At 38.9% G+C, this 72089-nt stretch overlaps 1 long non-coding RNA gene across 1 annotated transcript; it reads right to left on the reverse strand.

Annotated features, from left to right (window-relative positions):
* Window positions 1-16936: 16936 nt before the first annotated feature.
* LINC01249 (long intergenic non-protein coding RNA 1249) lies at window positions 16937-44941 on the reverse strand. Its single transcript, NR_034134.1, has 5 exons — window positions 44885-44941; window positions 41232-41292; window positions 40032-40248; window positions 23613-23778; window positions 16937-19109 (listed from the first exon to the last, which is right to left on the reverse strand). It is a non-coding gene; the product is annotated as a long intergenic non-protein coding RNA 1249 (long non-coding RNA).
* Window positions 44942-72089: the final 27148 nt, after the last annotated feature.

Below are 72089 nucleotides of genomic sequence, written 5' to 3' on the forward strand. Positions count from 1 at the left end.
GTTTGCCTGAGTCCCTTTGGCAAGGGAAGGGTCCCATACAGTCTTTTGTGGGGGTGGGCAGAGCTTAGGATTTTATTTTTGATTTACAGTATCTATGTAATTTGAATCTAAGAATAAAATCTGGCCAGGCACAGTGGCTCATGCCTGTAATCCCAGCACTTTTGGAGGCCGAGGCGGGCGGATCACAAGGTCAGGAGATGGAGACCATCCTGGCTAACACGGTGAAACGCCATCTCTACTAAAAATACAAAAAATTTGCGGGGTGTGGTGGCGGGCGCCTGTAGTCCCAGCTACTCAGGAGGCTGAGGCAGGAGAATGGCATGAACCCGGGAGGCGGAGCTTGCAGTGAGCCGAGATGGCGCCACTGCACTCCAGCCTGGGCGACAGAGTGAGACTCTGTCTCAAAAAAAAAAAAAAAAAAAAAAAACAAAAAAAAAAAACCTAAGAAATCTGACTTTATTACCCATGCATTTGGTTACCACACGGCATTGCTATAGAACAGCAGTTTTCCAATGTTGATCTGCAGGTCACTGGAAGACCTGAGTTCCACTCAGCATGTCCAAGAAGTCAAAAATATTTTCTAATAACTTGAATATAAAATGTGACTTTTTCACTGTGGTGACATTTGTACTGATGGGGCCAAATCAGTAGTGGGTAAAACTGCAGAGGCCTTAGAACAAATCAAGACTGGTGGCACGGAAATGCACTGGGAGTCATTGCAATCTCAGCTACCATGTCCTCACAGAAAGGGAGAAAAATATGTTTCACTTAAGAAGATACTTTATGTAAACATTATTAATTTTATTAAATTTTGAACCTGAACAGCTCATCTTTTTTACCATTTGTTTACCAAACTGGGAGTATTCAAAAAACACTTCTGCAGCATTCTAAAGTGTACTGATAGACTCAAGCAAAAATAATCACGCAAATGTTTGAGTTGTGATCCACAAAGTCAATCCAAGTCTAATTGAAATCTCATCAGGTTTTTAGATGGAGATTTTAAACGACTTTGCTAAAATGTATGTGAAAATAAAACATGCTAAAGATACCCAAGACAATATTGAGAAAAAAAATAACAGTGTGGAAGGATTCGAACCACCAAATTTTAAGGATTGTTACAAAGCCCCCCTAATTAAGATAGTGTAATATTGGTTCTTGAAGAGTGTATTAGTCTACATGAGATGCTGTATTAGTCAGAGTTTTCTAGAAGGACAGAACCAATAGAAGATATATATATACACACACACACACACACATATATGAGTTTATATATATATAAAATCTAAGAAATCTGACTTTATTGCCTATATATATATATATATATATATATATATATGAGTTTATTAAGTATTAACTCACATGATCACAAGATCCCACAATAGGCTGTCTGCAAGCTGAGGAGCAAAGAGAGCCAGTCCAAATCCCAAAACTGAAGAACTTGGAGTCCGATGTTTGAGGACAGGAAGCATCCAGCACCAGAGAAAAATGTGGGTTGGGAGGCTGGGTCAGTCCAGTCTTTTCACGTTTTTTTGTCTACTTTATAGTCTAGCTGCACTAGCAGCTGATTAGGTGATGCCCACCCAGTTCGAGGGTGGGTCAGCCTTTTCCAGCCCACTGACTCAAATGTTAATCTCCTTTAACAACACCCTCACAGACACACCCAGGATCAATACTTTGCATTTTTCAATCCAATCAAGTTGACACTCAGTATTAACCATCACAGATCCCATAATAAAATGTGATAGATTCAGTGGCTGAAACATAGAAAAAAGTGTTTCTTGCCATTCTGGAGGCTGAGAAGTCCGAGATGAAGGTGCCAGTAGGTTCAGTCCCTCTTTCTGGCTTACAGAAGGCTGCCTTCTCTCTGTGTTCTCGCATGACATACATAAAGGGAGTGAGAGAGGAAGAGACAGAGAGATCAATTTATTTTTCTTATAAACCTAGCAATTCTATCAGATTAGAGCCCCACCCTTATAACCCCACTTAATCTTAATACGCCCTCCTAAAAGCCCTGTCTTCAAATACAGTCATATTTTGGGTTAGGGCTTCACTGCATGAATTTAGGGATGGGGGCAGGGGTGAGGGCACAAGGCAAGTGTAATCATAGTTAGGGAGGGAGGGGGTATAACCAGGTGCACCTGACTTGCCATCTTGTTATGGCTGGGAGCTCAGTTTTCAAGGTTACTCTAGGGTCCCTTTGACAAAGAGGGGGTCCATTCTGTCAGTTGGAGATTTTATTTTTATTTCTCACTCTTACCACGCACAAGATTAAAATATAGTGGATTGTACATTCAAATGTGAAAAAGTAAAACAATATAGCTTCTAGAAGTTAATATCAGAGAATATTTTCATGACATTAGGGTGGGCAAATATTTATTACACAGGACACTGAAAAAGCAGTAAACGTTAAGGAAAGATAAATCCTTTGAATTAAATTAAAATTAAATGTGTATTTATTTATTTTTTCAAAGGACATCATTAGCAGAGTAAAATGCTAGCCAAAGACTAGATTTACATATCTAACAAAAGACTTATATCTAGATTATAAGAATAATGCCATAAATCAGTCAACCTAATAGAATTGGAAGAAAAGTTGGCAAGTGTTTCATGAAAACTAGCTGCATTTCATGGAAGGAAACAGGAAAATAGGAAAGAAGGTAAGAAGAAAGGAGAAAAGCAAAGAAAGAAAATCTGAAAATAAAGCACTGCAAAATTTAAAATGAGTGACACTCAGGCTGGCTACAGCTATAATGATGGGGAATATCATATATTGATAAGAATGTGAAACCACTGGAATTCTACAAACTAGAGGTGGGAGAGAAACTGTGTATAAACAGTTAAGAACTGTATTTCCTAGTATTGACAGAAGCAGAACATACACTTATTCTACAAAATGTGTATATATATCTGTCTCCAAATATATGTTACTGAATGCTCCTGTTATTATATTGCTCCTACTATCTTGTTCATATAGCCCAGCACTGGAAACAGCTCGCATGTTGATCAACCTTTGAATGAATATTTTCTGATGTACTCATTGCTTGTATTCTTGTACAGTAATGACAGTGAAGGGAGCATGGCATATGTTAGTAAACCATAGGAATGAATCTCCTAAACCACCATGTTGAGCAAAGGAAGTCAGACACAAAAGTGTACATACTGAATGAGTTCATTTCATGAAGTTAATCTGTATTTTTAGAAATCATTCATTAATTTTGAAAACAGTAATGACCAGGAGGACCTCATATAACACTTCTGCCTAACTGATAACGTTATTTACATGGGTGGTAATCATGCAACTGAAAATTTATTAAGCTATACATATGATTTATGGACTTTTTGTTTGGATATTTTACTTCAATAAAAATGGTCACTGGGACCGAGCACGGTGGCTCATGCCTGTAATCCCACAACTTTGGAAGGCCGAGGCGGGTAGATTGCTTGATCTCAGGAGTTGGACACCAGCCTGGGCAACATGGTAAAACCCTGTCTCTATTAAAAATACAAAAATTAGCCAGTGTGGTGGTACATACCTGTAATCCCAGCGAATTCCAAGGCTGAGGTGGGGGGATCACCCGAGCCCAGGAGGTCGAGGCTGCAGTGAGCTGAGATCGCACCACTGCATTTCGTCCTGGGTGACAAAGTGAGACTCTGTCTCAAAAAAACAACAAATATTTACTGGGGAAAATGATAAAAGAAAACAGCAAACTACTTCTGGTCAGATTCTTAAAGGCAATGATCTGGAACTTGTTTTGTACAGGTATTGCCAGAGGGAGCTACCATTTGGCTTTTTTTCCTTGACACCGCTCTGCCTAAGTTTAGACTCTTGTCATTGGCCATGCTAGAAAAACTCCTCCTTCTCCTTCCTGCCTATATTCCACAAGCCATCATCTTCTTCCCAAATTATGTTTCCTCAAGTTTGTCTCTCCTTTGTTTAAACAACACTGGGTTCCCATTACTCTACAGGATAAAGGACGAGACTGCAAATCTGTCATTTGGAATCTTTTGTAATTGTGGTCTACCCATGCACACATTTTTTTTTCCACCTAATGTTTTTTTTTAATATATATATAAGTTCTAGGGTACATGTGCACAACATGCAGGTTTGTTACATATGTATACATGTGCCATGTTGGTGTGCTGCACCCATTAACTCATCATTTACATTAGATGTATCTCCTAATGCTATCCCTCTCTCCGCCCCCCACCCCACAACAGGCCCTGGTGTGTGATGCTTCCCTTCCTGTGTCCAAGTGTCTTATTGTTCAATTCCCACCTATGAGTGAGAACATGCGGGGTTTGGTTTTTTGTCCTTGTGATAGTTGCTGAGAATGATGGTTTCTAGCTTCATCCATGTCCCTACAAAGGACATGAACTCATCCTTTTTAATGGCTGCATAGTATTCCATGGTGCATATGTGCCACATTTTCTTAATCCAGTCTATCATGGACATTTGGGTTGGTTCCAAGTCTTTGCTATTGTGAATAGTGCCGCAATAAACATACGTGTGCATGTGCCTTTATAGCAGCATGATTTATAATCCTTTGGGTATATACCCAGTAATGGGATGGCTGGGTCAAATGGTATTTCTAGTTCTAGATCCTTGAGGAATCGCCACACTGTCTTCCACAATGGCTGAACTAGTTTGCAGTCCCACCAACAGTGTAAAAGTGTTCCTATTTCTCCACATCCTCTCCAGCACCTGTTGTTTCCTGACTTTTTAATGATCGCTATTCTGACTGGTGTGAGATGGTATCTCATTGTGGTTTTGATTTGCATTTCTCTGATGGCCAATGATGATGAACATTTTTTCATGTGTCTGTTGGCTGCATAAATGTCTTCTTTTGAGAAGTGTCTGTTCATATCCTTTGTCCACTTTTTGATGAGGTTGTTTTGTTTTTTTCTTGTAAATTTGAGTTCTTTGTAGATTCTGGATATTAGCCCTTTGTCAGATGAGTACATTGGAAAAATTTTCTCCCATTCTGTAGGTTGCCTGTTCACTCTGATGGTAGTTTCTTTTGCTGCTCATGCACGCTATTACTCTTTGGTATCCTTCCTCTCTCCTGGTTCCATAGTTAGGCTCTATGAGATGACAGAGCATCCAAACCTGGTCAGGATACCTCAATACCCTGCAGGTATCACAAGAGGATGTAAGTGCAAAGACTGCACAGCCAGGCTGTCCAGTGCTGGAGTGTGATTCAGAGCTGTTCAGGATTCAGCTGCAGCTCCGTGTACTCATCTGGTGTTTGTACTGACTCCCTGATAATCCTAATAATTTTCTCCTAAGGAGAAACTCTCAGCTCCTGCGCATTCTGGTGCCCCCACGACAAACAGGATCAGTTTCTTCTTGCTCTGATTATTAGCAGCTGGATAATGCTTCTCTTTTGTTATCCAGTGCAATTATTCTCAGAGTTGGCTTTTGATGTATTTTGGCAATCATTTTTTAGGTTTTTGGCCTCTTATTGGTGGAAGATGCAATTCCGAGACCCCCCCATTCTCTGCTAATGAGCCAATAGATATTTTTATGAGAATCAAACATATACCCGTAATTCAGCCAGCTACAGTAAGGCGGTGGAGTCCCAGGGAAAACCTATGATTGCTGTTTGGAAGGGATTATTCAGAAAGGGGCTGTAAACATGAGAAGAATTCAGAAAATCCCATTGCTTTTCAGACATGTAGTCTTTTAAAATCATACTGCTAGTATAACCTTGCATATTCGTTCTCAATTCTCTCCACTCAAAATTAATTTGACTATTTTGCATTTGCTTTATAATCCACGTTGTTTGTAACTTCAAAAAAGTATGTTTTTTAGAATACAAGTTATTAACTTGTCAATATTTCCTACCAAAGTGAAAGTAGAGACACTGTTCAATGTTATATTTCCAGAGACAACTTTATGTTGTTGTCCTAATCCATTTAGACTGTTATAAAAAATATATTAGACTGGGTAACTTATAAACAGCACAAATTTATTGCTCACAGTCCTGGAGGCTAGAAAATAAAATATCAAGGTGCCAACAGATTCAGTGTTGGTGAGAGCTGGCTTTCTTTGCTTCAAAGAAGGTGCCTTCTTGCTGCATCTTCAATAGAAGAGAAACTCTCTCCTTTTGATAAGGGCACTAATCTCATTCATGACTTAATCACTTCCCAAAGAACCCGCCTCTTCATACTATCTCATTGGATGTTAAACATACTCATATTAACATATGAATTTTGGAGGGCACCAATATGCAGACCATAGCAGTTGTCTTGCTCAAAATTAATTCCACCGAATTTGTAGAATAGCTGTTTTCATCCCTGAAAACAAATGCCCCATTTCATGTGGGAGGTTCACATTAAACTCCGTCTGAGAAGGTTGGCTGCCTAGAAGTCATGTTCATATATGACCTCAAGTGGTCATTCATTTGCTGCAAAGCCCTTTATCCCGTATCAATCTGTGGGTGAGAGGCAGAAGGGAAGTAGTGTGGAGGACTGGCTGCTACATGTCATGAACCATCTTAATAATTCTCGCAGTCTGACTTGAAGTACTTATGGCCATTTTCAATTCACAGATGAAGAAAACGAGGTCCAGAGAGGTAAAGAGCCTCGTCTAAGGTCCACACTGCTGGTAGTTAATGACATCCAAACAATATGTCAGATACACATCATTCCTGTAGACTTTTACTGCCTACAGGGATGGCCAAGCTGGATCCGCTGGCCCAGGCTAAGGTCTGCACTGAGTCTGCGTCAGGGCTTGGCACCCCGCTGCCATTCTGGCATGTTCATTTGTCCGTCTCACTCTTCCTGCTTCTCTTTTCCCTTTGCAAGACATGGTATTGTGCCAGCAAGGCTGAAGAAGTTCCACAAGGATGTTATAGATATGCTTTGATTGTTTTCTGGAGGTTAAGTATGTTCTCTTCTAAACTCCTTCCAGAAAGGGAGGGAGACTAAGTAGACTAAGGCCCTCAACCTCTTTGTTTTATTACAATTATCGTTTTGTAAATAGCGTTTTCTTTGGTGCTTTCACACTACAACAGCAGGGTTGAGCAGCTGCAACAGATGCCATAGGAACCACAAAGCCTGAAGTATTTACACCTGCCCTTTACAGAAAAAGTTTACCAAGCCCTGTACTAGGAAATCAAGGATGCCATTCTTCTTGTGTTATGAGGGCCCAGTGGAGGCCATTTCCAATTCATGCTGTTTCCTGCTTGTGTCATAAATGAAGTTAATTTATAAACTCGGCTTTAGGCTCTTTATTGATATAACAGAGCTCAAATGGGCACTGCTTAGGTGCTAGATTTAAAAAAACGAAGTGAGAGAGAGAGAGGCACAGAGAAAACCTTTATTGTTTATCATTTACCATCTATATAAGAATGGTGTGCAGGGCACACTGGTGCACAGATGAGGAAGTATATTATTTTTTCTGTGAGTCAGAAGAGATACGAATTGGAGGTTTGAATGTGGCTGATGAAGGAGGAGTAGAAGTTCTTCAGGGAAAGTAGAAGAGAGAGCAACCTCGGAAAGAGAAACAAGAGAGAGGAGTGGCCAAGAGAAACAGCAGTGAGTGTGGCAAGTGGGTCACTGGCTCAGGAGCATGGCAGCGAGGAGTACAGAAAACCACTGAGACATTTTAGGCAAGAAAGGGTATGATGTTTTGAGTGGGACTGAGATGATGACTCAGCAGTTTGACAGCACATGTAATGATCTCTATTTACCACGAATCCCTTTTCCAGGTGCCTAGCACAATCCTACACACATAGAATTTGTTTCATACGTACGCATGTGACCTGTCATTACTGAAAGTATTTAGAGTTAGTTCTATCTCCCAGCACTGAAAGCAGTGACTCAGACCCGCTGCTTTTGGGGCTCTGAGCCAATTCGCGACACCGTCCGTGAATCCACATGATGCGCAGAAGGAGGGGTAGATTATCCTGATGCTAAATTCCCTATTGTCCTTTAAACTGTAGGATAGAATTGTAGAAGTCATGTGGCTGAGCTACATTAGAAAGAACAAGCACAAACTATCTGTTAAGAGTAGTAAAAATATCTTTATTTGGAGAAATGCTCAATCTAATTTCTGAATTTCTTGGCTAGGGAGCAAAGACATTAAATAAACGTAAGATATTATTATGAATGCAATAAACTGAGTCATTACCTTTTTATGAGAGAAGAAGAGATACACTGAATAGTGTTCCTTCAGACGGAAAGCAAATTAAAAATAGAGTCTAATAATTATACTTAAACTCACCTTTGTTCTTGCGGCATAGACTATTTAGGGTCAGGGTCACTTAAAATATTCTGGCAGTCACACCACTGTTTCCTATTATTCTTTGATTCTAAGACATCCATATGATGTCTACTAACGGTCACAATTAAGAATGGCTACTAATGATGAAGCTCACTGCACACCTGTGCTTGCACTGGACATAGTCATATTCACCGTCTTTAATCCTGACAACCTCTCATTCAACTATGTTCAGTGCAGGGAACTGATTCAGGTTGTTCACTATTACCGGTGAGTACGGGTTTAAATATGCACATGGCTATTACATGTGCATAATGCCTGGAGTTCTGGAGTAAAAGACAGGGATAATCTTAGAGATGGGGAAGACACTCTGGTGGTAGAAACGACATGATTCGTTTAAATAAAACTCAAATTTTCGAAGCACAGTTGACTGCTGGTTTTAGTCTCTGTTTATTGGAATTTGGACGTCAGCGTGCCTTGGACTTGGATTGTTTGTTTTACCACCATGACCCCAGAGCCAAGAGAGCATATGCTCAATAAATATCGGTTGAATGAACAAACAAATAAGCAAATTATTAATTAATAATTAATGGAAGATTTTTATTTGTCAACATAATTGCCAATAATTTCTTCTAAAACATGGTTTTCTAGTACAATTAAAATGGCCACATTTGTTAAGTAATGCAACAAACAAAAATCCTGTTTTAACACACACCTTTTCTCCAAGGCAAGCAATATATAAATAATAACAAAAACCCAAACTCTAAATATCTTTAAAACTGTGTTATGCCAACAAACCCTTAAATGGCTTCTCATGTGCATTTTGTTAACTTTGTAACACCTGTATAATAAGGACATTGGATTTCCTGTATGCATCAGAGAGCCACAATATCCATTCGATGCCTCCAGAAATAAATATGTATCTACAGACCATTCCTTCAGCAAAATAACGATAAATCTAGCAGATTCTCTACATACACGTTCGTTTTCTAAAAGGAGAGACTTGAGGCAGAGAGTTATGACATGATTTTCTTTTCTTTTCTTTCTTTTTTTTTTTTTTGAGACAGAGTCTCGCTCTGTCTCCCAGCCTGGAGTGCAATGGCGCGATCTCGGCTCACTGCAAGCTCCGCCTCCCGGGTTCAAGCCATTCTCCTGCCTCAGCCTCCCGAGTAGCCGGGACTACAGGTGCCCGCCATCATGTCCGGCTAATTTTTTTGTATTTTTAGTAGAGATGGGGTTTCACCATGTTAGCCAGGATGGTCTCGATCTTCTGACCTCGTGATCTGCCCTCATCAGCCTCCCAAAGTGCTGGGATTACAGGCGTGAGCCACCGCGCCCAGCCGTGACATGGTTTTCAAAGCACCAAGTGTTCTTGATTTTATTCTGTTCACTGAATGTATATCTTTCAACAAATATTTTCTATACAATTTCTTAAGATAAAAGATCCTATCTAGTTATTGTAAAGCATCCTATTCAAATTTCCAGGGATCTAGACTTTGGGAATTGGTACCACATTATATTTTTGGGGATATCCACTAAAACAACTATGTACATTTTCATGGTATTTAATATCATGCTGCTATAAAGACACATGCACACATATGTTTATTGCGGCACTATTCACAATAGCAAAGACTTGGAACCAACCTAAATGTCCAACAACGATAGACTGGATTAAGAAAATGTGGCACATATACACCATGGAATACTATGCAGCCATAAAAAATGATGAGTTCATGTCCTTTGTAGGGACTTGGATGAAACTGGAAACCATCATTCTCAGCAAACTATCCCAAGGACAAAAAACCAAACACTGCATGTTCTCACTCATAGGTGGGAATTGAACAATGAGAACACATGGACACAGGAAGGGGAACATCACACACCGGGGACTGTTGTGGGGTGGGGGGAGGGGGGAGGGATAGCATTAGGAGATATACCTAATGCTAAATGACGAGTTAATGGGTGCAGCACACCAACATGGCACATGTATACACATGTAACTAACCTGCACATTGTGCACATGTACCCTAAAACTTAAAGTACAATAATAATAAAATTAAAAAAGTATATATCAGTGCTTACAATCCTGCCTACAGACAGTCACTACCCCACTCTCAGGAGGGCTTACGTTTGAAGTCTGTCTGCTTTGCCCCAAGGTTTTCACTATGCTCTTCTCATGAAATATTTAACACGAAATAGAAATAAATTATTGCTTGGGAATAATCCGCCAGGAGATGCGGGCCTAAGCAGGGTGGCGGGACCAAATGAGCCATAACATGAACAAACTGATACACATTCCTGGCCAGCCTGTCCAGCTGTGGGCAGTGACACACTCCCATTCTCCAGACTATGAAAGAAGACCTCTGACCCTTCTGGGCCCAGACCTCAGGTCTCCCCGAGCCAGAATTGTGACCTAGTGTAACACCCCCTTGGGGTTCTGCAGTTGCTGACATCTCAGGTTTTTGGGTGCCACTATGTCCCCTTTGTCCAGATGCCACTACCCAAAGCAGAAGATGCTTGAGGCATGCCTGGTCCAGCCACAACCTTGCACAGGGCTCACACCTATGCTGGTGGCTGGAGCTGCTTGCCCCATTGCAGCAGCCAGTGTGTCTGGCTGTGCACTATGGCCAGACCCCACGCTCACTTCCTTACACACCCCTCACCACTCTGCACCTGGCTCATCCAAGGTGAGAGTGGAATCTGGGCCAATAGCATGAGCCAAGAACAGCCTGCCAGGCAAGTCGGCAGAGCCAGCTCAGTGGTCACAAGTGAAACTTGGGGACAGGAGCCACCAGCCACTGAAGTTTCCACATGGTGAAGTGGCACGAAAAGAATCCTGAGCCACTGTGACCTGAGTGTTTGTCTCTCCCCCAGATTCACAGGTCAAAATGTAGTCACTGATGTGATGTTATTAGGAAGTACAGCCTTTGGGAGCTGATTAAATGGTTACAAGATTAAAGGGTCTCCTCCCCATAAATGGATCAGTGCCCTTCTAAAAGAGACCTGAGAGAGACCCTTCACTTCTTCCACCACATGAGTTCATAGAAAGAAATTGCCTCAATTATCCAGAAGGTGGCCTCTCACCAGACTCTGCATCGACTGGCTCCTTGACCTTGGACTTCCCAGCCCCCAGAATTATGAGAAGCAAATTTCTGTTGTGTATAAGGTGCCTCATTTATGACATTTTTTTACAGCAGCCAAAATACACTAAGAGGCAGGGTCACCGAAACCTTTGCAAAGTGGAGAGGTAGTTTTCAGAGAGAAATCCGCAGGGCTTTCCCCCCAGAAAGAGATGGGCACTGGGAAGACAAGCAAAACAGGCAAGTTTCCAGCAGGGAAAGGAAGCCACATTTTTCTTCAGTGTGTAGGCAGACCACTTGAATCTCCTTGGTTTTGGAGTCTTCCCAGTAGATTAAACATGGCTTTTGTGTATCACTGATATCACTGAATTGGATTCAGTGATCATTTAGAAAGCCTGTCGTGAGGCTGGATGAATATTATCAGGTTGACTGTATCTAGTATACCTCTAGAGAATAAAAACCCAACATTATGTACTAATTTCAAATCAAGCAAAATGCTTTTCTTGATTGTGATAACACAGTACAGAATTTTTGGTATCATAGGGTCAACTTATTAATGCCCATTATTGCAAATTGCTCTAGGCCCAGGAGATAAGATAGAACTAGACCTGTAAATTATGTATTGTCTCTAAAATATATCATTGAAATAAAAAAAAAAACCTGCAGGCAGATGATGTTTTTGGATGTGTCTAGTAGTTGATATGTGTAGCACCCCACAGGATGTTTTTTTCAGAAAGAATCACCAGTAAACCACATGAATCCAAAGTGGAATATGGCTCAGCTGTTTTCCACTTATATGAAGTTAGGGTAATGATTAACTGGATGGAGCCTGGCAGAGGGAAGGGGTTGGGGAGATTGCGAGGGGAGGAGATGGAAGGAAGTGAGAAGAGGGATGATGGTAAGTTCCGTAAATGTAGAATGTTCAAGTTAGAAGGTACCTTAGAGATTATTTAGTGTAAGATTCTTGTTTTATAGATGAGAAAACTGAGGACCAGAGTGGGGAGGTCTTTAAGATCTTATATAATACTTGAGATGCTTTACTTTTTAAAGTCCTAAAGGAAGGATGGATTATTTGGATTTCCAAAGACCTATTTCATAGGGAAAGAAGCCCAGTAGTGTACGAGAAGAAATCCCAGAAGAAGAAGAGTTAATAAGCTGAAAAAAATTATGCAAGACTTTGCTCTTGTTTGGTTGCAAAATTCAAATTCTATTAATTCTACCTTTACTGACTTGCATTTTATATACTACTTAGAAGAATTTATCTGGCTGGAGACCACAGCTTACTTGTTCTTGTGAGAAAAAGAGTATGCTCTTCAAAAACTGTAAAAGGAAGAATTAATGAAACATAAGAAAAAATTTCTTTAATGGACTTTATTTGTGTATGTACTTATACATCTATAAACACAAATAAAATCACAATAAATTTGTTTAGGTAAAGTAGCTCCTCTTGAAGCCTCCGTTTCAAGCTAGTACATTTTCTTTCCTGTTGATCTTGATGTTTACTTCCTAGGTTTCAGGTACACTACTTTGAGGAATCATGATGTTTTTTCACAAGTGTTAATTAAGTAAATTTCTAAATCATTTACATTTATGAATGTTATTCATTTCTTCATAGGTGGGAATGGAGGAAACATTTGAATAGATCGGTGTTTGAGCATCCTAGCTTAGTTGAGAATCTGTGCTCAGCTATGCAGACTTTAAACTCTTCTTCCTTAGCCATGCCCAAATCCCAAACCTTGGCAATGAATGTGCATTTTTCCCTTTATCTCATTTTATTCAGCCTCTGTGTATCACAGGATTTTTGTCCAAGGATTAAGTCTTTCCGTGTATCTTGTATGCCTCATTCAAAAATCTACAAAGATCTGAGGAGTTTCGTCCTTCCAAACATAATCATTTGCCTTACTCTGAGCTTGGTTCAGCCTTGTCTAAGAATGCACTTCCTCTGGTTTCTGGAAGAGTAAATAGAATGAAAGGAAGTACAATTTCCATCTAACATGATAGTAGCAGTCCCCTTGGCATTATGACAGCATATTGAAACGTATGAGTGACATTCTTTTACTAGAAAATCAATAATTCTTTGCATCGATTTCACTGAGCAATGCACAATGGAAAGAGATGGGGAATCAGACGTGGGTTCAAGTCCTTGCTCTAGAGTTCTTTGGCTATGTATTTTCAGACAAGCTGTGTCATTGCTCTGAGCTTTAGTGACTTCATCTACACACAGGGATTACGACGATACCCTCCTCACATGATCATCATGATAATCAAATATAAGGATTTCTTTTTGTGAACTAAATTATGCTAGCAAATAAGTTGTCATGGTAAATATCTCCAAAACTAAGGTTTTTTTTTGGATATGCAGATCAGGCTTTATTAGTTATAAAACACCAATGGAAATTTAGTAACTGAGATAACAGCCTAGTACTTTTTTTCTCTAGAATAATTTATGTTTCATGAGGTATTCTTTAAAAAAAAACTTCTCAAGATATTAGTATTAAATTAGACAAAATAATTAATTCTGAAATAATTACCCAAACAATTAGATTGATTGAAATATCTCTAGTGAGAATGAGTTAATTGAAAGCTAGGGGCTATTTGTAAGCAAAACTGTTCTCTCTCTCTCTCGCTCTTTCTCTCTCTCTCTCTTTCCTCTCTCTGTGTGTGTGTGTGTGTGTATAATTTGCATATATGTAGATGGATGGTTGGGTGGATGGATAGATGGATGGATGGATAGAAAGATTGATGGATAGATAGGTAGGTAGACAATGGTATGGACTCCTTTAGAAGAAAAGAATGGGAAGGTAGGAAAAGGGAACGGTGGGTTCAAAACAGAGCTTCTTGACCCTGGGGTTTGGGGTGGGGTGAAAACCAGTAGAATTCTAGGGAGTATACTCTAAGAAAGTTTCAAGAAAATTCTGACATCAATTTTGCATGATTTAGACTTTCACCTGTAAATGTCCTATCTTTGCAAAAACAATTAAGGAAAACTTAAACTAGTTACAAAGAGTCACTTTGGTCTTTCTCCTCCAAATAATCTCTCGATTGCCTCAAATTTAAGCTTTCTGAACCATGAGTCTGATGATGTCACTTTGGGATGCCAGTCCCTCTCTGCCTCCCGATGGCCAGAAAATGTAAAAAGTTATTCAACGTGGTGTTTGAGAGCCTCTAAGTAGGGTGCCAGTTTACAGACCTGTCCTTTAATCTTAATCATCATACCCCTTTTCCTTTTTGAATTTCCTGAGCATAGGGTATCTTCCTTTATAAAACCTCCTTAACACTATTTATTAACATTTAAGGCAACAGAAACCAAACCCAAATACACTTAAACAAAAAAAGGAAATATTTGTCTCCCGTAACTGGGAAACAGGAGGATGGCTGGCTTTAGACCCTGTTGGAATCTGAGCTCAAGAAACCTTTCTCTCTCCATCTCTTACCCCTGCCTCCTTGTTTGGCTTTGCTCCTTCTTCTCACTGCATTTGGCTTTCACCCGGCAGCCAGGTAATAATTCTTCAGGCACCATTGCCTTAAAATTCAGAAACTCAGGGGACAAAAGAAACTTCTGTCCACACCAGGGACCAAGGATCAAGCCTCAGGGAAGACACAGGCCCTCCGTGGGCTGAGAGGGGGCAGGAGAGACAGCAACAGTTCACGAGATCTCAAAATATGGAGTCCCTCAGTCATGGCTGTCCAGAGAACAGAAGCAAGAGGGTGTGTGTGTGTGTGTGTGTGTGTGTGTGTGTGCTGGCGCATACAGAGAGAGAAAGAGAGAGAGAGATTTTTAGGAATAGTCTGATGTGATTATGGAGACTGGGGGGTCTGCCAGCAGGTTGGAGACGCAGGAACAGCTGATGTTGCAGTTGAAGCTCAGAGACTGGCTCCTGGCAGATTTTCTCTTTGCTCAGCGGAGATTAGTCTTTTGTTCTACTCAGGCCCTCAACTGACTGGATGAGGCCCACCACATTAGGGAGAGAAATTTGCTTTACTCAAAATCCACAAATTTAAGTGTAAATCTCATCCAAAAACACTCTCAGAGAAACATCCAGAATAATGTTTGTTTGTTTGTTTTTTGACAGAGTCTCACTCTGTCACCCAGGCTGGAGTGCAGTGGTGCGATCTAAGCTCATGGCAAACTCCGTCTCCTGGTCTCAAGTGATTCTCATTCCTCACCCTCCCAAGTGGCTGAGATTACAGGCGCCCACCATCACACCCAGCTAATTTTTGTACTTTTAGTAGTGACCAGGTTTCAGCATGTTTTCTAAACTGGTCTCGAACTCCTGACCTCCACCCGCCTCGGCCTCCCAAAGTGCTGGGATTACAGGCGTGAGCCACCATGCAGAGCTCCAGAATAATGTTTAACCAAATATCTAGATACCTGGGCTCAGCTAAGTTGACATAATGTAACCAGCACCGGGAGCTTACTTTGCAAAGAAAATGCAGACTGTGTTACCAGATGACAGGGGGAATTGTTTTAGGTGTATATTATTCACTTATCCTCACTTTTATAGCACATATTTATTCTGACACACACACACGTAGACACATACACACACATACACGTTAGGTCTCTACTAAATTCAGAGCCTTTCCTTTGGGGGGATCTAGAGAGTCACATATCTTTTATTATTACCTTTCGCATCTTATAAAGTATACCACACAAAGTAGAGAACAATAGAAATAACTGTTTGATAAACTGGAGTAATTGAAGTGTAACTGAAACAACACAAATAAAGTCACCAGGAGACCTAAGTACGTGATGACTTCACCTTTGTTTTGCAGAAGAAAAAGGAAAACAGCAGAGCTGATGGCCAATTGGAGGGTCTTCAAGTGTCCCACTACCCTTTCCATTCCATGATGGAGAAATGAGGGTAAGAAGCACTGTTTACATTTTATGACTGTCTTGAACAGGGGCAATTACCTGACAAGTTTAAATGGTTTCTAAGTCCTTGTTTTTGTTCCCTAGTGTAGAAGATAGGTTTTGAGATGGCAATACATTCATTTATTTGTTCTCACTCTCCACTGGTTCCATCAAGGTCGATATCTTAGAATCAGGCTGAGGTCACAGAGAATGAGTAGTTTGTGACCTGCATACACCTTAGGATTTTTAAATTTGGCTCTTGAACTGCGTTTACCTTATTTTAAAAATATTGATGAGATCGAGGAGTGAGATTTCACATTAATATTTAGAATACACAACTTTTTGAAAGAAGAAGGAGAAGGAGGATGATGAAGAAGGAGGAGAAAAACCAAGAGGAAGAGGGAAAAGAGGAGGAGGAGAAGGTGCATGAGCATGTATGGTTTATGTATATGAATGTGTGTCTACATATGTGGGTTTGTGTGTGTATATACTCAGGCTCAGTTCAGATAAACCACTAGCAATTATGATAATCAAGACACAAATACAGCTTTACCCAAAAACATCCCTGTAGCATTCTGGTTTCCCAAGTAAGATTTCACCAGTTCCTGCACACATTTATTTATTCATATACTCATTCAACAAACTATCCCAGACATAAAAGACAGCGGTCTTGTTCGTGGAGAAGCTCACAGTGCTGAGGAAAACAGGGCAGCAATTCCCTAGGGATGGTGTATTAATTCAAGAATCCCTTAATAAAAAATAAATACCAACAACAACAGAAATACTGGACATTTATTGGTGTCTTACAATGTCTTAGACACTGAGATACATGCTTTGTATACTTTAATTCAAACAAATATTATATTCACTCATTTTAGAAATTTTGAACTTGAGACACAGAGGGCTTAAGTGATATTAACACTTGTCTGCCTGGCTCTCTGGCCAAAAACTGTCTATTGCTTATAACAACCACATGCCAGGTATTTTCATTCAATGCACAGGCATATACAAAAGTAACCATGTATATAGCCAGTGATAAACTTAAAACACATATGTGATTAGTACGCACCTAAATTCACATGGGTAGAAAGCTAGAAGTCTGAGATACGATGCCAATTCATTTAAATCCAAGACCAGTTCTCCATTTATAAACCTATAACCTGTAGAATTTCTGAAACATAAAATACACATGTCAAAACTGCTGCAATTTTACTTAAGCATTTTTTTTTTACTTTCCAAGAAGGATAATTTCTTTCTACCAGCAATCTAACTTCTGCTCACTGCCAAATGTATTTGATGAAGTTTCAAAGATATTTTATTTTATTGAGTTACACACACACACACACACACACACACACACACACACACACACACCATACTCTGGACAGAATTAGTCCACATTTCCTATAGGTGTCAGACTGCAAAACTGGAATCAAAATAGAAAATGACACTTTCTCCTGTTCTATTACAATCCTGATTATTTTTTTTTACATAAATAGAACCCCGGTTGGACTGCCTGTACATCAAAGGCAAAGCTGCATTAAGGAGTAGTCAGGTGCTGAGGCTGGCTGGCTTCTGACAGCTTTCAGCCGCTTTGATCAGACACCTATCAGCACAAGCAGGCACCTTTTTTTTTTTGCCTTTTGTCTGAGTCAGGAAATGAGAGAGATGATAGCTGCCTTTTGGTCCTAATCCTAACCACTCTGCTTGACAGGAGATGAAAGGAAGACCAATTACCACTGGTAATGGCTGACTACAGTGTGCATTCATTATCCAAGTTATCATTACAAATTACATGGTATTCTTCGTTACCTGAGGAAAGGAATATTTAAAGCAAGCAAACCCTCTACCAGCAATATTTGATGAGCCCCAAGAGAAGAGCCCTCTGTCAAAGTGTTTTCAACACAGCCTCACCCAGTAGACAAAATCAAATGAAGATCCCCAGGTCTCACTGGTACTTGTTTTCCCTGACGGTCTCCAGCTGAGAGCTGTGTGTGTGTGTGTGTGTGTGTGCGCGCGCCTTTGTGTGTGTGAAGCTATGAAATGAGATAACTCCATGCTTGATGAAGCTGTAGCTTAGCTTAGAGATCTCTTGTCTGCAGATGTTTTATCCAGGGCAGTTTACGTTGTTGCTTTTGGGCCGCAGTAGGTGAGTCAGCATGGGAAGGACACATCCCTTTAATAAATTGATTTCAAGGTATAGCTATGAAACCTATGCATTATTAGCCATATATTTGTTACACATACACATACGTATGTGTGTTGATCCAGAGGTCTACACTTGTGCAATGGCTGAAGTAACAACCATAACAGTATTGATATTTGCAATTACTGTCCCCATAACGGCATGCATGTATACATCTGTGCATGTGCACCTGCGTGTGATCACATGATGGTGGGGAGGGTGGACTTATATCAGGGACAGAAACTTAGGGACTATCTAACATAGATGTATTTTCATTTAATCTTCATACCAATATGGAGACATAGGTGTTATTACAAAATGTTAAAATGAGACAAACAATAATTGAGGAAGTTATTGTAAATTGTTCAGAGTTAACTGAAAAGAAAAAGTCATGACTTTTGGGTCCAGGTTTATCTGATATATCTTTGAATTATTTTATTGTGTCTGACTCTGCTCATTCTCATGAGTTTGTTTAGATATTTATACCAGTTTATGATCCGTTTTTAACCAAATACTCTTCTCAATCTGTCAGTCCTCCCCTGTCTGCAAGGCCCAGATCATCTGTCACCAGTTTGTGAAAGTTGACTTTATTATTCTGTTGAAAATAAATCTCTCTAACTTTCAAATATCCATAGCACAGCTCTCATTATGATAAGCAGTAGAGTTAGTTCTGTATATATTTGGTACGTCCATGAAGGTCTGAGCTCCTTGAAGATGTGGCCAAATCTTATTCATCTCTGTAAGTCCAACTTAGCACAGTGCCTGAAAAAGAGAACAGAGTGAATATTAAATAAATAAGTCAAACTGAATCCAATTATTAGAAGAATAGTCATTATATTCCTTGAAGGATTTCATAAGTGGCAATTGGTTCTTCTAAAATTATTTAATCTACTTTAGCCTTAATTTTAGAAAATTTATTTTCCATGAAGAAACCCTAATCTAAAAGAAAATTTAACTGAATAACTTTCCATAAACTAAAAAGAAACAGTATTTGTTGTTTTAAAATAGTGGTTCTGGGCTGGGTGCAGTGGCTCACACCTGTAATCCCAGGACTTCGGGAGGCCGAGTCGGACAGATCACCTGAGGTCAGGAGTTTGAGACCAGCCTGACCAACATGGTGAAACCCTGTCTCTACTAAAAATACAAAATTAACCAGGCATGGTGGTGGGCTCCTGTAATCTCAGCTACTCAGGAGGCTGAGGCAGGAGAATAATTTGGACCTGGGTGGTGGAGGTTGCAGTGAGCTGAGATTGCGCCGTTGCACTCTAGCCTGGGCGACAGTGGAAGACTCCATCTCAAAAAATAAAATAAAATAAAATAGTGATTCTGCTTTTGTTAATAGTGCAATTGTACAAGACAAAGATAATTTTAACCTTGGACAAAGAGTTAAAATCTTTAAGTGTACACGTGTGCACGTGCACACACACACAATACAACTATTTGAAGACATTGGATACATTTCAATAGCAGGCAAAGTTGGAGGAGTGTTAATATTGAAAGAATTGCACTGGGTGAGATTTGCTGGCGCAGGGAAGAGGGAATTTTGAATTTATGAAAATAAGAACATTCAAAACGTACCATCTCTCCTTGTAAATGGCAGTGGTTTAACCTGCAGTAGAGGCTGGAACTGGGAGGGCATTTTTGGGCTCCATCCTACGGACGCATGTCTCTCATGAACATAGATATAATTATTTCTAACAAAATATTTGCAAGTAGCATCCAATAATGTATAAAATGAATAATACACTATGATGAAGTAGTGTCTATTCAAGGAATGCAGAGTTAGTTTGCACATGAAAATCAAATGTAATTTATCACAATAATAGACTTTAAAAAAATCATTATTTTCTGCATAGATGCAGAAGAAGTTTTGAGAAATACAATATCCATTTCCTTAAAAAAAAAAAGTCACGGCAAACAAGGGAGAGAAAGGAACATCCTGAACCTAATAAAGGCATTTACAAAAAGCCTACAAGTAACAGCTAACATCACACTTAATAGTAAAAGACTGAATGTTTTTTCTCTAAGATAAAGAACAAGTAACAATGTACTGGAGGCTTGATAAACCGACGAAAATAATGAAAGGCATCTAGATTTTAAAAGAAGATGTGAAGTTGTCTTTATTCAAGATGACACGGTTATCTAGGTAGAAAATCCTCTAGGATCCACAGAAAATTACTAGAACACATAGATGGGGTAAGAAATGATCTTGTATGATATAAGATTGATATCCAATAATGTATTGTATGCATTTATGTATTATGTATTATGATGAGCAGCAACTGACTAGAAACTGAAATAATAAACAACATTTACAATAGCAACAAAGATATTAGGTTTGGTAAAACTTACTATAGTTTTACCAAACATGTTTAAGACCCATACACTGAAAAATATCAAATATTGGTGACAGAGATTGAAGGGGTCCCACAGAAATGGAGAAGTGTCTTTTTTTTAGTTAATGTGTCAGTTGATTGCATATTGATCAATAGGTTAAATGTGATTACAATGAAAATCATTGCAGCTTTTTATTTATAGAAATTAACGAGCTGATTCTATAACAAATAATGAAAATGCATAGGCTATTAACTAACCAAAACAATTTTGTAAAAGCAGACAAATTTGGAGACAAAAAGAAACACTACTTAAGACAATTAAGTATATGGTAATAAAGACAGTGTTATTAACAAAATGATAGATGACTAGATCAATGTGCAGAATATAGAGTCTAGAAGAAGATCAATATGTGCATATTGGTAAAAAACAACAGATTTCCCCAGAAGAGAAACAAATTTAGGATGTCCGCTTGCACTACTTCTGTTCAACATTGTACTGGAGGTTCTAGCCAGGGAAGCAAGGCAAGAAATGTAAAAAGAAAAAAAAAAAGACATCCAAGTGGAAATAGAGAAACAGTTCTGCCTTTATTGGCAGATGACATCATCATCTACATTAAAAATGCTATAAAATTTGACACAAAGCTACTAGAACTAATAAGTGTAGCACACTCACATAGCACAAGATGAACTAACACAAATCAATTATCTTTCTATAGACAGTCAAAAGCAATCTGAATTTTTTTTTTTTTTTTTTTTTGAGACGGAGTCTCGCTCTGTCGCCCAGGCTGGAGTGCAGTGGCACAATCTAGGCTCACTGCAAGCTCCGCCTCCCGGGTTCATGCCATTCTCCTGCCTCAGCCTCCCAAGTAGCTGGGACTACAGGCGCCCGCCACTACGCCCGGCTAATTTTTTGTATTTTTAGTAGAGACGGGGTTTCACCATGGTAGCCAGGATGGCCTCGATCTCCTGACCTCGTGATCCGCCCGCCTCTGCCTCCCAAAGTGCTGGGATTACAGGTGTGAGTCACCACGCCTGGCCAGCAATCTGAAACTTTAAAATGCCATATAGTATAGTATCAGAAGTAGACTATATTTAGGGATAAATCTTAGAAAAAAATCAAGATCTTATCCTGAAATCTATAAAATATTTTAAAAATAAAAACTGTAAAATCTTAGTGATGCTGTGTTTGGCTGAGATTTCTTAACTACAAGACAAAAAGAATAAATTATATTTTAAAATTCCTAAATTGACTTGATCAAAATTAAAAATAATTATTCTTCAAAACCTCTTTAAAACTGAAAATGCAAACTATAGGCTTTGAGGAAACTTGCAAAACAAAGAAATTGTGTCTCTTATATAAACAACAATCACAACTCAATAGTAACAAAGTCATAATAATCACAAAGTCATAAATTCAATAATCATAAAGTCATAAGCTTCTCAGAAACATGATCAAAAGATTGGAAAGACATATGGCCAAAGAATGAATGGATATGTCACCAAAGAATGTATATGCATGGCAAACAAATACTTGAAAAGATATTTAATATTATTACTCATTAAAGAAACACAAATTAAATTTCCCATGAAATACCACTACGCACATACTAGAATGGCTACAGTGTAAAATTGACTATGTAGGTAAAATGTCATAAAATTATTCACATCTTTGACTTACCAATTTCACTTCCAGGAAGTATTCCTATAGAAATAATGAAAAGTGATACTCATGGTATAACATAAAGAACTAGAGAATAGTCCACAATGCAACAGCCATTAACATGACTCCTGCTGTTATATTTGTACTAATGAATACCAAACAGCTATTAAAATTATGATCTCAAAAGATCATGCTAAGTGAAAAATATCAAAATGTAGAACTTCGTATGCCCTGTGATCTCAATTCATCAAGTCAATTAGAATAAAGCACATTTAGATAACAATAGTAAGATTAGAGGTGATTTTTCTTTTCTATATGTTTCTATATTTTCAAATTTCTACAATGTCAATACATTACGCTAATATCAATTGTATTACTCCTTTTTCACACTGCTATAAAGAGTGGCCAGAGACTGGGTAGCCTATAAAGAAAAGAGGTTTAATTGACTCACAGTTCTGCATGGCTGGTGAGGCCTCAGGAAACTTACAGTCATAGCAGAAGGAGAAGCAGGCATGTCTTACACGGCAGCAGGTGAGAGAGAGAGCGAGCAAGAGCAGGGAAAACTGCCTTATAAAAGCATCACATTTCATAAGGACTTATGCACTGTAAGAACAGCATGGAGTAATCTCCTCCATGATCCAATCACCTCCCACCAGGTCCCTCCCTTGACACACGGGGATTACAATTTGGATTACAATTGTTGATGCAATATGGGTGGGAACACAGCCAAACCACATCATCAATATTTGTTTATTTTAAAATAATATGTATTTTGGCATATTATATGTGTTTTAAAACATATTTATGTATATGTGCATTTATTTAGTACCACATATATTTAATAAATACATTAAAAAAGACAGCATTATTTGTGGTAGTCTTATTTTTTACAGGCAATTTTTATAGAGCACTTACTTTGCGTCAGTCTCTTTTTAACCACTTTATACACATTTCCTTTCTCAACCTGTTCAGGTATTTTATGGATACTGTATTCAACACTATTTACACTGGAGAAAACCAAAACCACAGCATCAGTAATTTATGCAAAGTCCCTCAGCACTTAAGAACCTGTATCGGATACCTCTGTAGTTTAGCAGTAGAGATTTCACTCTTCACCATGCTTGTATACTGTTCTCTGAAAAGGATTTAAAATAAGCCAAGATTTGTTTCTCTGTATTCCGTTCCTCATTTTTCTTGTCTTCTCTTTCTAAGCATTAGTCTACAGGTGAACTCTTAGTGTTTTAAACCTTAACCTGCCCACAGGCTTACCTTAGTCTTTTCTTTTGCAGCCTAAATATCTTTAGTTCTGTAAATTTTCTTCGTGAAATGTAATTTCTAGTCCCTCTGCCATTCAACTGATACACCTGGATGCAGCTGAGATCGATGCACTGCTGATGGCATTCTCGCTTAGCTAATTTCAAGTGTTCTAACTTCTCTGGTTGAGACAAAAAGAATTATAAAGTTCAGTTCATTAAAAAAATTAATAATGATCATTGAACAATTCTGTATTTCATGGAATTTGCCACATTTTACTTTTCCTTGACCATGAATTAGCCAAAGTAAAACTACGGTAGAAATATTGAGAGGAAGTAAATGAGGCATTTTCTGGTATAGTAAAATTTACATATGTAAATATAGCAATATAATTATTCATACAAACATATTTCAAAATGTTTTGTTGGTCACTCTATTTAGTTGAACACTGGGACTACTTCAGCAAATATTGCTAAACATACCAAACTTTCTCAAAATAGCTATGATTGTACATATTTTTAAAGGTGATTTTATCTAAACTTCGCCAGCTCTTTTGCACTTTGCTGTTTGGGAGGTTAATTAGGGAGTGATTTATTGATGGCATTCAAAACTCTTTATAGCTAGGTCATGGCCTGTAACGTCTGACTGCCTCTCCACCAGGATAACACGGCTTATTTGCCTTCGAGCTATAAAAAGTAAATACAGGCCCTCTCTCTGATTTTACTTCCTAGATTTGTGCTGACCTCATCTGGGTACTCCTTAAAATACTAATAAAATTTTGATAATAAAGAAAAAGAAACAAGGCTGGGAAACTCAAATACCATTGTAATTATCATCATAATTATAAATGTGAGCATTATATTAATTAATATAATGGTATATTTTCTTTTATTTGGGTCATACCTTAAACTATATTGTTTCACTTAATTTTGTTACTCCCTGCAATTGTCTGTTTCTTCGTGGATTCTAAGAAATAATATAGTGTTAAATAAGACAAGAAAAACACAACATAAGCACATATACTTTACTGTTGGTATTTAACAACATGTGTATGTGTGATCTAAGTATTAAAAGACATAGATAAATGAAATGACCACGTCAAGCTAGTGGGACTGTGTCATTACAGAATATTTAATATTGACAACAGTTCATATTTTTATAAATTAAAATTTTAGTACTATATGTAAACAGTGGCCTGTTTATTTGCTTAAAAATTACAAGAGTAATTTCTTGAGTTTACAAATATATAGTTTTTAAATACTAATTAAAATTTCTATAAAAGTTTGAAGATCTGCATTTCATTAATTTTCACACATTCTTTTTGAATAGGTCAAAAGAGATATTGGCTATTCTCACTGATAAAACCATACCTTGTCCAGAAATATTGGAGTATTTTTGTTTACAGATTTTTTGGAAGGGCATAGGGTAAAAACACCTAGTCTTCACTTTTGGAGTGTATCATGTATGCTATAGAAGCGACCTGCCACATGTCAGTGACTGCACCTGTTCCTTAGTACTAATTACACTGAATTTCCACAACCACCCATAAGATAGGCATTATTAACCAGTCATACACGCAAAGGACCTGGTGAGAGAAATACTCTTGGGACTAGAAATTGAACCAAACATTTATGTCTAAGCCCAGAATGCACACACTAGCATAATTACAGGAGGACTGCAGCAGGGCTGACATTTAGAGCATCTCCTGTTGGTTCTTTTCCTGTGGGTGCACCTGACTGGCTATAGGTTTCCCTTCTTTTTGCCACCATATGTATTTAACTCTGACACCCTCTGAAAGTCTCCCGCTGATTTCCCAGATATGACACAGCACTTGTTGTCAGCCAGTGGTTGGCTTTTATCCTGACAGTTTTGTCCATTTTATGACACTAATAACCATTCTTCCAATTTTCATTTGTAATCTACCCCACTCAGCCTCCCTCCTTCATGTTGTTCCCATTTCAATGGCCATTCTGCATTTAGTTCAGTAATAATTCAGGTTCCCTTCTATAATTATTTCCACCATTTCTAAACCTTAACGATGGCTACATTAGATTGAAGATACAATGTCGATTGTTTTTAGAAACAACACAATGTATATTTTTAAAAGACAAACAAGTTTGGTTTGCAAAATCACACTAATTATCTATTTCATCATCTTAACGCCAGCTAGCATTTGAGTTCCAGAATGAAAATGTGGGCTTTGATTTATAAATATTAATGCCATAATCAGATTGTGATACCTTTCAAGAATAATTCAGATTGACTATTACCATTTGGAAAGAATATGGAGTAGAATGTGTCAACTTTGTTTTAAGTTCTCTTGTTGTCAAATTGTCTCAGATGTGGGTGTGGATACCTTCAAAGAGCAGGCTTAAAAAGAAACTATCATCAGAGCAAACAGGCAACCTAAAGAATGGAAGAAAACTTTTGCAATCTACTCGTCTGACAAAGGTCTAATATTGGGAATTTACAAGGAACTTAAACAAATTTAGAAGAAAAAAAACAAACAACCCCATCAAAAAGTGGGCAAAGGATAGAACAGATACTTCTCAAAAGAAGACATTTATCCTGCCAACAAACATGAAGAAAAGCTCAATATCACTGATCATTAGAGAAATGAAAGCAAAACCACAATGAGATAGCATCTAATGCTTGTCAGAATAGCTACTATTAAAAAGTCAAGAAACAACAGATGCTGGCGAGGCTGTGGAGAAATAGTAACGCTTTTACACTGTTGGTGGGAATGTAAATTAGTTCAACCATTGGGGAAGACAGTGTGGTGATTCCTCAAGGATCTAGAACCAGAAACACCATTTGACCCAGCAATCCCATTACTGGGTATATATTCAAAGGAATATAAATTATTATATTATAAAGATACATGTACATGTATATTTATTGCAGCACTATTCACAATAGCAAAGACATGGAACCAACCCAAATGCCCATCAATGATAGACTGAATACAGAAAATGTGGTACATATATACCATGGAATACTATGCAGTCATAAAAAGGAATTAGATCATGTCCTTTGCAGGAACATGTATGAAGCCATTATCTTCAGCAAAGTAACACAGGAACAGAAAACAAAACTTCACATGTTCTCACTCATAAGTGGGAGTTGAACAATGAGAAAACATGGACACAGGGAGGGGAACAACACACACCAGGGCCTGTTGGGGGGTGGGGGACAAGGGGAAGGAAAGCATCAGGACAAATAGCTAATGCATGTGAGGCTAAAAACCTAGGTGACTGGTTGATAGGTGCAGCAAACCACCATGACACACATATACCTATGTAACAAACCTGCATGTTCTGCACATGTTCCCCGGGACTTAAAGTAAAAGAAAAAATAATTAAAACAAACAACAACAAAACAAACAAAAAAACACTTAGGCTTAGCCAGGCCAGTCCCTGGGCTAAGGGATATGATAATCACAGCAACTGGCCAACTGCGTTAAGGGCCAAGGGCTAGCCCCTCTGTCAGGGGTTTTGCATATATTATTTTGAATCTTAGTAAAAATGGTAAAACTTATTATTATTCCCATTTTCCAGATAAGGAACTTTTGACCTAATTAGAGGAAAGTATAATCAAAATTAAACGTCAGGGCCCAAACCCCAAGCTCTTTCCAGGGTTCTGAAATATTAGCAGGCTTGGGCCTGGTAACCAGCAGACACACACGGAACCCACAGGTCCTCACACTTCAGACTGCCAGGTGACTGCAGCTTGGCTGGTCCAGAATGCAGGATAGCAACACTCCCCAGGCACTCACCGTGAAAGCCATCATTCACAGTCACTGCACTTAAGCACATCATGTGCGGTGGCTCCTTCATCCTGAGGGCAGCCCTGTGGGGTAAGTGTTGGCATCCCTATTGTACAGGTGTCTCAGAGAGCTCAAGCAGCTGGGATGATGTCACTCAGGAAAGGCCAGAGTCAAACTCCTCTCTCCCTGGTTCCTTTGTGTGTTCTTGACATCCACACCTTCCTTTTACCCTGAGTTCTTGCTTAAATTCTGGGATCCTGACTCCCAGCTTTACCCTTTATTTCAAATTCTTGGAGAGGCCCTAATCCAAACACTTTGATCATCTGAGTAGAAAGTTGCTCCCCTACTGGAGGTACTGGCTATGCACTGAGGTGGCAAAGTAAATTTTTACAAAATGAGTTATATCATTCTTCAGTCCTAAGAGTACCTCCAGCTAGGAAAGTCTGCATTTTGTGATGAAACATTACATTTTACAAATATCTGGCCCCATATTTGTGGTATTCTTTTTTTTTTAGGATTTACTCAGGTATGAAAAAATAATCACCTTACTTTGGGAAGTGTTAAGAATGCTAAGATTATTTGTATGTTAATGTGTTTTGATCATTGAGAATTCACAAACTTTGAAAGCAAATTTTTCAGAATAATTGAGTCACACTAATGTTTAGAAATAATAATTGGAATTAGTAAAAATTCTGCGGCAAAAACATTCTCTGCTCTAATGGAGTAAAGATAAATGTGGCGAGAAATGTTAATACAGACTCACTTCAGCGATTTCTCCTGTTTTGGTCTTGGTTTTTATCTCCTTCTGAGTGGAATTCTATATTTGGTAATGATTATGTTTCATTTAAACCTTATAAATACAATGCTACATTAAAATATCCTGCTTTACGACAAACATATATGTGACCTATATATTACCTGGTAAATATAAAATATTTTATTTTTTTAAAAAAATGCTGTATTTCAGTATCTAGAAGTTACCACTGTAGAATCTGCCTGTCTAGATAATGTTGGACAGAGGTGAGTTTCTGCTTGTACCTGTTCAGGTGAACTAACCACTGTTGTAAGCGAGGTTTTATTTTATACTTTAGTACTTTCAAATGTTATAAAGCAGCATATATATCAGAGGGCAGAGTCTGGGATATATGAAAATGCAGACTTAGAGAATACAAACCCTACATATTTTATTTCACTCTGGCATTGCCAAGAGGCATTGGGGGCACTGTTTTGTAAACTGGCCCCTCAGAGGTGGCATCCCTAAACATCCTTAGACTTCATTAATTCTAGTAAATCATTGTCAAGAATGATCACCAAACACTATGGCACCTTGTCCTCTTTGAATAAAAGATGACAATGTGGGTAAAAGAATAGAAAAACTCAAAGTAATTATGGTCAATAAACTTCTATGGTGACATATATAGTATTTCATTATTACATCTTCAAAATACATCTTGCATAAAATATTTTTAAAGAAGCTTAAAGCCAATTGTGGCAGAAGAAAATTACCAGTTTATGGACCAGTCAGATCCATTATTATGAACAAGGAAAAGTATTTTTCTTCATTATTACAAGAAAGGTAATGTCTTAAAAATTTAACATCTATGTTTAGAATCTATTATCCTGTCTTTTCATTTAGGGATTTAATATCATGCTACCTCTCAATATTATTTAACAGTTCTATCTATATAGGCTGTGCCTCCTGGAGATTTTTTTTAGCTCTTGAATTACAAGGACAATCTTATACATTGGCTTTTATCTTTCTCACAATATCCAAATATACTGTTGACTCTGCATAAATATTTACTGAATAAATGCCAAACAATTAGAAACACACATGGTGAGAAAGAAATTAACAAAGTAATATTGAGACCATTGTAAAAGTTTTTGTTTCACCACATTCCTTTTCTTGGTGAAAAACTCATCCCAGTGATGACCCATTCCTTAATTGGAACTTCCCTAGAGAAAGATCTAAGATACAAGTTACTACAGCCACATACAAACCACACTTAGAGTAATCATTAAGTCATTAATATGATACTTTAATTCTTCCAGCATTTTATGGTCTTTGTTTAACATTATTCTTAGAGATAGCATGAGCTGGTTCTGGGAAGTTAATTAAGTCAAAATAAGCACTTATTATAAAATATAATTCTCTATCATTTATCTCCGACCCTACCAACTCCTCACCCAAAGAAACATCCTCCTAGTATCTACCTCATGGCACACTCACCAAACTGCATAGCCATTGTCCATCTGCATGCCATGATTACAGCTGCAGAGGACAAGGGCCCAGGGAGTTCATCTTTATACACTTAGAACCTAGATAATGTCAGCTTGCAGCTAATACTCAGAATATCTTATGAATTTATACAGAACACATCATCTCGTGATTATATACTTATTTCTTTTCTAATGATAGCTTTCAACTGAAATACTGCATGTGTTTTTCCAATTGTTATCACTGGGCAGAGTCCGTAAATTTCTCTCCGTTTGTATTTCTGAAACTTTTAAAAATTTAGTCTCGTATCTGATTTTACCCCACCCCCAGTGTAGGCTTCTGCTCTGATCCCTGCAGCTTGGAGTTGGGGAAGGAGGTCTCACTTTAAGATGCCTCCTCATCTTTCCTATAACACTGTCATTAGGAGGAATGGGGGACAGAGATGGGGATGAGATCCTCTTCACATGGCTGACCAGATACTAGGAAGGAAAGAAATCTCGCTACTGCTCTAGTTCTGTCCAGCTTGTGGGTGATGCCTATGTGGCTGTGGCTTCTTTCAGGAAGTTGCCACCTTCAGCTTGGTCCCACCCATCACTGATGACCATTCCAGAATTGAAGGTACTTTCCTTGTTGGCCCCACTCCCCTGGTACACAATCCCATGCTCTCTTCAGAGATGGAGATTGAATTTGCAAGGCCCCATATCTTGCCCCTCTATTAATTCCCATGGTTCTTCTTGTGAAAGAGAAAAAATAGAAATTCTGGAATCCCTTCAGCACTCTCTAAAGGCTGCAGGGGTGAGTGGAGAGAGGGTCATCCCGTCTTTGCTCAGAAACACTGGGTGATGGTCTTGCTGCATGAGCTCCTGCAGAGGCCTCCCACCTCAGCCATCTCCCACGGACAAGTGGAAAGCTGTCTCCATACTTCTATCTCCTCTCTCTTCAGCGGACACGTGCTCATCTCTGCTAAGGGGTCTTACTCCACTTTCTTCACTGGCTGCCTTTTCCTCAATCATTCGGAAGCTTTGCTGTCAGATTTATACTCATGTGGCTTCAGAGGGGGGAAGAGTTCTCGCTTTCCCACACAGGGAACTGCACTTTGCATAAGGTTGGTGTTCACAGATGCCTCCCTCCCACTGCTGTCCTAGAGACGACACACTGGATCGGGTCTGGGGGAGACACAGCTCAGCTCTGTGTGGGGAGGAGATACATGAACTTGAAATTTCGCAGATCCATGGTGGCACTCCTAAACATTTGGAGTTACTTTTTTTCCCCTTTCTTTTTGTATCTTTAGTCACAACACATGGACCACAAGAAAACTCCCCCTCAACATCTTGGTAAAGGCTGAATGGATAAGTGAATGAATAAATATACAGCCAGACTTTATTCCTAATGTAACTTATCTGTATTGCATTTGTCTTTTGCTCAAGTTAAACTAAGTTTTCTGAAACATAATATTTCAGAAGATCCCTGATTTAAACTAGACACTAGACCTCATGTCATAAGAGAACTACATGCTTTCTCCTCAAATATGGAAGACATCTCTTTAGTGTGTGCCATATCTCCCCCAAAAGATTGTAAGCTGTGAAAAATAGGACCCACATTCTATTTTTCTCTTCCACTTCTTCTCACTGCTAGGAATACAGCTGAATGTATAGCTTTCTCCATGTGTATTTTGAGAATAAATGCAGGGATGTTGAACAGTTTATTAGATTCCCTTTGTTAATTCAATTCAATTCAATTTGATTCAATTCAATTCAATTCAATTCAATGCCTTTGTGCTGTTTCTAAGGACTCGAACTTATATTCATTTTTATAGATAATGATGTAAAAATGACATACTCTAAAATCATGTATAGGATTAAGACCAAGTCATATGTATCCTGCTTAAAAAATTATATTTGAATTTCATACTACAGATTATTTACATATTAAATTATCTTAGCAATCTAGTCGTAAGGTAATAGATTGCTTATCACAATTATCTTACATTTGTACTAGAGTGAATCAAGTTATGCAACAATGTAAAAAACACCTTAGCATTCATCAGGCCCCTTTACCTTAGCTTTGCATTGCTACCAGATTCCTGATAGAAGCTACATCATTTCTGGTGGAGGAGCCAAGATGGCCGAATAGGAACAGCTCCGGTCTACAGCTCCCAGCGTGAGCGACGCAGAAGACGGGTGATTTCTGCATTTCCATCTGAGGTACCGGGTTCATCTCACTAGGGAGTGCCAGACAGTGGGCGCAGGTCAGTGGGTGCGCGCACCAGGGGCGAGCCGAAGCAGGGTGAGGCATTGCCTCACTTGGGAAGCGCAAGGGGTCAGGGAGTTCCCTTTCCGAGTCAAAGAAAGGGGTGACGGAGGCACCTGGAAAATCGAGTCACTCCCACCCGAATATTGCGCTTTTCCGACGGGCTTAAAAAACGGCGCACCGCGAGACTATATCCCGCACCTGGCTCGGAGGGTCCCACGCCCACGGAGTCTTGCTGATTGCCAGCACAGCAGTCTGAGATCAAACTGCAAGGCGGCAGCGAGGCTGGGGGAGGGGCGCCCGCCATTGCCCAGGCTTGCTGAGGTAAACAAAGCAGCTGGGAAGCTCCAACTGGGTGGAGCCCACCACAGCTCAAGGAGGCCTGCCTGCCTCTGTAGGCTCCACCTCTGGGGGCAGGGCACAGACAAACAAAAAGACAGCAGTAACCTCTGCAGACTTAAATGTCCCTGTCTGACAGCTTTGAAGAGAGCAGTGGTTCTCCCAGCACGCAGCTGGAGATCTGAGAACGGGCAGACTGCCTCCTCAAGTGGGTCCCTGACCCCTGACCCCCGAGCAGCCTGACTGGGAGGTACCCCCCAGCAGGGGCACACTGACACCTCACACAGCAGGGTATTCCAACAGACCTGCAGCTGAGGGTCCTCTCTGTTAGAAGGAAAACTAACAAACAGAAAGGACATCCACACCAAAAATCCATCTGTACATCACCATCATCAAAGACCAAAAGTAGATAAAACCACAAAGATGGGGAAAAAACAGAACAGAAAAACTGGAAACTCTAAAAAGCAGAGCGCCTCTCCTCCTCCAAAGGAACGCAGTTCCTCACCAGCAACGGAACAAAGCTGGATGGAGAATGACTTTGACGAGCTGAGAGAAGAAGGCTTCAGACGATCAAATTACTCCGAGCTACGGGAGGACATTCAAACCAAAGGCAAAGAAGTTGAAAACTTTGAAAAAAATTTAGAAGAATGTATAACTAGAATAACCAATACAGAGAAGTGCTTAAAGGAGCTGATGGAGCTGAAAACCAAGGCTCGAGAACTACATGAAGAATGCAGAAGCCTCAGGAGCCGATGCGATCAACTGGAAGAAAGGGTATCAGCGATGGAAGATGAAATAAATGAAATGAAGTGAGAAGGGAAGTTTAGAGAAAAAAGAATAAAAAGAAATGAGCAAAGCCTCCAAGAAATATGGGACTATGTGAAAAGACCAAATCTACGTCTGATTGGTGTACCTGAAAGTGATGGGGAGAATGGAACCAAGTTGGAAAACACTCTGCAGGATATTATCCAGGAGAACTTCCTCAATCTAGCAAGGCAGGCCAACGTTCAGATTCAGGAAATACAGAGAACGCCACAAAGATACTCCTCGAGAAGAGCAACTCCAAGACACATAATTGTCAGATTCACCAAAGTTGAAATGAAGGAAAAAATGTTAAGGGCAGCCAGAGAGAAAGGTCGGGTTACCCTCAAAGGGAAGCCCATCAGACTAACAGTGGATCTCTTGGCAGAAACCCTACAAGCCAGAAGAGAGTGGGGGTCAATATTCAACATTCTTAAAGAAAAGAATTTTCAACCCAGAATTTCATATCCAGCCAAACTAAGCTTCGTAAGTGAAGGAGAAATAAAATACTTTACAGACAAGCAAATGCTGAGAGATTTTGTCACCATCAGGCCTGCCTTACAAGAGCTCCTGAAGGAAGCACTAAACATGGAAAGGAACAACCGGTACCAGCCACTGCAAAATCATGCCAAAATGTAAAGACCATCAAGACTAGGAAGAAACTGCATCAACTAACGAGCAAAATCACCAGCTAACATCATAATGACAGGATCAAATTCACACATAACAATATTAACCTTAAATGTAAATGGACTAAATGCTCCAATTAAAAGACACAGACTGGCAAATTGGATAAAGAGTCAATACCCATCAGTGTGCTGTATTCAGGAAACCCATCTCACGTGCAGAGACACACATCGGCTCAAAATAAAAGGATGGAGGAAGATCTGCCAAGCCAATGGAAAACAAAAAAAGGCAGGGGTTGCAATCCTAGTCTCTGATAAAACAGACTTTAAACCAACAAAGATCAAAAGAGACAAAGAAGGCCATTACATAATGGTAAAGGGATCAATTCAACAAGAAGAGCTAACTATCCTAAATGTATATGCACCCAATACAGGAGCACCCAGATTCATAAAGCAAGTCCTGAGTGACCTACAAAGAGACTTAGACTCCCACGCATTAATAATGGGAGACTTTAACACCCCACTGTCAACATTAGACAGATCAATGAGACAGAAAGTCAACAAGGATACCCAGGAATTGAACTCAGCTCTGCACCAAGCGGACCTAATAGACATCTACAGAACTCTCCACCCCAAATCAACAGCATATACATTTTTTTTAGCACCACACCACATCTATTCCAAAATTGACCACATACTGGGAAGTAAAGCTCTCCTCAGCAAATGTAAAAGAACAGAAATTATAACAAACTGTCTCTCAGACCACAGTGCAATCAAACTAGAACTCAGGATTAAGAATCTCACTCAAAACCGCTCAACTACATGGAAACTGAACAACCTGCTCCTGAATGACTACTGGGTACATAACGAAATGAAGGCAGAAATAAAGATGTTCTTTGAAACCAATGAGAACAAAGACACAACATACCAGAATCTCTGGGACGCATTCAAAGCAGTGTGTAGAGGGAAATTTATAGCACTAAATGCCCACAAGAGAAAGCAGGAAAGATCCAAAATTGACACCCTAACATCACAATTAAAAGAACTAGAAAAGCAAGAGTAAACACATTCAAAAGCTAGCAGAAGGCAAGAAATAACTAAAATCAGACCAGAACTGAAGGAAATAGAGACACAAAAAACCCTTCAAAAAATTAATGAATCCAGGAGCTGGTTTTTTGAAAGGATCAACAAAATTGATAGACCGCTAGCAAGACTAATAAAGAAAAAAGAGAAGAATCAAATCGATGCAATAAAAAATGATAAAGGGGATATCACCACCGATCCCACAGAAATAAAAACTACCATCAGAGAATACTACAAACACCTCTACGCAAATAAACTGGAAAATCTAGAAGAAATGGATAAATTCCTGGACAAATATACTCTCCCAAGACTAAACCAGGAAGAAGTTGAATCTCTGAATAGACCAATAACAGGAGCTGAAATTGTGGCAATAATCAATAGCTTACCAACCAAAAAGAGTCCAGGACCAGATGGATTCACAGCCGAATTCTACCAGAGGTACAAGGAGGAACTGGTACCGTTCCTTCTGAAACTATTCCAATCAATAGAAAAAGAGGGAATCCTCCCTAACTCATTTTATGAGGCCAGCATCATTCTGATACCAAAGCCGGGCAGAGACAACCAAAAAAGAGAATTTTAGACCAATATCCTTGATGAACATTGATGCAAAAATCCTCAATAAAATATTGGCAAAACGAATCCAGCAGCACATCAAAAAGCTTATCCACCATGATCAAGTGGGCTTCATCCCTGGGATACAAGGCTGGTTCAATCTACGCAAACCAATAAATGTAATCCAGCATATAAACAGAGCCAAAGACAAAAACCACATGATTATCTCAATAGATGCAGAAAAGGCCTTTGACAAAATTCAACAACCCTTCATGCTAAAATCTCTCAATAAATTAGGTATTGATGGGATGTATTTCAAAATAATAAGAGCTATCTATGACAAACCCACAGCCAATATCATACTGAATGGGCAAAAACTGGAAGCATTACCTTGAAAACTGGCACAAGACAGGGATGCCCTCTCTCACCACTCCTATTCAATATAGTGTTGGAAGTTCTGGCCAGAGCAATCAGGCAGGAGAAGGAAATAAAGGGTATTCAATTAGGAAAAGAGGAAGTCAAATTGTCCCTGTTTGCAGACGACATGATTGTATATCTAGAAAACCCCATCGTCTCAGCCCAAAATCTCCTTAAGCTGATAAGCAACTTCAGCAAAGTCTCAGGATACAAAATCAATGTACAAAAATCACAAGCATTCTTATACACCAACAACAGACAAACAGAGAGTCAAATCATGAGTGAACTCCCATTCACAATTGCTTCAAAGAGAATAAAATACCTAGGAATCCAACTTACAAGGGATGTGAAGGACCTCTTCAAGGAGAACTACAAACCACTGCTCAAGGAAATAAAAGAGGATACAAACAAATGGAAGAACATTCCATGCTCATGGGTAGGAAGAATCAATATCGTGAAAATGGCCATGCCATCCCCATCAAGCTACCAATGACTTTCTTCACAGAATTGGAAAAAACTACTTTAAAGTTCATATGGAACCAAAAAAGAGCCCGCATCGCCAAGTGAATCCTAAGCCAAAAGAACAAAGCTGGAGGCATCACACTACCTGACTTCAAACTATACTACAAGGCTACAGTAACCAAAACAGCATGGTACTGGTACCAAAACAGAGATATAGATCAATGGAACAGAACAGAGCCCTCAGAAATAACGCTGCATATCTACAACTATCTGATCTTTGACAAACCTGAGAAAAACAAGCCATGGGGAAAGGATTCCCTATTTAATAAATGGTGCTGGGAAAACTGGCTAGCCATATGTAGAAAGCTGAAACTGGATCCCTTCCTTACACCTTATACGAAAATCAATTCAAGATGGATTAAAGACTTAAACGTTAGACCTAAAACCATAAAAACCCTAGAAGAAAACCTAGGCATTACCATTCAGGACATAGGCATGGGCAAGGACTTCATGTCTAAAACACCAAAAGCAATGGCAAGAAAAGACAAAATTGACAAATGGGATCTAATTAAACTAAAGAGCTTCTGCACAGCAAAAGAAACTACCATCAGAGTGAACAGGCAACCTACAAAATGGGAGAAAATTTTCACAACCTACTCATCTGACAAAGGGCTAATATCCAGAATCTACAATGAACTCAAACAAATTTACAAGAAAAAAACAAACAACCCCATCAAAAAGTGGGCAAAGGACATGAACAGACACTTCTCAAAAGAAGACATTTATGCAGCCAAAAAACACATGAAAAAATGCTCATCGTCACTGGCCATCAGAGAAATGCAAATCAAAACCACAATGAGATACCATCTCACACCAGTTAGAATGGCAATCATTAAAAAGTCAGGAAACAACAGGTGCTGGAGAGGATGTGGAGAAATAGGAACAGTTTTACACTGTTGGTGGGACTGTAAACTAGTTCAACCATTGTGGAAGTCAGTGTGGCGATTCCTCAGGGATCTAGAACTAGAAATACCATTTGACTCAGCCGTCCCATTACTGGGTATATACCCAAAGGACTATAAATCATGCTGCTATATAGACACATGCACACATATGTTTATTGCGGCATTATTCACAATAGCAAAGACTTGGAACCAACCCAAATGTCCAACAATGATAGACTGGATTAAGAAAATGTGGCACATATACACCATGGAATACTATGCAGCCATAAAAAATGATGAGTTCATGTCCTTTGTAGGGACATGGCTGAAATTGGAAATCATCATTCTCAGTAAACTATCGCAAGAACAAAAAACCAAACACCGCGTATTCTCACTCATAGGTGGGAATTGAGCAATGAGATCACATGGACACAGGAAGGGGAATATCACACTCTGGGGACTGTTGTGGGGTGGGGGGAGGGGGGAAGGATAGCATCGGGAGATATACCTAATGCTAGATGACGAGTTAGTGGGTGCAGCGCACCAGCATGGCACATGTATACATATGTAACTAACCTGCACATTGTGCACATATACCCTAAAACTTAAAGTATAATTAAAAAAAAAAAGAAGCTACATCATTTCTATTTTTGTAACTCCCATTGGCTAACACACAATAAGCAATCAATCAATAAATATTGCTAAAATTTAATAGAACAAAGGAAGTAGTTTGGGTACCATTACGTACCACCATACAGATTTAACAAACTATGAACAGAATAAATAAAAGCAATAAAATCCAGCTTCAATTCAAAATGTTGCTCTTCTTCCCAAGAGAACAAACATCTATTTCATCTGTTTAATCTCAGGGACATGACACTTACTGTATACACAGAATTGTGATAGGATCTCTAGTGAGACAGCTATGTTCCTAAGAACAAGAACATGGCTAAAATGAGGGTAGACTGGAGAGGAAGTGGTGATAGGTTTCCAGTAGGAACTCAGATAAAAGAGTGACAGTCAGAACTTCAGAAAAGTGACCTAAAATGTACCGTCACAGAGAAGGTGGTGCCAGTTCAGTATTGGAATACCACTTCTGCTCTGTTCTGCATAAAATTATTATAATGGTCTATGGTGTGTAATAGAGGTATTCTTATAAATGAAGAATAAATACTGGTTAATACTGCATTTGAATACAAGGAACAGAAACCCAAATTAATGTGACTTATAAACAAATGTGTCTACTTCTCACAAAGCGAGAATTCCGGGGATGTGCCTGCAGCTACCAGCTTTGGAATTTCAAAACAGATGGCTTTGCAGCTCTCTTGTCCTTTCCATCACCGTTGCAAGATAGGGCAGCCTATATTGATGTCATGTTGTTAATTAATATTCACAGTAGGAAGTAGGAGGAATGGGGAAAGAGGTTGGAGGTGATTTGCCTAATTTTTGTTGATTTAGTCAGCAAACCAATGTTTTGTAGCCCTATCACCATCATTACCACCAGTACCTCCCTCAGTGGATGCCTCGGGAATGTGTACTTAGCTTGGCAGGAGCTCTGTTTGGGTATCAGAAACAAGGGGATTGGGAATGGATGTTGGGGCAGCCAACCACGGAGTCTTCAACTGGACTCAAATAAGGTTTTCCTTGCTAAGCCACTCTGGGGGTCGACTTGGGCACATGGTTCAGTTTGATTCTTAGAAAAGAAAATGACAGTCAGTGTTATTCATTGATTATAATCTTAGTTTTGCAAAATTCTACTTACCTAAAGAGGTACTAGACTATTACTCCCAAATACACTAATGCTGTAAGTTATGTAAACACATTTTAAATATGATGAATAGATGTTCAGGAAATGTATAGTAGCATGTTATACTACAAAGAATGTAAAAGCCCAGAGAAAAAGAATTTTATACTAAATCTTATAAAGTCCTTCAATCTTCATGCATCTCATGAATGTGCTCCCCAGTGGGTCTCCTTTCTCTGTGATTCTGCACAAGCTACTCCCTCGGCCAGGAGTTCCCTGCTTCCTCTTTCCTATTCAAAGAAAGTTATTCTTCATAGGAATCACAGAATATCTTGTGATACACTTGTTTTATTTATTATTGCTGAAAACATCATATTCTACTGAATTTAGTATACTTTCCTCTCTTCTGAATAGGTAGAGACTAACTTCAATTCATAATCAAATCCTCAGAACCATGCAAATTACTCAGTGCACAGAGGAATCTATGGTTATTTGGGTCAATGCAGGAATGAATGAGTGATGAATGAAAGAGCAAATTAAAGTAAAACTAAACATGTGCTCATTGAAATCTGCTGCTGCAAGTTGGTCAAGAAGAACTGATCCCATAGGGCTCACACACATGTGAGAATGCTCTTACAGGAACTAGGAGTGACTGATGAGTAGACGTTTGTGTGCAGGCATATGGCCATTGTTTGTCAGTTACCTTTCGGATTAGAATCCCACACAAGCCTTCCTGAGATCCTTCATTAGAAAATATACAGAAAACATACATACTACTTTTGGTGTATTACTGTATAAAAATAGACATTTATTTAATGGTGTGTGCTTCTCTTCTATTTATCTTACAGATGTAATTTGCAGTGAATAATAACCTGGATATAGAACAGGAGGAAGCATCTCCGAAGGCAGAGGCAGACAGGCAGTTTGGACAGGACGTGCAAATTGTTCCTTACACCACACCAAACTGCAAACTGCAATGCTTTTTTTTTTTTTTTTTTTTTAAGACAGAGTCTCACTGTGTTGCCCAGGCTGGAATGTAGTGGCACAATCTTGACTCACTGCAACCCCTGCCTCCTGGGTTCAAGAGATTCTCATGCTTCAGCCTCCCAAGTAGCTGGAATTACAAGCGTCTGCCACCACGCTGGGATAATTTTGGTATTTTTAATAGAGACAGGATTTCATCATGTTGGCCAGGCTGGTCTCGAACTCCTGACTTCAGATGATCCACCTACCTTGGCCTCCCAAAGAGCTGGGATTACAGGCGTGATCCACTGTGCCCAGACTACGGCAATGCATTTTTGGTGCAGGTCACCCTCGAGTGCTTTTTGGTGTGAGCAGCACATGGACAAAGCTGCCGAAGGGCAGGAGTCCCTGGGTTTCTCTTGGGGGCCGGTTGCTCTCGGAAGTTCCTCTCCTTCACTCTCTAAATAGCTGGTTTGTCCAACATTCCTGTTTGAAAAACATCCAGTGAACTATGACTTTGAACAAGAAACATTACACTTCAGTCCCATCAGTCTAAGAAGTAGTGAAGAATTAAATCTTTCCACCTACAGGGTATGTGAGGTGGTCAGGAAGATAATGAGGATAATTCTCAAACAACTTTTCTGCCTTCGAATTGCCCGAGGAAGTCATTTTTTCTCATTTCTGCCTCTTTCTAGTTTTTTTCTCATGAGATAAGTGTGACAAGATGGACTCATGAATAGGAGAAGCTGAGAGTCATTTATTGCCTCAAGTCTCTGGACTGTTTTAAGAAATGAGAAACCAACTTCACTTAAAAACTAATACAAGTCTAAACATTCTCAGATCTTTTTAGTAACTATGTAAATTTTAAGTCGATTGGTTTATGTACTGGACTGACTCATTTTTTAAGGGGGAGGAAAAGGTTCAGGTGCAGAAGTCCTGGCTTCTACCATGCCAATGGGGACTAGCACCAGCAGTAAATAAGGGAGTGTTATGTGACCTAATGCCAGCAGGTAACCTTCATTTGCTGTTGCTAGACTATTTAACATATTCTAATTTATATCTGTAATTTACTTCGGCTTCGCTCTAGAGAGTTTTTGGCTCCTCATTAGTCCTGGAGTGACTGAAGCAATATACATGTTCCCTGAAGAAGGGTCCTACCTAGTTCTTTTCCATCACTCTATCTCCTTGGCTATCTTCTGTCTACAGTACCCTGTTTCTGTGGCTCCTTTACAAACTTTCTCTTAAGTTAAAATCTCCTATGTACTTAAACACAATTACCACATCCCTCCCTTCCATCCAGAAATTGCTTTATGAACTAATGAGCACACTAAAAATTGCAGGCAAATGACTAGCTATAGGAAGCAGCTCAAAATATTTTAATTATTCTTGGTTATAATAAAATCAACATTCATTGACACCTTACTTGTTTCCAACCATCAGATATTTGTTATCTCATTTTATTTTCACACCTGAATGAAGTAGGGCACATATTCCACACTCCATAGATGGAAAAGATGAGGCAGTTGCTACCTGGAAAATGAAAGGATTGGATTTTATTTTCTATCAGTACCCAAGGGATTTCTAATCCAAGATCAAATTCTAAATATAGAAATTTACAAAATAAATCTTCTGCTAGAATATATAATTCTAAATATAAAATACTGTGGAATGTTGGAGCTTGACATCTTACCTGTCTCCTAACTAAAAGAAAAAAAATGTAGAAGAAACAAGAGAGAAAATATAGGGATAAGTGGTTCGCCCACAGCCAGTTAGGTAGAAACCAGAGTCTAAATTCTGAGCTGCTCATCTCTCAGATTTTTTGCAACTGAAGAGTCTGGAAATTTTATGGCCAATTTCATTCATCTTCTGAATGTATCTTTAGCTTTATGGTTGGTCTGAGGAGCAGTCTCTTTGGGTAATTCGTACCTGGGCCAGGGTGCAGAAGTTCAGGGCTGCTGTGCCCCTCGTGAATGAACCTCACACAGCTGAAGCTTAAAATCCTGAAGAGAGAGCTCCCGTGAGTCCTGCCTCTGTCTTTCTCACTCATCCCCTTTGCTGGCCTTGAAACAGATTTAAAGAGCCCTTATGTTGACTGAAATAGGATAGGAAACGGCCAGCCACTTGACCTGAGAAAGAATACCACACTAATAGAAGCTGACTCCTCTGCACAAACATTATTTCTCTATGTGATATGGTTTAGCAGAGTTTGTCTCCAGTGTCTAAATGGACCCTGAATGTAATGCTGGTGTGTGTGTGTGTGTGTGTATGTGTGTGTGTGTATGTGTGTTGGGGGTGGGGTCAAGGGAAGAGAGAGAAAAAAAAAGTTTCTGTATTCCTGTTCTCTGGATGGATTTTTTAAAATTTGCTCTTTGGGAATGAGGAAAAACAATCCCACAACAGTAATACTCCTTGGGCTCCATAACTATAAATGCAAAGGATTTCACCAGTGTCTTTATTAGTCATTATTCCCCGCTGTGACAAAACCTCTCTGTCTACCTCCAGCAGAAAACGCATTTATCAAAGGCTGTTAAAAGGCATTAGGTGTACAGATTTGTTGCCTCTAGGTTCAGCCTTGGAAGCCCAAATGCTCTCTCCTCAGCCTCCACTCCCACCCCAATGGCCTCATTGCTGTGGCTGAAAGCTAAAAGCCAGGGCTCTACCTGGCTGCAGCCACACCACCAGTGTCTACGCCACCTCTGCACCAGAAACTTAAAATCACAACCTACTGGCAATCCACCTTGCCCCAGCCCTGCCACTATTTCTGGATACTCCCAAGTTTGTCCCAACAGAAGAGGCGGAAACTTCCCCAAATGGTTCTCACAGCTGGCTGAGCATGGGAATCACCCATCCAGTTCTCTAGCCGGGGGTCCTGTCTCCTCAGGGTCTCTGATCATTAGTCAGATTTGGAACCACTGCACAGGTGCTACCCTTGAGGTTCCTTGCAGCGATGAAAATCATCTGGGCTGCCAGAAAACCAGGAGCTAACACCGATCTCCAATTCCATGGCTCCTGTGAAGCATGGCTCATATTAGCATTCATTTTTAAGGTAAAGGAGCTGTGAAACAGTTCAGTTGGAAAAAAGACCCATGTAGCAATCACTGCAGAGCCCCTGCTGCTCTACTTCCTGCAAAGCTGAACATGCATGCTTAAAAAACAGGAAGGACTGGTCAGGCATGAAGACACTGCAGAAATCTGAGCAACACAGAAACAGGTTCTGACTTCTGCCCAGAGAACCTACACTCCAGAATGTCTTTATTTGGCTGTATGTGTAAATTGAACCCATCATTGAGAGTCTAAATGTTTTAAAAGAAAGTAAGATGGGAAAAGGAAAATTACTTGATTCTTCAGTGCAATTATTTTAAATTTAGTAATTCCCATTCAGGCAAACATTCTGCATGCCCAGGTGAAAGATGTGTGTGTCTGTCCGATCCCTCACTTGTTCATCTTTCTATACGAAACCGGACATTTGTATGTACTCATGATGAACAAAATACAAGTTTTACAGTAGTTTAATATAAGGAAGCTTTGACAAAAATAATTATGTTGATGCTGGCATTATTTATACTTTCCTTCTTCCCTGTCCCCCGACAATTGTCTAAATGGTGAAAGCTAAAAGTAAGGAGATTTAGAAAATACAAAAACCATTAGAGATAATGACACAAACAAGCGAGAAAGAGAGAAAAATGTCACATCAAATCTTTTCACCTAAAATCAAGACAAGTAACATTTAGACAAATATCTTATTTTTAATTATATATGAGCAAATATGTGTGTCATAAAGTGCTATATACATTGCTGTATTAACATTGTATTATAGTTATTTTCCACACCATTAAGTATTTTTTAATCGACAACATTTTAGGCAATTGCACTATTCGTTTATATGGATATACCATTGTTACTTTATCGAGACATATGGGTCACAGCTTGTGGGGGTTTCCTGTTTGGGCTGGTAAGCTTCTTATGTCTAAGTACTTGCACAAGAATCATGACTTTAACAAATAGACTTACTGAAGCTAAAATCAGGAGGTTTTAAAAATTCCTGCTAATTATTAACAAATGAGAGTCAGAGGAAGATGCAGTAATACATATCCAGTAGAAACAGCTATAGCCCAAATGCTTGCGGGCCGTCATCACTACCATCTCACTCAATTAAAACTAAAGAAGAAAACCTGTAACTTTGCATCAGTTAGTACTGATGTAATCCTAGCATTGGTACATCTTTTATGCTTATTACAAAATACTATGAACTTGCTTATTAGTCATCTATGAATATCATTTTGTCATTGTATTGTATTTTATTGATCTTATCTTTACATTCATTGTATGTTATTTATAATTTTGATCTATTTACCAATTAATTTATCAGTCACAGTTGCAGCAATACATTCGAGTGTTCATTTAGAAATCTAAATGTCTCCTTTGCTGCTACTATAACATGATATCATCTCTTGATTTTAGGCTTAGAAAATCTCACCCTGCTCACACACATTTAAAAGAAAAACATGAAATATTGCGCGCACACACATTTCAAAAGCACAATATTAAAACAAGCGTCCTATGTGCTCTACACAGCTGAGGAAACGGAATCATATTAGTAGTATCGACCAATCACATCCATCATTCTGCTCCAACAGCTAAACCATTATAATCAATTTTCTGCTTAGGATTCTCTTAATATTAGCTTCGGTTGTAAAATATATGCATAATTCTCTAGACAATATGTTGGTTTATTTTGCTCATTTAAAACATTTATGTATATGAATCCTCTTCAGTTTTTCATGCCTTTGTTTTCCAAATATGATACATTTTAGTTTCACTTATGTTTATGTATATGGTTGTGGTTTTTACATTTTCATTGCTATATACGTCATTTTACATATGTATAGCGCAGTTTAATTATATATTCTAATGTTGAGGAATACTTTATTCTTTTCAATATGTTTCTATTATAAAACATGTTGCTATAAACACTGTATCAACCAGGAGAGAAACATTGCCAGTAGTGTGAACATTTCATGTGAAGAATTGTTAACTAGTAAGACCTACTCTTAACTACTATAAGGAATGAAAGAGCGTGCTAAGGAGTACAAAAGTAGCAAACACAGAAAGCAGCAACTACCTCAGAGGACGAGGAACAAGGAAGAACCAGGCTGAGACCCCCGCCTCTTTGGAGAAGGCTTTACTGCGCAGGAGCAGTACCTGCTGGGAGAAGGGACTTGCTGGAAGACGTGGGTAGAGCCGGTCCATTGGTCCAGTGCACCAAGAAGTCAAGAAGTTTTCAGGGGCTCAGGATGCAGCTGGCCCATCAGAGTCACAGAGATTAATGCTACTGAGCCTCTTGCACACCAACTTGCTGGCTGCCATGCTACAAGCAGCACAAAAGCACCAAAAAAAGGGAGCACCTCTCCCCTGCGACTGTTTTACAGTGCCCCACCTAGCTCTGTCTAGAGACAGAGCCTCACTTTGAGACAGCAGCTAGAGAACTGTTCACAGGGCCCATCTCCATATCACAAAGCAGGGTCAAGAATGGCGGTCTCAGAGCTGGGTGGCAATAACTCATAACAGACGCAAATCTCTTCATGTTAATCTAGTGCTCCTAAACAGGAGGTTCCAGGACACATGCCTGGGAGAAGAGGTACTTGGTCAAAGCATGTGTGCATGTCATCATTTTTAAGAAATGCTAAATTACTGTCCAAAATTATTTTACCATTTTATATTACCATATGTGAAATGCTAAATCACTGTGGCTTTAATTTTCATGTTTATGATGACTAAGGTCCCGTTTATTTTCATGTTTTTATGGACATTTCTATTTTCCCTTCTGTACAATGATGGCTTATGTTTTTTGCTCATTTTCCTAATGTGTGTGTGTGTGTGCACGCGTGTGCACGTTTGTCCTTTTTAATTGGTTTTATCAGTTTTTTATGTAACATGTTTATATATTATGAACTCTTTTGGGTTATATGTTTTGCAAATATCTTCTCCCAGTGGTTAATGTCTTCATGGTGCCTTTTGTTTAATATAATTTATTAATTTTATGTAAACCAAGTTAACAATATTTGTTTTCCTTTTAGTTTGGGCATCACAGACTTGTTTATGAACTCCTTTATTTGGGAAACTAAATATTCTGCCACTTTTTCCTACCATTTTTTAAATTTTTGACTTTGCATTCAAATCTGTAATCCATGTGGGTTTAATTTTTTTGGGAGATAGGTACATAGAATAAGTATATATTTTACTTTACAAAATAAATATGAATTAGTTGCTCTAGCACCATTTATTGAAGACGGTTTTGTACTGGCTTATGTACAATAAAACTAGTTTTTTCATAAATACAGGTTTTTATTATTTTAGGGCCATTTATTCTGTTTCTTTCTGTTCTGATCTATTTATATCAGTCAGTACCAGCCTATACCATCCTAAATATTGTAGATTTATATTAACTAATAATGTCAGGAAGAATGATTCTCTCCATCTGCTCCTTTCTCAACAATATACTGGCAATTTTTGAAATTCTATATAATTTGAGAATGTACTTGTCAAATTCCATGAAAAACTGAATTCTTGAAACAAGGTTTGGGAAGAGTTGAAGTTTTTACAAGGAGTCCTTCAATCCATGAATCTAATACATTTCTACATTGATTTGAGTCTTACTTAATTACTTTGAATAAAGGCTCATTTTTTTTCCAAAAGGTTTGAATCTACTGGTGGCATCCTTCTGCTTGTGCATGCTTTCGTATTTTAACAGTGGTATTTTCTAAATGCTGTAGTCCATGTGTGGAAACGCAGCTGATTTTTCATGAGGATTTCATAACTAGTCTGATTGTGGTGTAAAAGCTAAAACCAGGGCCATCTGGGGAAACCAGGAGGGCCTCCCCTGGCCTGACCGCAAGTCCCTCGCCTCAGTTTGCTTCAGTGGTTCCGCCCCCTACTCAAGCCACTCTTCTCACAAATAGGGTCAGGTTTGCGCCCTGCTTGCCCCTGTATAGAGGGCTTCAGCTCTCTGCCAGCCTGCAGAATTATTCAAAAAAATCCAGTCATGACATCCCATGGGAACCAGGGCACCACGCCCTCTTATTACTGTAAAGCGGCCTCCCATGGCCCTGCTGCTCCTGCTGTTTCCACGTGCAGCCCCTGTGGCTTCACATAGCGTGAGGTCTTCCACTCCTGGGCTGTCTGCTGATTTTTTTCTTTTGCTGTGCAGAAGCTTTTGGTTTAATTAGGTCTCATTTATTTATTTTTGTTTTTGTTGCATTTGCTTTTGGGGTCTTAGTCATAAGTTCTTTGCCTAGGCCAATGTCCAGGAGGGTTTTTTTCTAGGTTTTCTTCTAGAATTTGTATGGTTTCAGGCCTTAGATGTAAGTGCTTAATCCATCTTGGGTTAATTTTCATATGTGGTGAAAGGAATCCAGTTTCATTCTTCTACATGTGCCTATCCAATTTTCCCAGAACCATTTCTTGAACAGGGTGTTCTTTCCCCAGTTAAAAAAACAAAACAAAACAACAACAACAAAAACAAACAAAAAACCTTGTGTTTTCTAAAATGCAGATCTCTGATCCAAAACACATTGAAGAAAAATAGAGATGTCCTCTCCAAATTTTCTAACATAGTTGCTTTCCATCCTAAAATGGCTGTATTGCTCAAATCCAGAGGCATTTCCTAGATTTTTTGTCCATCTCTAAACAAAGTGTCTTTCAGGGGCCATATTGTCTTCCTGACACCTTGGAGTCAGACAAAGATGAACAGTGCCTCCATGTTTGGTAGCTCTCACTACATTTTTGATGTTTGATGACTGACAGCTTCTAAGTCTCACCCCCCTCTCCCCTTTGTGTCCCACAACTGGGCAAGTTGATAAGAAAACTTCGGTGTTCCTTTCTTTGATGCCAGCAGAAAATTCAAGCAACACAAGCCCCTTCACATACATGGGAAGCCCATGGCCTCAGGCAATGAACACAGTGGCCTCAGGCTTGAACCACCGTAAAACCCCAAGCCAGGGTCTTTCCCATTCTTTCAAACCATTTTTAGACAAGCTTGGGAGACATCTCCTGCTCTCCCCTGGAAACCTCGCTTGTAAGTAACACATCTTTTCCCACCCTCTGTTGTGTGTGTAGCATCATCAGCCTCCACATCTGAACCAAGGTATGGGTGGTGGTGGTGGTGGAGTCTTTCCTTTTTTTGGCAGGGTGGCAATAATACACGGGAATTGCTGTGTCTAATTGTAAATGCCTGTTTAACTTTTAAAGAAATTGCCTGTGTTTCAAGTGGCGATGCCAATTCCATCCCCACAGTCAATATATGAGAGTCCCAATTTTGTCTTGCCAACCCCTATTGTCTTTTTTATTGTGGCCACTCTGTGGGAAAATTGTGGTATCACATTCTGGTTTTCATTTGCATTTTCCTAATAGCTCATGATGCCAGGGTCCTCATTAGGTGCTTATTAAGTGTTTGTATGGTTTTTTTTTTTGGTTTATTTATTTTTATTAGTTTTTTTTTTGTTTCTTTGTTTTTTTGTTTTTGGTGAAGTTTCTTTTAAATCTTTGGCTCATTAAAAAAAGTGCTGTTTTTCTTATTATTGAGTTGAAAGGTTCTTCATATTTTCTGGAGCAAAGCCCTTTATCAGGTTTATGATTTTTAAGTATTTGCTTTGAGTCTTTGGCTTGACTTTTATTTTCATAGGAGTATATTTTGAAATGTAAACATTTTCACTTTTAATAATGTCAAATTCATCAATGTTTTGCTTGTATGGTTGGTACTTTTACTTCATGCCTGGGAACTCTTTGCCTAAACATAAAAAAAAATCCTATATTTCCTTCTGGAAATTTTATACTGTAAGCTCTTCCATTTAGTTCTATAATTTAAGTCAATTTTTGTAAATGATGTGAGGCAAGCATCTAATGTTATTCCTAATGCATTTTTTATTATGGTAGAAAACACAAAACATAAAATTTATTATGTTAGTCACTTTTAGCTGTACAGTTCAATAGTGTTAAGTATATTCACATTGTTGGAAAACAGAGCTCCAGAACCTTTTCATTTGCAAAACTGAAACTCCATACCGGTTCAAAAACAACTCCTCCTTTCCTTCCCCACACAGCCCCTGGTAACCATCATTCTACTTTATCTTTTTATATGTTTTACTATTGTATGCACCTCATGTAAGTGGAATAGTATAGTGTGTATCCTTTTGAGTCTGGCTTATTTCCATTAGTACCATGTCTTCAAGATTCATCCATGTTGAAGCATGCTTCAGACTTTCCTTCCTTTTAAGGCTGAAGAACATTCCATTTTAAAGGGTCCAATTTCATTTTTAACTTTACTTTTGCATATATATATAATTGACTCCTCACAGCTTTTTGAAAAGACTATTTTGTCCCCATTGAATTTTTTTCACAAATTGTGGGCAATCATATTTTACTGTGAATGGAAAACTTTATTTCCCAATTGTCTCTCATTTTGACCTGTACCACAAAGTCTTGATTGGCATTTACTTCCTGATTATGTCACACTTGGGGATACAGTTTTCTGGAAACTGTATTATGGTACAATATTTTGCAAAACATGTCCCCAACTGTTGTTTCTATGCATATTTCTCTATGAATGGAAGAGAAGGAAAAAAAAAAGCGAGCCCTAGGCCACTAGAGATCAGTATGAGTGCTCAGGAGAAATTCTGGTTGTGGAGTTAGCCTTCTTGCTCTGTGGTTTCCAACAGTTTTTCTCGTTTTAACACATTCCACCATTTTTTTTAAATGGTGCTTTTCCCTGTAACCAATGTTTTAGTTTTCTGCACATTTAATCTACCAGACACTAGACATGAGAATTTTTTTCTCTAATACTTAAATTTTTGTAAAATGTATTTTGTCTCTACTATGAAATAAATATGTAAATATATATTTTCCAAAATGCTAACCAACATTAAATTACTTGAAACATTTGATCTTACAGTCTATTTTTATTATATTAAGTTCTTACATATCAAGGCCTATTTTGGGGTTGTTTTTGGTGTGTATTCTCTATAAATCCAGTCTTATGGTTGTGCTAGTCTTATTTAACTTTGCACTTTTCTGACTTTTTTGAATACCAGATGAAGCTTACCCCTTTAGCTTTTTTCAACTATTTTTTTTTTAGTTTAGATTTTAAAGTAGTTTTCTCTAATTCCTATGGTATATCCAAAAGCCATATTACTCTAATAATAAAATTTAAGAACACATTGACAAAATTCTAATAACCAAAGTTAAGAACAAATTAACGCATTGAACTTTCTTCCACACATATTGCATTTTACTTCATCTGCTCTGCTCAATACTTTGAATTAATTGACTTTTTTTCTTTATTTAATCATAAATTGTACTTTGACATTTTCTTGATGTCCCTATAGAGCCATTTAATAGTATTTTGGGAAAGGCATATCAAGCTGTGTTACTTCAGTCTCTCATGTCCCTCACTGGCATATTAAAATTATGTTCTGCGCTACTGGATGACTTATTTCCTAAATCCCAGACTCTTTATCTTATTCATATTTATATCCCTGTCAGAGATCTCTGTCCAGCTCACAATTCTTGTTTGTAATATTGAATTACAGCAAAGTCTGAGATAGCTACAAAACTCGGACTGATATGAGCAGAGCACAAGAGCCTTTCTGGAAGTGGCAACCTATGAGCTGAGTTCCGAAGGGTGAGTAGGAGTTGGCCACACACAGAGAGTACGGCGCAAGCACTCTTGGGAGACAGAACAGCATGGTCAAAGCCGAGGAACCTCTTTCAAGATTCTTGGACATTAGGGTACAGTAAGAACAGTAAAAGAACAGGTTAAAAAGCAGGTCTTGATGGACCCTTAGGTCATGCTGAGAAGTTTAGACTCATCTGAAGTCAGTAAGATGTCTCCACAAATTTTAAAGAGGCATGAAATGGTCATATTTCATTTAAAATATTATTTTTTCCACAGTATTGTGAATGAATTAGAAAGACTCAAATAGAAACAGAGGCAGAGAAATAATTTTCACAGCTGTTACCATAATTCAGACATGGTGATTAATGAGTTTTATATTTTAATTGAATAAAATGATAGATATACTTGTAATGAGAGCCAAATCATTGCCACTGTTTTCAAAAACTGTGATCCCCATGGTTGATGCCAACCACAGCATTCTGACGAGCCATTGCTCCTGAATAGATTGTCACATTAACACGTCTTATGTGGTCCAGGCCATGGTTCTGAGCAAATAGGAAACAGGCTGAATCAAATTGTAATTGCAGGGGTGAGATAAAGATTTTTATCTTCCTGACAGCAAGGTGAAAGCCATGTCAATCCTTGTGTAAACAAATGATCATACTGTCTGAGCATGCAACCACTTCTGAAAGTGTTTTCATATATGACAAAAATGCATATCTATCTTTAGTTACGGTATTTTTATGAGAGTGAATTTGGTCAGTCTTCATTCCGGGAGAGAAACAACAGAAAACAATGACTGTCTAGGAGGGATTTTCTGATTCTTAGTTCCCTTAGAGATAAGGAAAAAATGGCGCCGGGTGTCAGGTCACTTTGCTAGAGTCATGGAGTAGCCCAGCTTTGAGACTAAAAGCATAGTCACTGCTTTCAGGGGGTTCCTATTTCAAACCACACTTCCCTCATTGCTCAGCAAGTGTGCTGTGTGAGACGAGTTGCTTTTCCTCTGAGCATAGGTATAACAATGCCGTTATCAAAAGGCTGTCTGTAAGATTACAGAGAATGTTGTAGCAATCACTTACAACACAGTCTGGTATACGGTGAGTGCTAAATACATGATCACTGTTATAGTTTTAAACATGGCTAGAGAGTTTTCTGTTGGAATGAGAACGTGGGTTTGACGTACATTAAGGCTGTTCTTATTTCACTGTATTGATCATCTCTTTCCTAGAAGCTACAGTGATTTTAAAGGTGCACTGATTTATTTTTCTTCCTGCATTAACTGATTTGATCATAGTTAGAGTAAGCTTTATCTGGTAGATTTTAATAAAATCTTATAGTGTTGTCTGATAAAAATATATTATTGTGTGACGTGTATACCTTGCAGTCAGGATGAGTAAAGTATATATTTTCTTCTCTTTCCTTTGGGATACGTTTATCCTTTAAGTATGAAAATTGCACAACATTTGGCCCTAAAATCATGCATCATGAAGGATTTAGTAGGAAAATAAATTTGGACAAGTTTATTACTATGGAATCTAAAAAGATCATGTTGTTTTTTTCCCCATTCACTCCCCAACCTGATTTACATTTCATACATGCTACAAAAAAAATGTATTTTCATTGGTTCATCTATCTATTCACCCATTCACTTATTTATCCATCCATTCATTCAACCCTTTATTTGACAATCATTAAGTGAGAGCATATCATACATACAAACAAGAAATATAATCCAGAAATTAAAAATAATACCTCCTTTTAGGGGTTGGGAAAGAGATCTATCCACCCAACATTTTAATAAAGTCATACATGTTCTTTGATGGAAGTCTTTGCAGTTACCAATCTCTGGGGTAGGAGAAGCAGAGATGGGTGTTGACTAGGCAACCATAAACATCAGGTTGGTGAGAAGAGGTAACAAAAGCATTTCTGGAGCAGGTACAAAATACTCCATAATCATCTGGCATATTTGAAGAACTTCAGATGGTTCTAAATAGGTGGAACTTAGGGTATTCATTCCTGGGACTCTCATAATGCTTAGCTAGGCAATTGAATATATCCCGGCAACCAAGCCAATGAAGGGACTTAATTGAAGACTAACCTTTTCAAATTTGAATTTACACAACTAAGGAATTCACTTTGTTTTTTTATAAAGGGGTTATCATTACAGTTTTGATCAGCACTGATGTCCTTATGAGCTGAGCTAATATCCACAAATGTCCATTAGCACAAATCTATTCCTCAGAAGTTCTCTTCAACTCAAATGGTCTCACGAGAGGGGTGATTTCCTGTGAGGGTAAAATGAGTTGTACATCTATTTTCACAAGGAAGATATGTGTTTCTATTTTTAGTAAAAAAGAAAGGCCAAAGCTTATTTCATTACTCTTTTCTTTTTTTTTTTAGACAGAGTCTTACTCTGTTGCTCAGGGTGGAGTGCAGTGGGGAGATCTTGGCTCACTGCAACCTCCACCTTCCAGGTTCAAGCGATTCTCCTGCCTCAGCCTCCCGAGTAGCTGGAACTACAGGCACGTGCTACCACTTTCGACTAATTTTTGTCTTTTCAGTAGAGACGGGGTTTCACCCCATTGGCCAGGCTGGTCTTGAACGCCTGACCTCAGGTGATCCATTTGTCTTGGCCCACCAAAGTTCTGGGATTACATGCATGAGCCATCTCACCCAGGCTATTTCATTACTCTTTTAAACGCAAGTTTTAAATATTTTTAAATGGGAGAAATTACCATGTGTGAAATGTCACCCCAAACTCCCAGTATTCTTATGAGGTATGATCAGCCCTTTTTGATATAAGTAGGTGAGTGAAGTTTAAGTAGTTTGTCCAATTTGGAGAGCTAAGAGTGTGGGATCTGGGTGTTCGGGCTGAGTCTGACGTTAGGGTTGATGGTCTCCAGGCTATGTGGTAAGGTTTTTTTCCACTTTTTCTACTGATCAGAAAATCAAGCACCCTTAAGATTTTTAGATTATGGTTCATATAACAACACAGAGTCTCCCTCTTGGGTTTCCTGTGAAAATGTAAGTTTACAAAGGAGTTTGACCACAGTGGCATCTTGTTTATGTTTTCCCTAATTCAATAGCCCCATTTTCACAAGAAGGCAACTCATAGTTATGTGCAAATCTAATTGACTCTCACTCTTTTAAAGGTGGCTTGAGTTTTTTAAGCTGGGAAAGTAACTGAAAAAGATTTATGTAGCTGCTTAAAACAGCAAATTTTCACATTACGAATTATCTCCCACTTGCTTAGTTTACCAAATAGGAGCTTCAGTCACGTAAAGCCTTGAAGAAATTTATTCGGTAAGCTTGTAAATAAGATTTGTATGGCAAAAATATCACACATTTGGTGCCTAATTGTCCCACTAGACCCTTGGTATCTAGTACACCGTAATGAGCTGGGTTGAACATAGCCACCTGTCTCAGGTTAATGCTCTAAGATTGTGTCACCAGCAGGCAGAAATTAGGTTGGCATCTTCTCCTATGTTGTAATTCTGTTGAGCAGGTTTTGCTGTGGAAGGTTTGATATTCAAAAACAAAGATAAATGTTTTCCTCCTTCTCAGGCAGTACACTTTAGATCTGATGAGAGTCCAAGTGTCTATTAAGCACAAATAATAAATTTTAATGAAGCATAACTTTACCAATTATAGTTTTCTCTCACTTTCTGACACTTTTTTTTAAACATATATAGGCATTGCCCTTAAGAACCTTGAAAATGGCATCTCCTTGGACCAATAATGATAATGCTGTAATGTCCAAGAAAAGAATCCCTTTGTTTATTACACATGACTCGATTCTGAACTTATTAGTTAATTCAACAGAAACTTACTGGGTACCTAGCACATGCCAGGCCCAGACCCACATGCAACAAGCAAAACATATAAAGCCTGTGCCTTTATTGGGCTTACATTTTACTGGGAGAGAGAAGTCAAAAATACACAGAAAATGAACAAACACAGAACTGAAGGCACAATTATTAAAGTAAAATACAAGGTAGACATTTGTGAAATTGATCATTGTGAAAAGCACATGGAATTTTACAATATACAAATTGTGTGTGTGTGTGTGTGTGTGAATAAATCTCCCACCATAAGGAAGGAATTCCGAGAAGCAATATGTTTTACAAGAGCAGGAAAATAAGCCTTTTCTTTGGAAAACGTCACTCTTTAAACCTCATAAAATATTAAAATAACGATATGGCTGATAGTTATTAGGTATGCGTTATGTGCCAATGTTTGTTCCATGTGCTTCACATTTATATATATTGACACAATTGATCCCCACTACAACCTTCAAAGTAAGCGCTTTTATTATCCTCACTTTGTAGCCGAGGAAACCGTGGCAGGGAGGGCTGGATGACGTTCCCAAGTCCACACAGTTCTTTAATGGCAAAACAGCATTCAAGTCCAGGCAGTCTGGCTCCAGAGTCCACACTCTTAACTACCACAGCAGACCATACAGGGTTTCTTTATAGAGGCATTCTTTAGTTTTTCTTACTTAAGAAGACACAAATAAGAAACCAAAAGCCATTCCACCAGAGAAGGCTGTAGGCCCGGATTATTTAGACCAAAATAATCAGAAACCTGTATTTAAAAAAAATCAACAAGGAAACCTGACAGTGCTATTAAGTATATGATGAACAAATAAAAAAAAAATTCTCTGTGTCCAGCCGTGGAGACTTCAATGCTACTCCCGTAAATGTGGTTCTTCTTGAAATGCGTGGCCCTTCCCAACACTTCTTTCTTCCCCCAACGGGATGAAATGCCATCCAAGTGCTGCTGGTTTGGTAGCTCTGCTGACCTAGACTTGGGCCACCTCCCAGATGTTCAAGGCACTGAGGGTGCGCACTGGGCTCTCCTGCAGGGCAAGTCCAGGAGCGGCTTCCAGATATTTTCAGTGAAACTTCGCAGCCTCTGGTATTGTTGCTCACCTTACGTGGTATCAGACGAAACACGGTCCCTAAACCCAATCCTCCCATCTACACACAGGAGCCCACACCACGGGCATTCATACCTTTCCCCATAGGGGTTCCTTTGCTTTGAGCCCCTTTCTCCCGTTTTGCTTCTCTTTTGGCTACCTCCTAAGTATCTGAAAATCATCAACTTATGTATAATTTCCTCCAGGAAGTCTTCTTGACCTTGTGGGTCTTGATCAGTTGTCCCTTTTCTGACCCTCAAAATTTTCTATGAATTCCTCTCTCCTGATCCTGATCATATTTTATTATAGGTATTTGTCCACATGGTTACCTTACATTTGTAAAGTCATTTGTAAAGTCAAGGTGGTAGTCATTCTACTTTGGTCTCTTTAGCACCTAGCATAGTGAGTGCCTAGGGGTTGGGCTGACTTTTCTGCTGATGTTTTAGCAAAGCACACTCCAGTAAAACAAACAAAATAATTTCAAAATTCATCTTTATGTTTGAGAGTGACCCTTTCTCGGAGGTTATATTTGCTTTTCATTTCCCATTTCCATAACCCTGCCAAGGGTAGAATCTTTGAGCATCCTTGAGGAATTGATCATCACTTGATTCAGTATCTGTGTGGAGACATGAGAGCTCTTTCATTCACCAGGCATCATCATGAGCCCTGGGGATCTTTTTGGATCCTACTCAACCCAAAGGTGCAGAGCTGAGATGTCCCCCAAGGGCCTCAATCCTCTGGGGCCTCGTTTTTTCGATAGAATCACCCACATGGTAAGAGGAACAGAACACTTTTTCATCCCCCAGGAAACTCGGGGAGCTTTCCCTCTTTCTTTCATTGCTTGCTTCTGCTAAAGTTATAACTCCCGCTCTGCATTCCATCTCCTGCAAATGTATACTATCTATATACATATTATATATATATGTACATATACACATATTAATTTCTGACACCACTAGTATCAGACATTGAAGTTGTGTGAAATCTTTTACAACTATATATCAATGCTCCATGAGCATTCTATCTGATCATTTACTTCTCTGAACAAATTTGCTTAGCCTGGATTCCTATAAGTAAAATTATTGGATAAAAAGCCGTGAACAGTTAAAATGATAACCTCTTGATGTATATCAGCAACTTTCCTTCCAAAATGCTTAAGAAAATCATTTTAAAAGTCTCTGCATCAGGGCTTGATGACACCTACCTTTGTGCACCTTCAGTACTATGAATAGGATTTTGTTTTGCATAGCTTTGATTAATGGTGGATTAAGTGTTTTTTATACTTATTGACTGTAACATTTTTGGATATTTACTATATGTATCATTTGTCTGTTTTTCTATTGGCATTTTTAAAGAGCTATTTACCTTTTTAAATATTTTTTTCTCTAAATGCTAATGGAAAATATTTCCAGTTTCCTTTTTATTTGGTGTTTGCTTTTATTATTATTATTTAGTGCTTTACTTTTTCTTTTGGAATCTATACATAATTTCCTTTTCTTTTGTGAGCTCACTTGTAATTTTACGCTTGGTCATTGTATCTCGTTCCTGATCTGACTTGCTTAATAAGTCATCAATACATGGCTTGGGTTTGGATTGAAAGAAGCTGGATCCGCTTTAAAGATGTGATATTATTGAGAAATATTTTTATACACCCATCTTGACAATTTAATTATTCATCATTTTTGAGATCTTCTATTCTCACGTTCAATTGTAACACACTGTACTAAATGTGAAAATATAAGGTTGGAATAAAGATTCTGTGAGAAAATTACTGTGCACAGCTTTTAGACAATGCATTTTCAATGTAGGAGAGAGATGAAGGTTTCACAAAGTAAGGATGCCAACTCTGTTTCTGTGTATGTTCCATTTAGATTGAAGCCATAGCAGTTGTTGTGCATTCTAGCCTCCTTAGAGTTTATCAATATTGTGCAGCTGTTGCCTTGCCTAAAGAAAGTGCCAAGAGGAAATAATGAGATCGTACAGAATCCCGATAAGCAAAAACTTGCAAGGCAGAATCAGAGCTAAGAAAATGAAGGAAAAAAAAAAGAAAGAGCCAAAGTTCCAGGAAGTCTTATTTCTTGTTCGTATAACGTTACCCTAAATGTTTTGCCTTAAAATTTTTCTTTGAACAATTGTCCTGTCTGTAATATGCCAAAAACTAAGTCTGTTTCTTTCAAGAGCTGGCACCACACTGATAATTTGTAAGTACAAAGTACGCAACTGCAATTCCTGTTTCACCCTGAACTTGAACTAAAGACGTCTTTGATTGGCATGAATGTGGTGCCAAGCAAGGAGACTCCACTAATACTGAGGGGAAAAAAAACAGACGAGTCTTCTTCATTCTTGAATAAACATACCATTCAATTCACGTAAAGGCAAGTTAATTTCAGAAAGGTTCACTTCTGTTTTCTTGAGATAACAAGATGCAAAGCATTTACTTAAACTCGGATAGTCGATAAAATTCTTCAGACATTATCATCATTGGCTGTGTATCTTTTAAACTTAACATATTCAAATAGAATGCTTTTTTGGTTATTTGTAAAACTCATCTTTGCTTTACCTTTTGAGAACAAGTATGGAATCATTGCTTTTCCCATTTAACATTTGTTAAGTTTGACTGAATCATTGGTAAAACAGTTTCCTTGTGTAAGATAATGAAAATCCTGGACTACTACCTTTAGCTTCTTATTAAAGAATGTTTTCTCTAACCCTCTTTGAAATTAAAACATGCATAAAAATACATTTTACATGTCAACCTGATTTCATATTAGTATATATGTTAATAATTATTTGATAATTATTATTTGATTAGCCAAACGCCATGAGAAAGTCTCAGTAAAGAACATTTTGGAAAAAGCAGTTTCATATCTATACGCATCACACATTTGTATGAAGTATTTCCTGTGGTTAGTAGCATTGCACTCATCAAAACTCATAGAACCTTATGATTTTAAGACATTTTGAGCTCTCTCATAACACTTGTAGATAAAAACAAAAATCATTAAAGCATAATTCATGCCTGAGATGCTAAATAAATACTTGGTTTGGTTTTGACTGTAAAATTATTGAGTAAATGGATTAACAGGACAATGTACTCTAAAGTTTAGAATAGTAATACTAGGTGAAATTGACTAAATGTATAAAAGAGAAAAATAAGATGAATGAAAGCAATATTACTTTAGAAGCAGCTGGTTAAATTATGGAACTGACTTGTACAAAGTGTCATCTTTTCATTTTTCTTCTCTTTGGTTTTCTTTTCCCTTGAGGCTGAACAGTATCAGCAAATCTAACATGATTTTGGAGTATAAGGACTAGCCTTTGCATGACCCAGTCCAAATATACTAGAGAAGTATTTTTGTGGACTCATAGTAAAATGGTACTTTATTCCCACTTCAATACTCTTCTCTAAATTACAGATCCCTTGATACCTGGAAAACTGAAAGAGTCAAATGTCTGGTCAGACTTTGGACTTCTTTTTCTGGTCCCTGGCCATAACAAGCCACAGGCTTACTCCTAATACTACAGAAAAAAAATATTCATTTGAAATATTTTGATTATTTCTTTATATAAAATCAAATTTTACCTTTTTATACACACTGAGGGTATTCTGGGGACATGCGTAACTTTTAACAAGAATATTGTTGATACCAATCACCCTTCCTCTGAGAGTCTCTGTCTGCCACCCAGAATTCTGACTAGAGGTATTATTATTACTAGACATGTCTTTCTTGCATTTTTGGAGCCATATTCTTGAACACATATTTTTATCTGAAGGTATTTCCTGCTTAGAGACAGCCTGGTATGTGAAATAGGATATTTTAAAACTAGAGTGGTACTGGTATTGCAAAATGAATTTTCATGCACAAAAGCAATTGCCATCAAGTCTCCTCTGAAGTCTTTTGAAGTCTCTCCTAAGACATTTAGAACTCTCCCACTCACTTGCCCTGAGGACTTCTAATTTCTGAATGGAAACTCAACTCCTAGAGTGTCGTAATGTAAATTGTACACCATGGGGTTTACGTAAATGCCAACTGAATGAAAAAGAAAGATGACAGAAAATAAGAACAGTTCTAGTTATTTCAATGCTTATTTACTGTCAATTCTACCCTACTTTTAAATGCAGTATCTCAAATACTATCAAAAATGATCAGAAATATGAAAAAAGAAAGATAATGTGGTCCATAGTGAAAAGTCAATAAACTGGTGAATCAGACCCCTAAACAAGCCAGATGTTACAAGAAATCGAAAAAATGAGTGGAGAAATCAGAGACATCAGGAGAGATTTGGAAGCTGCCTAATAGAAACTGCCATCCTACAACTGAAAGACACACCTCTGAAAAACAAGAACAACAACAAAAAACTCAATGGATGCGATTAATAACACATGCGATCCACAGGAGGAAGGATCAGTTACTTTGAGGAAAGATCACTAGACATTATTCTAAATAAAGGAAAGTGAGAACAAATTGAAAATAAATCAATAATACAAAATAAAATAAAACTGAGCATCAGCAGCAGCCTGCAAGTTAATATTGAGTACTCTGATGTTGGAGTCCCAGTAATGAAGGAGAGAGAAAATGGGGTGAAAAATATTTGAGGAATCTTGCCTGCAGTTTTCCAAATTGATTGAAAAATTAGTGAGCCACTGACATGGGAAGCTCCGCACATTTGAGAGAGCATTAACACCACACACACACACACACACACACACACACACTCTTTAGGTATGTCATAATCAAACTGGTGAAGCCTAAATATAAAAATGAATTATTGGCTTCTTGTAATGGTGGACAAGTGAATCTGTCTTGTAGACCATCTGCAAATAGAAATTATAAAAATGATAACTTGTAAACTTCCTAAAGCTGACCAAAGAAAGACGATGGCATATTCTCAAAAAACTTGATGAATGGTAAGAATTACGAACAGGTGGCTTCAGGCCTGATGGCATTGCCCACCCCACTGAGCTATGGCAGGGGTGGGTGGGGGCACTCTGCAAGCTTACCAGGAAAAAAATTCAGAGATCGTGATTCAAGAATGGGAAATCACCTGGAAATGGAAATATTTAAAGAAAAAATCCCAGTAGTACAAGAAACATAGACGTGGGACCCAAATTTAATGCATAAATTCTTCAAATATCTGAATGACAGCTAAACTGCTTGTTCTCGGAGAAATGTCCAGGACCAAATAAGCAGAGTAGAGAGGAATCTACTGTGGAAAGATGGAGTTACTCGGATCCAGAACTGTGATTCGATGAATTTCTTAACAGAGTCCGTGTACAATTTAGGTAAAAGAGAACATGAAGTGTTGGACTACAGAGATCAAAGTTGGAAATTAGGGGAAAATTTTCAGAAGTAAGAGAACCTAAAAGAGGATGAGCCTCATCTCTATTTCAATTCTTGGGTGAAGAACCAATTTCACAGGCACAGGGAAGTTTCACAGGAGGGAGAGCTCACAATCTACAGCAACACTACAGGGGAAGTTACCAGAGCAAAGCCCAGGTCTCAGCAGCTGCTTATTTTGGAGTGACAAAATTTACATTTTTAGTTTAGGAAAGTTAAAAATTAGAAGAGAAAGCTAATAACTCTCAGAAAAACACAATAGAATTTAAACCTAACACAATGTATTATTTTCCATGTTCAGTTTTCAAAGAAAAATTACTGACGTGCAAAGAAAAGGGAAAGTGTGACATAATAAAAATATAAATCAGTGGAAGCTGCATATAATTGTCTTCAGAAGCAGGATTTAGCAGACACTTCTATTGAAAATACATTCACAAATTCAAAGAACATATGCTTGATGAATCAAAGGAAAATATGAGACCATTGAGTTGACAATTAGGGGATATAAGCAGAAAAATTAAAACTACTTTTTTCTACTTGGGCATCACACCAGAAATAGATTCATACAAATATAATTAACTGAGTTTTGCAAAAGGTGAAAAAAGAAAATGGAATCAAAGTAATCTTTTCACCACATGGTTCTACATCAATTAGATGTCTATATGCAAACAAACAAATAAATAAATACAGCAACCTTAACCCACAACTCACATCTTGTACAAAGTTAACTAAATTTGATCATAGACCTCAGTGGAAAACGTAAAACTATAAAACATTTAAAAGAGAACAGGGGAAATTGTGTATGAACTTGGACTGGCAGAGTTTTTAAAAAATACAACAAAATAAATCTATAAAAAAATTGTACTTTATCAAAATTCAAATATTTTGTTCTCTGAAAAACAATGAGAAAAGAATTTTGAAAAACTGGGAAGAAATATTTGCAAAGCACACACTGGATAAATGATGTGCATGCAGAATGAGACAAGAAGTCTTCTCCGGATCGAAGTTCTTTTCTCTATCGAAAGGTTCGTGGTCTCTCGGGCTTAAAGGAATGAAGCCATGGACCGCAGCGCCGAGTGTTACAGCTTGATTAGAGAAACGTGTGGACCCAAAGAGTGTGCGGCGACAAGATTTATTAAAGCGAAAGCCAAAGTAAAACGAAAGCGAAAGTAAAGCTTCCACGTAGTGGAAGGGGACCCGTAAGGCTTGCTGTTTCTGGCTTGGGTGTGTTACGCTTATATCCCCTTATGACCCCTCCCCTTTTCCTTTTTCTGTCCTATAGAATTAGCTTATTTTCTAGCCACTTGTGGGTTGGCGGGCCTGATTGGTTGAAAACATCAGGCTGCAGCTAGAGCTTAAACTTCCTATGATTGGTTGAAGTTTCAATCCCTTAGCTTGCAGCTATGACTCATTTTGGCTTAGGGGAAAGTCCCCTTAGGGAAGTCCTTATTGACCCAGGAAGTCCAGCCAACTTAGCCATTTAGTCCCTCAAGAATATGCAAAGAACAGCTAAAACTCAACAATAACAAAACAACGAATACTCATTATTAGCAAGCAGAGTTTCATTGATTTAGAAATGCATTCATATGCAATTTGTATATAGTGCTTTATTTAAACATTTATGGAAAATAATTACAGAACTAATTCACATATTATGTCTTAAATACAGACATGTGCCTTTAGAATAAAGATAATTTCAAGATATTATCTATCTTTCTACCTGAAATCAATGAAGCCGTTTATACAGAGTTTAGAGAACTAAGTTTGCTTTCTAAGAATGTGGAAAGAAACAAACTAGAAGAAAATAAAAGCAGTAAATTTCGTTAGCCCTTGATTTAGCTGAAATGAACTATAAAAATTTTGAATAAAGGCAGAAATTACTTTTTTGACTATTGTATATAATATCTATTTGTAGAGTTCCCTGTACCTTACTGGCTTTTTTTTTTTTTAATGGAAAACATTGTATTGCTTAAAAGTAATCCAGGATTCTGAGGCTGTCTTAGCCACTACTATTAATAATAGAACTCTGACTGAGGGCACACTTGGTGAGAAAAAAATGGATTGAGCCTTCTGATAGCAGTGGCAACCCACCTGGAGCTGCTGCGACCATGATGTCAGCTGCAATGGGGGAGGCACAGCTGGGGCTGAGTGCTCCACTGAGCTGGAGGGAACAGGAAATAGGTGTAAGCCCCGCCCCCTTCTGAGTTGTGAGCGTGGGAGCCTCATGCTTCCTGGGTGCAGCTGCAGCTGCCAAGCCACAGGTGTGGACCTGGACCTCCCTGTGCTCTTGGGGGCCAGGAGCAGGCAGGAAAGCGCTCTCTGGCACAGCTACAGCTGCAGAAGCCTTGGCTGGGGACCTGGGCATCTCTGCACTCTCGGGGGCCCAGGAAGGCCACCCCATCACCGCAGGCTCTGAAGTGCCTGCTCCTGCTGCCTGGCCTCTCCCTGTTCCTAGACCCTGTTCTGATCTTGGAGGGGAGTTGAGGTCGAGCTCAGGCACTGTCACAACCCAGACAGCTGTGTGCAGGCTTTCAGCAGTGCTGACACCCCAGCCCCATGCTGCCCCTTCCAGACTTTGGGTGCCAAGGAGCACAGGAATGAGGCCGAGGGGGTGCTAAGTGTAGCTTGATGCTGGCCTGCAGGTGCCCTTGTGCAGGAACACCCTGGATGCCCAGCCTGGGTGAACAGTGAGTGATGGAAGGAGACAGGCCCTTGTGTGGAAAGGGGCAGGTCTCTGGTGAATCCCCACCTTCAAGTCAGGGAAGGCCTGAAGCCTGGGGCCTTGGCTGCCTGCCCTGTGGACCAGAGTGGAAACTTATGGTGCTTTTTCTGGGCCCACTCATGGTCATCCATGGACAAATCAGCACACACTTCCTCTCCTCTGAAGCCCATAAGAGCCCCCCGTCCTCCCCTACCCCCATTAAGCCAGACTCAAAAAGAGAGATGACAGGATGACCCGCTGTGGAGAGGAGCCACCCACCGCAGGGTCTCCCCTCTTCTGAGAGCTGAGAAGAGGAAGGGATGACCTGCCTGCGGAGTTGAGCTACCAACTCCAGGGCCTCCCCTCTGCTGAGAGCTGAGCACCTGTTGGGTTGCCATGGCTATGGAGAGAAGCCACCATCTCCAGGGTCTCCTTTGAGTTGTTCTGTTGCTCAATAAAGCTTCTCTTTACCTTGCTGTCCCTCCACTTATCCACATACCCCATTCTTCCTGGACACGCAGGACAAGAACTTGGGACCTGCCAAATGGCGAGGCTGAAAGAACTGCAACATAAACAGGCTGAAACACCCTCTTTGCTCACCATGTTGCGGGTGACAAGAAGGAGAGAAGAGCTATGGTCCCTCAGGGATCCCAGACCTAGGAGCTCCCCAATCCTCTTTGGGTTTCTGCAGTTCCTGGCATCTCTAAGCTTCTGGGTGCCACCGTGTTCCCCAGTGCCAGCCGTGGAAGCTGCTTGCAGTGCACCTGGTCTAGCCACAGCCTCGCAGTGAGCCGGCGCTGGTGCCAGCTCTTGGAGCTGCTTACCACACCACAGCCAGTGTGCCTGCCTGTGCACAGTGGCCAGACTTCAAGCATGCTTGCTCACACACTCTCGCCTCTCCACTCACCCTTGGTAGGCATGAGATCCAGGTTGGTAGTGTGAGCTGAGCGCAGCCTACCAGGCTGAGTGGGCCCAGTGGGCCTGAACAAAACTTGGGCTAAGGTGTCACTGGTCACAGAGATTTCTGGCTGGTGAAGTGACACTCGAAGGATCCTGTAACACTTCCATGTCCTTACTCTGAGGGTGATTGGCCTCAGGTCACTGACATTTAGGCAAGTCATGGCAGCCAACAGTCTGTAATATTCTCTTTGTAAATTTTGCAGAAATGCATTTGACCTACAAACACTTAGATTTGTGTAGTTGCCTTCTTTTAATTTTCACTTGGTTTAGCTTTCTTTCATTGAGGTCAATTCTGTGCTTCTTTCAGTCCCTTTCAATTGATACGTAACAGATTATTTTATTAATACTTCCTGGGGGGCCAGTAGAGTGTAACTGATTGAAAGTAGTGCTGTGGATCCTAACTGTGGATTCTAATATTGTGTTTCTTATTTCTTTTCAGGATGCATTTTGAGAGATGTTTTATTTCTCTCTCTTTTTTTTTTTTCATAAAATACCACAGACCAGCTGCAAGGTTCTTTACAGAAGAAATCTTTAAGTACAGGTAAACCATGCATATTAGAAAAGATGGCTTAAAACTCTACCTGCCATTAAAAGTGCAGAGAAAATAATAAAAATCTAAGAAAGAAAATTAGTATGTGTCTTGTAGAATCATAGAGCCAGACTTAGTCATCTCCAGGGTAAGCCTCATAAGGTTTGCTCACAGGAGGGAACCTTCAGTAACCAGGGCTTCAGTTAGCCAAACAATCTTTTTATGTGTCACTGTGAAGAAAAATGATAGAGCAGAATTTCTATTGTGTGTACGTGATGATGGATGATTTGCTATTAGCTGCTCAATGTACACATTCATTGAGTAAGAGTCTGATGCTCTCACAAAAACCATTGCAGTGAGTTTGGGAAATGTGAGTTCCAGAGCTGATGGAAACTTGCGTAACTTCACTTACACTTACTGAATTTTTTTTTCTTACTTTGTTCACCTATTAAGTTTTTGTGATAATGTGTCTTTTCTATTTTACTTTATGGAGTTATAAAAAGATAAAATAGATTTAGCTGTAAGTAATTGGCACATGCTGAGACTGTGGTTCAATAAGAGATGCTGTAAGATTTACCCAATCCTCTTAGCTAACACCTATAAATTAGTTAATACATGTAAGACAATAGGGACAGTGCCTAAGAGAGAGAGACAGAGACAGAGAGAGACAGAGAGAGAGAGGGGAGCTATAGATGGTAGAGAGAAGGACTGTAACCATCGAACTATGAGTCTTAACACACATCAAGATAATCATGGGCTGAAAGCATTTTAAAATGTAGGTCCCCAGGACTCAATCTCAACAAAGACATCAACAGATTTGTTCAGACACAAGAACTGGCTTTTAAGCATCTGGGCAATTCTTTTTTTTTCTTTTTGAGATGGAGTTTCGCTCTTGTTGCCCAGGCTGGAGTGCAATGGCACGATCTTGGCTCACTGCAACCTCTGCCTCCCGGGTTCAAGTGATTCTCCTGTCTCAGCCTCCCAAGTAGCTGGGATTACACGTATGCACCACCACACCTGGCTAATTTTGTATTTTTAGTAGAGACGGGGTTTCACCATGTTGGTCAGGCTGGTCTCGAACTCCTGACCTCAAATAACTCACCTGCCTCGGCCTCCCAAAGTGCTGGGATTACAGGCATGAGTCACCGCTCCTGGCCACATCTGGGCAATTCTTATGAAGGTGGCTTACAGATTGCATTTAAGAAACAGCTATAAATATTTATTAATGTATCTGTTTATGATAGACAACTAGGAAGAGTGTGATAAGGGATAATGCAGCTGTGCCTTCTGGGAATGGGATTGTGTGTGTCACTTCAGTCACATTTCTCTGTACCTGAAAATAGATTTTGAGTAAGTCCCACTTGCATGTGGTAAAGTTTATCAAGTGATGCCTAGAAATACAGCTAACCAGGGAGGTAAAAGATCTCTATAGGAAGAATTACAAAACACTGCCGAAAGAAATCAGAGGTGACACAAACAAATGGAAAAACATTCCATGCTCATGGATAGTAAGAATCAATATTGTTAACATGGCCATATTACCCAAAGCAATTTACAGATTCAGCAATGTTTCCATCAAACTACCAGTGTCATTTTTCATAGAATTAGAAATGACTTTTCTAAAATTCACATGGAACCAAAAAGGAACCCAAAGATCCGAAGCCATCCTAAGCAACAAGAACAAAGCTGGAGGCATCACGTTACCTGACTTCAAACTATCTGACAAGGCTACACTAACATCACGTCTGCATCCTGATTTCCTTTTCTTGTGAGGTCACAAATTCTATCCAATTAGGGACCTTTATGACCTTAATCCCCTCTTTAAAGACTCCGTCTTCAAATAGAGTGACATTCTGAGGTACTGGGGGTTAAGGTTTTAACATATGAATTTTGGAGAGGACACAATTCAGCCTCAAACAGACACACCTAGCACAATGCACTTTTTCTACAGAGAGCTTATCTCAATTAAAATCCAACAACTAGGCATGCATTATTTAATATCTGTCTCCTCCATTTATGAGAGTAGAAACCAGCTCTATTTGTCCCATACCTAGGATAATATGTGCCATATAATGAGCACCAAATAAATATTTGTAAAATAAATGAATGGAAAGCAAGATATAGTGATACATATATCACAAGATCCCCAGGCAAGGTAAATTTTAGCTGTTCTAGCAAAGCAACAGAGAAGAAAAGATATATGGACACGTACACTTGTTCTATGGACACTTAGTTACCATTCTCAAGTAAAAGCAAGTTGAAGTTGCAAGGAACAGACAGGATGGAAGTTCAAGAATAAGTTAATTTGATTTTTTTTCAAGGAAAGGCAAAGAAGCGAAATAATCATAAATTATGATGTAAAGATTTAGGAAAGCAGAAATCTAAATTGCCTCATTGTGTTAAAATGCACCACATATTCTGAAAGTGCCAAAGTGTCATCAGATAAAGGATACGTGTTGGATCCTTTGAGAAAAACTCGAGGTGTTATCATAACCCATTGCTTCCGAGGCTGTGACATGCCCAAGATCAAAATCCCCATTTAGGGGCACTGTCAAGATGTGGACCAGGTACCCATGATTCTGGATCACAGCCTCCTTTCTGTCTGGTTATGCATCTCTGTAAATCTTGGCCCTGCATCCTTTTTCCAAAGTCTACAGCTTCCAGTCCCTCATGGCATGAGCAGTGGCCAAGTGGCCACTGTATTTAGTACAACAGTGCTATGGAGAAACTCTCTGGATGACCTCCTTATAAGCGTTCTTATCACCTTATCACCGGAAATTCTCCAGCTTATTCTACGAAAAACTCCATTACTGATCGTCTCTTTCAATTTAATCTCTTCCCATTAGCCAGGGTTGTCAGTGCTTGCTCATACAGCTCTGTGCTGTGTTGGTTGAAAGGAAGCCAGCTTTACTGAGGAAAGCAAAGGATGCTCTTCCTATGCAGAGGAGTCAGGAAGGCTCTGGTTACATCTTCCTGTGTCTGACTGAGGGAGGGCTGAGTCACTGGGAAGGTCAGCCTGGTCTCCTGCTGCCCCCTAGGTTGTCCCACCTTGCTCACCCAGCAATGGTGCAAAACAAGGTCATTGAAAAGAAAGGGACACACACACTGACATGTGTGGAAACACACACAAATATACACCACTGCACACACACATAACATACACCACGGCATGTGCACCACACACACATGCTACACACATCTCTGCATGTGCACCCACACCCATACACACACACAACACAGGCACACACTACTCACGCACCATTGCATGCACATGTGTACACATGTATGCACACACAACACATACCACACACATGCACCACTGTGCATGCACACACATACACACACACACAAACACACACAGATTCCTCACCTCAGCAATGGTGCTAACCAAGGCCATTGACATGATGGTGAACACATGTACGCATGCATGCATATGTGTGCACGTGTACACACTCACATACCATACACACATGCCATTCTATGCACATACACACACACCAATGTGAAGACACATGCACACCACACACACACACAGGTATGCACACACTGCACAAACAGCACTGCATGAACCTGCACAAACAGAGGCATGCACGCACACATGCATGTGTACACGGACACATCACACACACACAAACTACACAAACACACACCATTGCATACCCTTACTTCTTGCATGGCATTTAGTAACAGATCCAGAATTGGTATAGTCTTAGAACTGTTTTTAAAAACTTTCTTTTAATGACATATGAATGAAGTATTTATATAACTTAAAAATTGTGTTACTTTAAAATGTAGTTAAGCAAAGAGAAGATAATTTACTCATAATCCTTTTGTTTAAAAACAACCATAGAAAAATGTGGTGTATACCTTACGTAGTTTCCTATTCATTTATTTTATAAAAATTGTCATACTGTATGCAGAATTTTAACCTGCTTTCACAGTCTTTTGAATATATGTTTTTCTAAATTAACACATAGAAACCCTCTTTTTAAATGACTATATTATTCTACTAACTGAGCATTCTGTAATTGACTTAAACGATTTCTGTTGATAATGTCGGTAATCATTGCCTAGTAATACACTGTAGCTCTCTTAACCAGTGAGGTGTTGAGCATCTTTGTTTAAATATTTGGTTATATCTTCAATATTCCCTTATTTATCTAATGCTAGTCATATTCAAATGGGTGTCAGCATGGGCTATTTGTGCTATATTCTTGATTTATCTTTCATAAAAAATACTCTAATAGGCTCAACTGTGTATTTTTTAAAAATAATGACAATTGAGTGATACTAATATAATACAGATCCTGCTTTTGTAGAAATAAGTGTATCCACAAATAAAAATGACCTGTCAAACAAGGCAATTTTCATACACCAATCACAAGTGTCCATTGTCACCCTCTCCGTGTTATGACTGCTCAAGGACTCTCATTGCTTCCTAAGTAAACTTACCCTGCACCTCAACAGCACATGGTTTACTCATTCTCAGCAGATATTTTAGGGTTTTCAATCTAACTTTGAATTTAGAAATCGAAAATCTTAGAGTTAATGGCTAGGGTGAGAAAGTTAAATGTATAGAGAAACAGTGAAACTGAACAAGATAATTGTCCTTTCATTTGCCTATTTGAAACATTTCTTCTAAAACTTCTTAATCATAAAAGTGGTAGATCAGATGACAAAATACCAAAATAAATTTCCTATTTAGTAGCTTATAAGGGTGCTTATATAAATGTGGCCAAGGGTGAGCTTGAATGGCATAGTTACAGAACACTTCAGAAGGCAGGTTTTCTAAATTCATAGTATCTCTCAAAATAGCACAAATGAAGTTAACATATATCCTCACATGAACGATGGACACAATGAAGGTATAAGAACATTAGAAATCAGAAGAATTGGGTTCTCCCAAGTTGAACCACTGAAACAGACTAGAGTGACAACTCTGGACAATCTCATTATCCTCAGTGATGAGGACACCTTTATTCATGTGGGTGGCTGTCGTGAATGCCCGTTTTAGGCAGTGATGGAAGGTTTCCTGGGAAGTATAAAGGACCCAGTGAATCTTAGAATTTGGAAGTTGAGAGGTATTTTAGACAGCAGCTAGTTTAACCCCATCACTCCACAAATTCTGAAACTCAGCACCAGACAGCAAATGTTTCTTATCCACACCAGGAGTACAGTTGATAGCAAATAGAAAGCATTCAAGATTCTATACACTATCACTTAGGTTTTTTATCATTGTATTCGTTTTCTCTCTGTGTGTGACAGATCACCACAAGCAGCATTTTGAAACAGCATTCATGTATCTTCGGTGGTTTCCTTTTTGATTAACAAAAAGTGAATTGATTAGTAGCTGTAAGTTAATCTGTAAAATCTCCTTTTTTGTGTATTAGGTTGGTGCAAAAATTATTGGGTTCTTTTTTTGCCATTGAAAGTAATGGCAAAAAGCACAATTACTTTTGCACTGACCTAAGAATATAAATAACAATTGGCATAATATCTCATTGTGTTAGGAGGGGGACATCTTGGGGAATCATTTTGGAATTCCCTCTGCAACACCTTATGAAGTATTCTAACTTCTGGCCAGAAATACATACATACACACACACACACACACACACACACATAAAAATAAAGAGGAGGAAGCCAATGTTGATTTGCTCTGCCCTTTATTGACTGAAAGACCACCCAGACAGTAACTTCCCTGGAGGCAGAGCCTCCCCTAGTTGGTCTCCGTCAGGCAGAGATCCTTACATGGTCAGTAGCTTCCCCATGACCACAGCTCGTTATCAAACAGATCCGCAGAGAATGGCCCTGTTTACTGCACGGTACTCAGAGAAGAAACACTTCTCATGCAAGGGGCAGTTTTCCCAAGGATGGAATTACTTTATGAACTAAGGAAATTTACACTGATATTACCCTGTCATTTTCTATCCCTGTCTGTTGGTTGGTTTCTCCTTACATGACTTACCACCACTAGCACCGCATTATACTTTTATTGCCTTTCTTCCCCACTAAAATGTAAGGTCTGTATGCGCACAGGTTACTCCTACCTTGTTCACCACTCTAACGCCAATGCCTACAACAATACCTGGCACTCACTAGGTGCTCACGGTGTGTGTTGCATGGACGTGTCTGAGACTTTCCTGGTACACTGCAAAGCGTTCTCTTTAGGGCCACGTCAGTTTATCTGGCAGTGTAAGTTCCAAAAAGAAGCAAGATGGCTTGGTGCTGATTAATACAATTAGTATAACATGTTTCAACTATGATATATTTGTTCTACTTTTCCTATGTTACATTTTTTTGCTTTCTTTTGAATTATGTTTATTATTCCATTTTTTTTCCCTCTAATAGCTTTTTAGTTACACATTCTTAAAGTACTTCCATGGGAGTTATCCTAGAGATATCAAATGTGTTTTTATTTATATTCAAATACAACTTTGTTGACCAGCACCCAATAATGCAAGCATCCTATAAGGCTTTAAATCACATTTTTTTCTTTCTACCTTTTGTGTTTTGATGTAATGTATAATAATTCAACTTGTATTTTATAACCCTTCAAACTTAATTGTTGTTTTTTATAATCAGTATCAATTTAGAGTTAGCCACATATTTATCTTTATCTTTGTCGTTGTTGTTGTTGAGAAGGAGTCTTGCTCTGTCGCCCAGGCTGGAGTGCAGTGGCATGATCTTGGCTCACTGCAACCTCCACATCCTGGGTTCCAGCAATTCTCCTGTCTCAGCCTCCCAAGTAGCTGGGCCTACAGGTGCCCACCACCACGCCTGGTTAATTTTTGTAGTTTTAGTAGAGATGGGGTTTCACCATATTGGCCAGGCTGGTCTCGAACTCCTGACCTCAGGTGATCCGCCCACCTCAGCCTCCCAAAGTGCTGGGATTACAGGCGTGAGCCACCGCACCTGGCCATATTTATCATTTTCTTATCTTCGTTCATAGTTGTGCTTCATTCTGGAATCAATTTCTGTCCACCTATTTATTTTTATAAGGATCTGCTAATCATGAAAGATATCATTTTTTGTTATCTAAAATATTTTCATCTTGCCTTTATATTTAAAGGATATTTTACTTCTGAAACATATTTTTCTAAAGAAAATGTGTGTGAAACCTCTATTTACAGAAGAGACAAAACTGCACTGCCCTGGATGGAGCAAGGTTCAGAGACCGAGCTCGGCCTGTCACTCAGTTCTCATAGCAG

This window comes from Homo sapiens, chromosome 2, assembly GCF_000001405.40.
Source record: "Homo sapiens chromosome 2, GRCh38.p14 Primary Assembly".
In the NCBI taxonomy this organism is placed as follows: Eukaryota; Metazoa; Chordata; class Mammalia; order Primates; family Hominidae; genus Homo; species Homo sapiens.